Raw genomic sequence first — 72,089 nt, 5'->3', positions numbered from 1 at the left:
CTCTCTCACACTACTTTGAGATTTCCCTGGGGAAGACCACCTCTCTCACTCCCAGCTTTACTCAGTTGCCTGGAGGTCTTTGAGGCCTTGTAGGCTTTCCCCCATCCAGTTTGTCATGTTCATTGGTGTAATACTGTTCGGAATGGCCAAATCAGTTAAACAAATCACAGCAGACATTGGTGAAGTTGTGGGGAAAGGGGAACATGTATTCACTGGAAGATGCTGGTGAGTGTGGGAGGAAAGGGGAACACCTATTCATTGCTTGTGGGAGTGCAAGCTGGAAGGCCCACTATGGAGGTTCCTCATGAATTTGAGAATTGATCTACCTCGAGATCCAGCTATACTACTCCTTGGCATATACCACAAGGGCTCTCATTTTATTACAGAGATACTTGCTCCTCTGTGTTCACTGGTGCTCTATTCATAATACCCAGAAATTGGAAACAGCCTAGATACCCATTGACTGATGAAAATGAAAATGTGGTACGTTTGCACAGTGGAATATTATTTAGCTGTTAGAGAAATGAAATTATAGAATCTGAAGTTTGGAACTAGAAGCATCATCTTAAGTGAAGTAACTTAGCCTTCCAAAGACTAATATCTCACGTTTTCTCTTATATGTGGATGTCAGCTTCTAAGCTTTTGCTATTAGTGTTATAGTTCATATAATCACAGAGGTTAGATAGGAAGGGGCCAGGGAAGGAAGTTATCTTCCAAGAAAGTAGAATATAGTGTTATGGAGAGGTAAATGGGACACTAGGAGGATTAAACTGAGAAGCGATTGGGAGAGGAGGGTAAAGGAGGGACTATGGGGAGCGGTAACCAACACTTAAGGCCTTATGAAAATCCATGTGGAAACCTACTACGTAGAGGTTTCCTAAAGTATGTGCATTTGTGAAGGGAATTTAAATGGAGTCACCATATAATGGGGGAGATAATGCCACAACTATGTGTTATGCTGCCAAATAAAATTTCCAGTGCCAGGAATGGGTTACATCTTGTTGAATCATTAGCCAAAGGAGTCACTTATCTTATCTCTGAGAGAAACTGAACATTTTATTCATCATTTAATGTGATCATCCCCACCCAGGTCTGGCTGAAATGGAGCTTCAAGGAGACCATGGCAAAGGCAAGGTATGTATCTTTGGGAGCCACATGATGCAGATAAGGATATAGGTCATGGTTACTCAGGATAGAATGAAATGGTCTATGGATAAATTGAGGGATGCAGAACACAGGGAGATACATAAGGAAGATGATACCCATGAATCTGAGTCTAAGTGCTGAATTGATGTTAAGTACCAGCTTGAAGTGGTAGGAAGGACAATTTTCACCCCATCAATAAAGTCATATGTCATTGTCCCACATTTAAAAAAAATCACTGATCAATCTGAAACCCATAAGATCTTAAGGAATCTTTCTTGTCTGGATAAAAACATATCCAAAAATGTTAGTGGAATTGAATAGCATCAATTGGAGGAAAATTTACCTTCCAGAAAATGAATTTTTTTTCTGGTTCATTATCTGTTAGTTGGTTATCAAATTGCTGAAGAAGCATCTCATGGAGAGAGTGGGCCAGGGAATATACAGACTTGAGTATGGTGTAATGTGCATTATTTATGGAAAGGTTGAAATTGTGCTATGTAGCCATTCCAATGAGGCAGTGGATAAACAATTAGTGTACAAGAAGGAGAATTTTAGATTTAACAAGTAAAACACAACTATCCTAATTTTCTAGAGTAATTATATTTTAAAAGGTAAATGCTGATATCTCATAAAGTCCCAAAATATTTTCCATTTCAGAAATCCAGTATTCTCCTTTCCTTATCTCTAAACACTCAAGAATGATACTAATGAAGGCATGTTTTCAATTCTTCCATCCCATACAACTTCACCTGTGAATATTGGAAGACCTGGAGGAATGTTGAAATCTGGCAATTGTTGACCACATTGCACCAGTAAGTGCTATTTCAAATCTTCTGTTTCCATATATGTAATTAGGAACAATTTTATTACATTTTGCGTCCTAAATTATTCCATAGTAATTTGGGGTTTTTCCTGAGTTGGGGCTTGAACCCTGAGCCTTGTGCATGCTAGACAAGTGCTCTGCTATTGAGCTACATCCCAAGCCCTTATTCCATAGTAAAATACAACCTTATCACAGGAGTTTATATCAAAGTCAATTTCCAGAAATACATTGGGCAAAAGTTTGGGATTCCTGCTGATCTCAATGGCAAAAACAAATGCCAGAACCAATTGGTATTTTTGTCTAGAAATCTAAAAAGAGGGAAGAGGGGATATTAAAGATGTGCTGTAGTGGGTAGCCATTCCAGCTTTGATCAGGAAGTCCCAACCCCCACTGAGTCTTAGGTAACTGTCACACCTACAAGGCGGGGCTGAGAGAGGACGCTGAAGCCCCGAGATCAGGATGCGCCGGCTCTCTTGGTTCCTGGACCCTGGATGCTGGAGGTAGACTGAGCAGAGTTCTCCAGAGAACACCGCCGGACTGTGCCACACCTTTCCCAGACCCTGCAACCTTCACTTGTGAGTTACTCCACAAAATAAACCTCCCTTTTAACTATGTGGAGTGGCCTTAATAATTTCACCAATAATGTGCCCCTAGAGGCTGAAGAGAAGAAGACTTGCTATTCTTGCAGAGGACCTGAATTTAGTTTCTAGCAGCTTAAGGACAATCCCAAGGGATCTATCCCCTCTTCTGACCTCTGACACCAAGCAACCACACAGTGCACATGCAGGGAAAACACCATATACATAAAACAAACAATAAATCTCAAACAAAAAATGTAGCTTTGTGCCTGATAACTTTCAAATCAGATACACTGAATAATATATACTAAATTATATTTCCTCAAAAATACCTACGGTAAAGTAATTCCCCCTAATTTGCTGATAGGAGAGCATGAGACTTTTTTTTTTTTTGAACATTACAGTAGTTTAACAGTTAATGAATGTGGATCCTTTTGTGAATGAGAGTTTTAACATTTTTAGGAGTGAATTATAAGTGAGGTTTTTGAAAACCTCAACACATTTCTCCAAATTTAGGACACAAAATGAGTACAAGCCAATAAAAGTGGAGAGAGGATCTGAACAGATGCTTCATTGCAGAAGATTGACAGGTGACAAATATGCACATCTGCAGAATATTTAACATTGTCACCCATTAGGGAAATGTCATTGAAAACCACAGTGAGACCCTGCTGAAACTACCACAAGCACTGAGGATATGGAGAACTAATGGCAGCTTATTATGAATTAAATAAAATTTACTAATTAATAAAAATTAACCTCACAGCTTAGTAATAACCTTCCTAGTGAAGCTAGAGAAATAAAACCTATGTTTACACAAAAACTCATACATCTCATAACAGCATCATTCATTAATTGTTAAATGCTAGAAACAACTCAGTGTTTTTTCAAGGGGTGAATAAATAAACTATCATACATCCAACTAATAGAAAACTTACCAGCAGTAAGATTGAACACACTGATATATACAAAACCATAGATGAATCTTAAATGTATCATGCCCAGTGAAATAAACCAATACCAAATGCTATGAACTGCATGGTTCTGTTTATGTAGTATATTGGTAAAGGTAAGCTAATGGAGCAGGGAAGAGATGATCACTTGGCAGGGTTAAACATTAGGGAATTCGATGACAAAGAGCAACACTAGAGAACTTTGGAGGGGCCCAGAACTGTTGTGCATCCTAATTCTGTTGTTGCTTATATCACACCATACTGTATTTCAAGTTCTAGAAACAGGCTGACTTGGTGGCACACATCTATATATAATCTAAGCACTCGAGAAATGAGGCAGGAGGATTGCCATAGGTTTGAGGCTGTGCTGACTTACAAAGTGATCAACAGGCCAGCCAGAGCTACTCAGCAAGACCCAATCACAAAAGAAAGTTCTATAAACGTGTAACACTGTAAGTGTGTTGGTCTATGTATCTTGTGATGGTAATTACACAGCTACACATGTGAAAACACTTATAGTGGGTGACTTTTAGTCTTTGTAAATTACATTACAAAAATATTTATGTAAACAGAGGCTTTTCTCTGTTCCACCCCATCCTGCAGCTGCTTTCAAATAATCACTCAGAGGCTTATATTAATTATAAAAGCTCAGCCATTAGCTGAGGCATATTACTAACTAGCTCTTACACTTAAATTAACCCATAATTTTTATCTCTGTTTAGCCATGTGGCTTGGTTCATTTTTTCAGTATAGCATTCTCATCTTGCTTCTTCTGCATTTGGCTGTCAACTCCTGACTCCACCTTCCTCTTCCCAGCATTCTTAGTTTGGTTGTCCCACCTATACTTCCTGTCTGGCTACTGGCCAGTCAGCATTTTATTAAACCAATTCAAGTGACAAATCTTTACAGTGTACAAGAGGATTATTCCACAGCATTTCCCCTTATGCCTAATCAAAAAGGAAGGCTTTAACTTTAACATAGTAAAATTACATATAACAAAACAGTTATTAAGCAAGAATTACAGCTACAATATCCAGTTTACTTGTATTTGACAAAATTAGAGAAAACACCTAATTATCCATCTTATCTTGGTGAGTCTAAAATTTTGTATCTAATATCTTTTATTGTAACTAAAGGAAACTATAACTGTCTAGTCTTCCACTCCATCAAAGACCCCAGAAGGGTGAAATGTTACAGGGACATCAGGCTGCCTGGACAGTCACCCAAAGTTTCTCTGTAATGTTGGAGCATCCATCTTTGGCCTACAGGCCTCATATATCTGACACATCTATCTGTGGAGCAGGAATTTTGAAGGACTGTCCCACCTTGTCTTGGCAAAGTTCTGCAGTCACTTTCTTTTGTGTCCTGCTGGTCCAGTTTGGACAGTAAATGTCAGTAGTTGAAGCAAGGACAGTTTCTTGCCCAGTGGCTAACTTTTGCCACAAAGAAAGTAAACTTCATATGGAATTTCTTTGATGCCCATTATCTTCTCTGAAATAGATTGGTGCTGCCAGGAGCAGATATGTCTCACTGTCATGAAAAGTCTAAGTTATTAAAACATTTTAAATACCATATTCTGTAGGTCTTTGAAGTGTTTGAAGATTACCTATCTGAAATATATCTTTGCATACCTAGATAATCTAGCTAACATGACTATAACTTTGACTATTAAAGATGACTATTCATCTGTATTTCTAAATTATACATTATAATTTTAAATGAGTTGCATAAACATAGCATCTTAAACAAGAGTAGAAATATACATATAGCAAAATTAACTTTAAATTTGTATCAACAAACTAAAATTCATACCCATGTAAAATATTTTGAGATTAACAGTTGTTTTTTGGATTAAAATAGATTCAATAATCTACCCTTCTTTAGTATAATAATCTACCCTTTGTCCCATTACTTCTCTATCATATTCCCCATTCTTCTTTAGAAAGAGACTGACTATGACCATTAACAGTTTATAACCAACTCCTCCTAAATGAAAACAAACATTTGTAAACAATATTTTGGGAATTTGGGTATAGTTCTCTAGACTACTTCCTGTTGCTTGTGGGCACTGGTAATTCTATGGAGACCATGAGAAAATTTAGAATTATGGTGAAGTCATGACTTGGGTATTTTGTGAGGCTGGATCATCTCAGTTTGCATCCTGTTCTGGATGCAGAACTCAGAGGAACTGCAACAGAGGCGCTTTGAAATTTTGGATCATCTGGGCCATCCGTTCTCATTGGAGATTTTTCAGCGGGGGGGGGGTGTGTGTCTTCCTTGATCAAGCCTGTTTTTTTCTTAACCCAGAATGAATCTAGAGCCTCTCATTTCCTGTGCAAATAAAAGCAGAACTTCTTTCTCAAAGAACAAAATATTAGTCTTGGCATTTAATAGTCATATTTTCCTAGTTGCTTATAATGTATTTTGCCTTTATCTTTAGTAGTTAGTGGAAGAATCAAACAAAAGACCTCAGTCTCGTAATAGTGTCTGGATTTTAAAATACACTGAATATGTAGACAAGAATATAAAGATCAGAAATTGACCCTGTGTTTTCCTTTGGCTTATTTCTTCTTTAATCACATGATGAACAATTATTTGTAGAGCATGTGACACTGAAATGACTGAGTAAACCTCCGATACAGTGTGAATGCTGTTGAGACTGCATGGCTGGGGAGATGATTCAGTGGATAAAGTACTTGCTGTGCGTATGTGAGAGTGGGAGGTTGGATGCCCAGAATCCACATGAAGCCTGATGGTTTTATGTGCATCTATTATCCTGGAGAGCTTGTGCTGAGATGGGAGATGGAGACAGAGAATCCCTTGAAGTTTACTGGATAGCTAGCCTGGGGGTGGCATTCATGATCAAGAGACCCAGTCACAAAACTAAGGTTGAAGGTGAGAGTCGATGCCCAAGTCTGTACTCTAATCACAACTGCACACTGGCATGGATGTACCTCAAATCATACATACATACAAATACAGTGCATATAACGTTCCACACACACATATTTTAAAAAATTAGTTTTCAGGTCATTCATTCAGGTCACTAATATGTTTAGGGCAAGTTGCTGGCTTGGAAGAGTGTGAGTTAAATGGCAAGGTTCAAGACTCTCCTAGCTTTTGCTGATGATCACCTCAGAATGACATTATAGACATGCTTCTGTACAGCAGGTTAGTAGCCCCTTCAATGAGTTCTACAACTGTGGTGAAATCCGAGAATGGTGGAAGTTGGGAAACAAAGTGCTTGGTCCAGAACTGACCAACCAGAAGCCCTAAAATTTGGGGCTCTTCATTGTCGTTTGGATGGAGTAGAGCTGAGGGACAGTGTTGCTCTCCAGTGCCCTAGAAAGACTCCGCACTACACAGAAATGCCTGTTCAGTATAAAAATAGTCATGTGACAGTTTCATCATATACTTGTGGACAAACTATCAAAAAGCAGCTTCAAGGCACCAAAAAATGTGGTGGCTTCTGAGATTGTTGGCAACTTGATGCTTAGAGATAGAGTATATTTCATGTTCTACCAAACCAACTTCTTGGGAGAGCGCATGAGGCTCAATGAAATGTCTAAAAGGTTTGACAGAAAATGGACCATGGTGCTTTAGGGGTACGGGAAAAATGAAATAGGAGCATTAAGTTATTTGTGCACATAACCGCAAAGCCATCGGTTACTGCAGCCATCAGAGCAAAGCGTGTGGAGGAAACACCATGCCCCCTCCTGTGTGTGTGTGTGTGTATGTCAGGGTCTCTCACTGAACAAGCCCAAATGATACCCTCTCAATTCCACCCACAGCCCTGGGGTTACAAGTGCATGCATCCATGCCCATTTTTTCATGTGGATACTGAGGATTCAAACTCAGGCTGTTGTGTGTGGACAGCAAGTACTCTTATTGAATGAGCTATCTCCCAAGCCACTGTTTTAATTTCTATTTTTAAATAGAACTATGAGTGAGTCTTAACTGAATGTTGTCTAGATTGAGATAAGTTGAAGCTCACAAAGGCATCAAAAACCTTTAAAATAGGTCAACTTCGAATTACATAACTGCAAAAATATCACATAATATACAGGCAACAAATATTTCAACAGAGTTGCTCAAAGGACCAAACCCACCCATTATTTCATATTTTTATTCTAAAGGCTCTCTGAAAAACCTGATGTTCCTGGGCCTACAGCAGAGGACAATGAAAGTACCTTAATTAAGGTAAAATGCTCCATTGTGAAATTCATTTTCTTATGAATTTTGTTAAAATGCAGCAGTAGTCCACTTATTACAGTTTTATATGTAAAGTTGGTCAGAGGAAGCCATTTTGTAGATATAAAACTTTCTATATAAATTCTGAGTGAGCAGTAAGTCCTTGCAGGTAGTGGTGGCCCAATAAGAGAATGGACTGGAAACACAGTGAGTAGAGGATTTAGTGCAGTTCTCACAAAATAGAAGATGTTTGATGTTTGACCAAGGATGGTTTGAAGAAATAAATACACAGAGTGCTTTTAAAATATGACTATGATAATACACGTGAACACATTTTAATGGGTTATTTCAGTTATCCAGGAATCACCCACGTGCATAAATGCAGGTAGTTTTTCTCTTCCCTTAGACATTCTTATTTTAGGATCACATATGAGAGCATCTCCTCTGTTTCTGTCTTTGCTTCACATTTACACTAGCAGGAAACTGTGGAAATTTAGCCACTTGTGATCTGTTCACCAAAGTTTTCATTATGAAGACATTACAGTGTGTTTCTATTTGATTCCCTACGTGTACATTGAAAACTCTTCCTCTAGTTAAACAGTAAGTATCTTTTCCCCAAATTAACCAGTAGTTCTAGAAGTGAAGATTCAATTACCATACAGTAACATTAACTTCTGGATTTTTTTTGTTCTGTATTTTAAAATAATATACACTTACATTATTTGTGCTACTTTCAAACATTTAAAATATTGGGGGAGTTTTAAATAGATACTTATAGATTTATATTAAAGCAACTTCATTACTGTAAGCTGCTGGAGGTTAGGAAACCTGTTTGTAACCTGGAGCCCTAGAGTGAGGGTTTGTGTGAATCATAAGTTGCATTTTAATAATTTTTGAATGTAAATAAGTGGGCAAATGGGTTTCTATAAAGCAGTTTCATAGGTACTATGATATGGAGGACACTAGTAATTAAATCAGTGTTTACTTAAAAATGGAAAATATGCATTTTTGCCTCCCAACCACGGAAGAGAAACACTGATGAAAGGGATCTATTAATATTAATAATCATGTCACATAAGATCTAGAAATTTTAAAACACAGGGAATTCAGTTTAGTCTCAAACACAAGGGCAAGGCCAAGTTTCTCAGTTCATGGTTTTCTCTTTTAATCTAGGCTAGCACAAATATTTTTCAGTTCTTGATGATAATGTAGTAATTTGTAAATAGATAAGCATATTTGAAGGTATTTTAAAGTAATAGTTTCTACTTTTCATGTGTCAATCCCCTGTGACTACTAAGGAATAAAAGTTTTGAAAGTGTGTACCCCAAAAGTTCCTTTCAGAACCAAACCAAGAAGGTTAATCCTCTACCTTTCCACAGCAGAAAACACCTACACAATATTTACATTGTAACAAGAGCTACAGTATAAAGAAGAACCAAACAGTTCTTAGAAAATCTGGAATGAACCTGTGTTCTCAGGGAGAGCCAATACCTAATAGCTCTGAAGAACAAACATGTTTAATGGTAATGTCCAGTAATTTGAAAAGCAACATATTTACTTGTTGTGAGGGGAATGATGCCTCTGTGTGCCTATGCCTGAAGTATTGCAAATAGTGTCAGAGAACAGGAACCCAGCCTCGAACACGTCCTTCACCTCATTCACACCCTCACTCCTGGGCACACCCATGCCAGTCACCTTCTAAGTAAGTGGCCCTCAACCTTCCTAATGCTGTGACCCTTTAATACAGTTCCTCATTTGTGGTGACCACTCCCAACCATAAAATTATTTTAGTTGCTACTTCAAAATTGTAATTTTGTTAATGTTATGAATCATGATGTCAATGTCTGTATTTTCAAAAGGTCTTAGGTGACCCCTGTGAAAGATTCTATGATTCCCCAAGTGTGTCATGACCCACAGGCTGAGAAGCACTGTTCTAAGGAGTGACAGTAAATTAGTCTATGGAAGCAAAAGTAAGAAAGTGAGCACATTTTTAACACAAGTGTGGAGAACTCATAAAAATACAGAGAATAAATAATAATGACTTCTGGATTAGTTATAGTCAACATGAAAGTAACCAACATACTTGTATGTTTTAAATTATGTATATAAATGTTTTTTATTCATTCTCCTTGTGCACCTTGTGTGTGTGCTGCCCACAGACATCCAAGAGGGCATCTGATCCCCTGGAATTGCTGTTCCAGATGGTTGTCAGCCAAGATGTGGGTGTTGTGAGTCAAACCCAGGTCCTTTGCAAGAGCAACAATTGTTATAAACTGCTCACCATCTTTCCAGACCCCAGAATGAATATGTTTGATATGCAGATGATTAGAGTATAAGCCAAGATGTCATAAGTGGAAGCAAGCAGCCAGTCTTAGGATGTTTGCTAATATCCTGGACCCTAGGCCTCATCAGCCTACCAGTTTGACACATTGAAATCCAGAGAATCTATATGAAGAACAGCGATAGGAGACTGGCCATGTTGGTGCACACCTTTAATCCCTGCACTCATGGAGCAGAGGCACTCTGGTCTCTGTCAGTTCAAGGACAGACACCCTGGTCTCCATTTATTTGGCAGATGGGGCAAGACTCATATGTGGCATAGCAGAAGTGTGGAGGTCAAAGGATAATTTATAGGAGTCAGTTCTCTCCTCCCACCATTTCAGTCTCAGGGATTAAATTCAAGTTGTCAGTCATTCTGGCAAGTACCTTTATCCACTTAGCCATCTCACTGGCCCTCTGACTTATACTTTGAAAATATTCTGGCATTAACACATAATCGCAGAGCAAGAGAAAGAAAGAGACACAGAGAGAAAGGGGCTCATGTTGGAACACTTGGTTACAGTTTGGGAGACTGCTTAACCTTTGGGATGTGTTATAGCTAGCAGAAGGTTGCTGGTGGTGGGTGGGTGTTAATGGTCATCATCATTTCTGGTACCGGTTCTGAGTACCTGTCTGCTTCCTGTCCTAACAGCATGTGAGAAGCAACAGATCACTGCCCCCGACCAAGCCCCCGTTGGCCTTTCCCACTGTAACTGACGGAAGTTCCCTGCACCCACAAGCTTCCTCCCCTGAATGATTTCTGTAGATACTCTGTCACAGCAAGTGCAAAAGTAATAGCTCTCTTTTGTGTTTTAAACCCCACTCAGAAGATATAAAGCAAGCAGAAGAGCTAGCTCTGTCTGCAGACCCTACTTACACCAGCTGCTGATCTCCACTACAGATTGTTAACTAGCTAATTACCTTGAAGCATCTAAGTTCAACATAAGGAGAGAGACAGATTTTACATATTACACCTAATGAAACAATTAGTAACTGTAATTTTAATATTGTCAGAAAGAAAACTTTTTTCTTTTAAGTGTAGTTGAATTTGGCTTCCAAATTAATAGTAGCTACTATATATAATCAAACTGAGAAATATTTAGTCAAGGGAGGACTTAGCAGAGAGATAAATCTCAAGTACTTTTAATAAGCAAAAACTCACTTGCCAGTCATAAGATTTCAGAGAAAATTCATTAGAATATAAATTAACATGCTTAGTACCAATAGAATTTTATACTAATATGGAATTTTTATGATATGGAAAGTAAATAATGTATGATGACCATGGAGTACAGCTGGCATGAAAGGAACCAATATCTTTGATATGCAAATGATTAAACTACAAACCACAACTTCATTAATAGCAATGAGATATATGCCCAAGTCATATGCCCAAGTCAACTAAACTAAAAGAGTAGTGTTTTCTACTTTTTAAAGAAATAAGTCATGAGTGAATTAAAAATAGGCATCACTTTTCTGATGTTAAACTTACATAAAACCAAACTATCACAAGACTTTCCCAGAAGCCACTGCCTGGTAATTGCAGTATAATTAGTATAAAATTACAGATCTGAGCTAGATGTCAGTTCCACGTGCTCACAGAAGACTAAAGAGAAGTCTTCATAAAGAGGTAGAGTTAGCAACGACACAGGCATGTTCCAAGGATGGTGCCTAGCTTTGCAGAAAGAAAAAGCTCACACAGCAATAAGAAGTTCATGGTTTCCTCCATATCATTTCCACTCTGAACTGCTAACAGTCTCTCTCATCTTTTCATTAAAAAGGTAGACCACACACACAACAGCACAGCACAAATAGGTACAGAACTGCATGCACACGTGTACACAACCCAGTAATAATTTCTAGAATCCTATGAACTTGTGTATTCTGATAAATGATGTCTATATATTCATTAGTACTCCTGTTGCATAACTAACAGTTCAGGAAAATATCTTCAGGGTCTTCTCATTTATTTTCAGTGTTTGTTTTCCAAGTGGCACGCGTCTTTGTATCATGTGGCCTTCTTTCCTTTTTTATAACTGGCTTACACATGCTTAGTTAGTGAGGAAGAAGCAATGAGTGGATACATGGAATATGAAAATTTATCTAAGTGTGACAATTATCACATGCTTTGATATGTTCAAGTTCATCATTCTCAGTGTAACCAATGAACTGAAAATTTCACATGATTCATTTGAACAGTTTGGACACACATGTAAGATGTATACTTCCTCATCTTCTTTGATCAACAATGCTTCTTAAGCTATTTTAATCATCTCTGTTACATTGTTTGATGATGCTGGGTGAGTTTTGGAATGTGAATGTTTTCACATAAGTAGCACATGACCACCTCAAATGTCGTACTAAAAGGTAAATGTAGACTGCTAAATTAGGAGTTTCACTGAGATGTCATGAATGACAAAGACCTGGAGTCATTATTTGTTATGGAATAAATGTTGATGCTTCCCATCTGCCAGGCAGCATCAAATGCATTTCCAAAATTCACACTTCCTAAGTGTATCTGATTAAATTAGTTGTTGTTCTATGTATCCTATCTAACCAGCATTATGGAACTGTCTCACCTGTTTTTTTGTTTTTTGTTTTTTTTTTGGCATGATTCACTGAATAATACCCCGCCAGAGCTTTGAATGAATCCTTCAGGCTTTGTTCATATCACTCTTACTGTAAGTAGATGATTAGTTACTTTCTATTGCTATAATAAAACATCATGACCAGAACAACTTTTAGAAGGGTTTATATGGAGTGGGGCTTATGGTTCCAATGTGATACATACAGATCTGTCACCCATGGTTCAGGCAGGCATAGTGCTGGAGCAGCAACTGAGAGCTGACAGCTGACCCACACAGGGAAGAGAGCTCACTGGAAATGGCACCAACCAGTTTTCTGAAACCTCAAAGCCCACCCCCAGTGGCACACCTCCTCCAACAAGGCCACACCTCCTAATCCTCCCCAAAATAGTTCCACTAACTGGAGACCAAGCATCCAAATATTTGAGCCCGTGGGGGCTGTTCTCATTCAAGCCACCACAGTGGTGCTGGAACAGACCATTGCATCCATCCTCCAGGGATAACAGTCACGGTTAAGGAGTGAGAATTTAGAAGGCATCTCCCAGAATCCTTACTTGCAGCTCCACGGTTCTCCTCTGCTGTGGATAGTGCAAACTTTGTTCATGCATTTCAGAAGTCACCCTCACTGTTCTGCTATCCCAGGACCCCAATGGGCAACTGTGAAAGGCCATGGGGAATGCAGTGCAGAAGAGAGCGGTTCCTTTTGTTCCAAAGCCCCTCGTTGTCACATTCTCTTAATGTGGCTGGAATGCAAAATCCCAGTCATAACGACAGGAGAGGACACATTTACTTTTTTTTTAAATCTTCCCATAATACAGAGAATGATGAGGTCAGGTAGCAAAGAGCAGATGCAAGGAAGGCATAAAGATGAGCAGGTCCTTTTCAAGATTTCTAAAAATTCTGGGCCTTTTACTCAAGTAGAAAGGAAGCAGAAGTTACAGGCTATCAGTGGCTTAGACTGAGCACACAACCATTTAGGGACTATAAATCAAGACTCTGACACTGATAGGTGCGAATGAGTGAAATCTATGAAATGAAAACTAACATCTCAAAATTTCCTTAAAGTTTGAAGAAGGCAGAAGTTTTTCTTTATGTACCATATGAGCATAGTATTGCTGTGCTTTTTTTTTTTCACTGCTGACATTGAGCCAAATCCTTCTGCATGTGCTGGTGAGAGGTGACACTGGAGAGGTGGATGAGAAAGGTGACTTGGATGCAGCTCAGGATGCTGCTGCCAACATTGAGCCAGCTCCTGCATGTGCTGGTGACACTGGTGAGGCATCTGATAAAAATGATGTAGGTATAGCTCAGAACACTGCCCTAAATCCCACACTTCCTTTAGGTATTTACACTGGGCATGCAAGGAGCAGACCACATGCTGACCCTGAGCCCACTCTTGGCCACCACATTGGGTGACATCATGGACCCTTTCAAAATGCCACTCGGCTCTTGAAGCTTGTCCTAGAGCTGAACACAAATGTGGTAGATTCACTACTGATCAGGAATCTGTTTCTGTTCATGTCCCAGGTGAAGCTCTGAATCCTACTCAGGATGCTGACGTAATTTTTATTCCATAGAAACAACTGATATACATTGGCCGTAATGTGAACAATGACACTCCACCTGTTCCTATTCTGGCACCAGACCTGCTACTGCTCCTCGTAACATCCTTGATGTGGTTTCTGGCCTTTCTGTTATCGGTGACGACATGGGTGATACACCGACTTCAACAAGTGCTACACAGAGAAAATTATTCAAGAGATACCAGAAACAAAAAAAGATAACCACAGCAATGTTTAAAATAGCTGAAGATTTTTGTACTAGAAAACTAATTTTCTTTGGCACTAGTACTTACAATAAATAAATTTCATGCTTTATATAGGGCTATTTCAGCATTATCTAGAACCAAAAAAAAATTGATTCATTTTTCCGATCATATTGAAAATACATCACAAAAAAATAACAAGGTCAGTTTTGACCAAGTAAAGTTGGTAGGTTCATGGTTGTCTCCTATTCTGGAATGAGGGAATTATTTTCATTCCTAATGAGAACCTTGTGGTTTCTGAAAGGCAAGCAGAGAAATATAACTGTTAAATATTAGTTTGTATTTTTCTGTGTCCATATACTGTGACTTATGAGGATAGCTTCATCTTGGAAACAAACACTCCAATAGAAACAACATCTGTGTAAAAACAACAAAATAAGACTCCACATTCTCATACCTTCTTAAACACAGTGATACTGATGATACTACATAAGATTTTTTTTTTTTTTTTTTTAGTTGCTGCTGAAGCTGATCATTAGGTTCTTTGAAAGAAGCACCTATCAGGACCTACTGACATATCAAGTCACAATCTGTCAGAAAGATTTATAAAATATAGAAATTTAGTAAGTATTTTTCCGAAAGATGACACAGTATATATTTAATTCTGTATATGTTTGTAATATTTTCCCATTAAAATGTACTATGCAACAATTTTAAGCTGTTTCTTGGCATTGTATAAACTGACAACATGACTGCTCGCTGGTATGGCTGGTTAATGGGAAGGATTTTAGTATAGATTCCAGAGACAGGACAGATAGAGGCACCTGGGATGTCCAGAGCAGAGGGAGAAGTTAGCTGAACATAGTGAGCCGTTTGCACCTGACCATAATAGAAGAAACAGATCAGAGAGATAGAGGTAGAAGTAGAGGGGGAGATGGGAGCGGGGGACAGAGACAGGAGACAGAGGCAGAAAGACAGGTTTATAAAGAGACTGAGAGGCTGGGGAGGGATGCTTGTGAACTAGAGGGGGTTTAGAGTAGAGGAGGGAGAAGACCTAGGACACTAGCATGCACTTTGAAATGTGTGACAGGTACTTGTGATACAAAGGAGCCTAGAGGTGGCATGTGCCTTATTGTGGTAATACACACCACAGGGAGCCATTTGTCTCTACTGTCAGTCATAAGAGAAATGACACCTTTGGGTAGAGGGGAATCACACAAGTTTCTGAGGAATGTTGGCTTTTGTCTACCCTCCAGAAATCCTCCAAAAGTCCAGGTTGAGCCCATTTCTGAATATCCGGGGCTGCCCTTGGAGTTTTGGGAATTGGAGTTTCCTTTGGACATAATAGGCATCAGTAAATTTTTGTGGATTGTATAGTCACACACCAGCTCTGATGAAGTTTACATACTCTGTTAAAACACGAGTAAAAACACCCCCCAAACTGCCATATTGTTCTTAGCATCCACAGAGTTCAAGTATGGTTGCTTACTTGTATTTCCTTTTCTGTTAATTATATGACACCCCATCACCCAGCACACATTAACTGCATAAAGTCTGAGGGGTGTGGCCTTATGAGCCCCTTTCTGTGTGTAATGATCACTGTGTCCTGGACACCATTTCACAGAATCATCTACAACTTCTGCCTATCTCTTGCAAAGTAGTCCCTGAGCCTTGGAAGGTGGGATTCAGACATCCTGTTGAGGTCTGCACACTTCACAGTTATGCATTCTCTAAACTTTGGCCAGTTGTGAGTCTGTCTATTCACCACAGCCCACTGCTGCTGGGAAATAATTCTTCTGTACACTATATAAATTACACTGTGATTGGTTTAATAAAGAAGCTGACTGGCCAATAGCTTGACACTATAAAGTTAGGTGGGAAAACCAGACTAAGGACAGTGGGAAGAAGAAGAGAGGATTTAGAGGAGTCACCAGTGAGATGGGGAGAAAACAGAAGGTGCAAGATAAAAGAGAGGTAGTACCATGTGTCAGAATGTAGATTAACAGAAATGGGTTAATTTAAGTTGTGAGAGCTAGTTAGTAATAAGACTGAGCAACTGGCTGAGAATTCATAATTAATATTAAGTCTTTGTCTAGATGTGTTGATTATTCTTGGTCTCTTTTGCTTCTATATAATTATTTGTAGATTCTTAAGTCTGTGAAAACTGCATTGGAAGTCTGAATAGAATTGCATTTAATATATAGATTTAATTTCATAAAATGTCCATTTCCCCAAGATTTATTCTTGTAATTCTTAGGCACAAGCTCTAGTCCTACACAGAGAACTACAGGCAACAAAGGGATGCTGAGCCTAGGAGAGACTTCCCAGGGAATCACACAGTTGCTTATTCAATAGTCAGCCCTGGAGACACACAATCAAGTCATAGTATACAAAATGAGCAGGTCATATTTAAAGAGTATATATGTATTACATAGACATACATGCATGTAACACCAATTATTAAAAAAAAGAGGACATGATTTAGAAAGAGATGAAGGAGGTGTATATATCAGGGTTTAGATGATGGAAAGGAAAGGGAGAAATGAAATAATTGTATGATAATCTCAATTTTAAAAAGGCATAGGTCTTTTCAACATCTATTATCCTCCTGAAATTCTTCTTCAGTGTCTATAAAGTGTTCACTACAGATATTTTTCATGTCCTTGGTTATATTTACTCCTATGACTGTGTGTGCATGCATTTGTGTGTGCATGCATTTGTGTGTGCGTGCGTGCATGTGCGTGCGTGCGTGCGTGCGCGCGCGCGCGTGTGTGTGTGTGTGTGTGTGTGTGTCTTGGATTTCTTTTTCAGTGTGTTTGTCATTGGTATGTAGGATGGCTACTGATTTGTTAATTTGTATTTTTTCACTTTATTGAAAATGGTATTACCACAAATGTGATTAATATCATGAGTGTAATTAATGAATATCATGAGTGTAATTTAAAAAATAAAAATAAAAAAAAAAGGAAAATGGTATTAGCTCAATTGCAGTTTTACTACTCTTTAGAGTGTCCTGTGTATAGAATTATATCATCTCTAAGTTAGGATTCTTTGACTTTCTTTTTCTTTTGTATTTCTTTTCCTATCTTATTTCCAATCACTATAGTGAACAGAAATATTTTAATGTGACTGTTGTATGTATGTGTGGTTAAGCAAGACAAAACTTCATTAAAAAAAAACAAAAACAAAACCAAAAAAACTATAAAGAATCCACTCAGCTGAAATCCCAGGGCCAACATTTCTTGAAATACAAGTATGTGCACAACAGCTCCTCAGCGTGGTGGTTTGTGTTCCCACCTGTCACAAATATGTGTGCAAAGCTGCAATAGGAACTCAAAAGCGCATTCTACTTATCAAGTGGGCCACTTTCAGATGACCAGCTGTGTAGTAACATGAGGTCAAGCTCTGAGCACTTAGAGTAAGGCATGTCAACTATTTGCATTAGAATAAATTCTCAGCAGGACTTACACTTAGCTCAAATACTGTGGATGGTGTGGTGGTTTTTCTTGCATCCCCAGACCCATTTCTCACACTAATCAAATAAAGTGTAAACAAAAAAGAGAGAAATGATCCTTATGTTAGGTGATGAATAATATTAAGATTGCCCCATAATTTCAGATTTATGTGTCTTTTTAAGGATTGCATTTTTCACTACATGTAAAACTTTTTTAAATGCTGGAAAGGAAAAAAGGAACATATATATTGTTTACTGGACTGCAAAACATTCCCAGCACTATGAATTCTACAATGATGGTTCTAAGTGAAAATTTAATTAGACATACCAGTTGTATCACTCCAGGGCATGAATACTTATGAACGTGAACTCACTATATTGAACCATATGTGTGTGAATGTGTTTATCACTGCACTACCTGAAATTAACAAGTTATGGAATGAGCCTAGATATCCACCAATCTATGAATGGATAAAGAAAATATAAATAAATAAAGAGTTCATTCATAAAGACAAATTATGTAGAGATTACATAATTCCCAAGAAAATTGTTACAACTATATATCTTCAGGGTAGAGAAATAGATAATTCCCCCAAACACAAATAACACATACCTTATCTCATAAATGGAATTTATAAAAAATATGAAAGGAGGAGGAGCAATGCTAAGGAAATGTAAGGGGACATAGTTTAGATGAAGGGAGTGTAACAGGGAAATAAAGGGATGTAAATGAACAAATTGCTTTGCATGACAATAATGACATGTTATTTCATTAATTAACTATATGTACAGAATAATAAGATTAATTTTGCCTAAGGGGTTATTTCTTTATATATAACTAAAGATAATGACCATAATTTTATTATCTTCTAAACTTCTTTAAAATTTTTTGAATGATGGGATAGAGGTGAGCTACCAGAAAAAAACACAATGTGCTCTTGCAGAGAACCTGAGTTCAGTTCCTATTACCCATCACAGTGACTCATAATCAAACACCAGTAACTCTAGTTCCAGAGAATCTTCTTGTCTCTGTGGCAACTGTACTCATGTGTATATACCTCACCTATATACATATATGTGGGATTTTAAAGGCATTATCTCATAATTTCTCTATTTAGTTTTATGGATGCAGAGAGGCTTGCACCTATATTGTGTATGTTATATATGATATCAGTTCATTCTCACATGCTCAGTTGTGGGAATAAAGGATTGTGATCAAACAAATGATGAGTAAGAATCATAAGGTCATTATGGATCCCAGAATCATAAAAAGATAACAACAGGAAAACATACAACAATTGGAAAATATAAGAAATCTGAGTTTTCCAGACTTGATGTAAATTAATCTGTAAAATTTAAACATTATGAGGGATTTCTTAGCATTTTGTTGGTTTTAGTCATTGAAAGGAACTGTGTGCCTGAATTCCATCACCATCTTGTCATTCATCATGTGTAGTAAAGATTGTCACTCATCATATGTGTTTAATTAAAAGAGTTTACAAAAGTTGAAGTTCACTATAACCAAAGACAGAAATTTTGGCACAAATAATCTGTAAAATATAAACTCTATTTGGCTCGGCTGATACAACACACAATGAACGAGCCCCACAGGTCTGGCAGCTGTCTGACATAAGCTGACTGGAAGGAGGTCTGTGTTTAGTAGCCTGTGAGCCTCCAGTGCCCCAAACACAACTATTAGTTAAAAAGATGTCTAAATAACAAGCTAGTTGAGGGGATAAATCAAATGATAAACCTAATCCCAAACCAGACACAGAAGCAAATAGTAAGATTCTAGGTAATTTTTCAGAGAATTAGCTCAAGTTCTCAAGGGTTAATTTGAAGAGGCATATGCAAAGCCATTGTGCTGGTTTGCAAGCTAGTGTCACCTGGAAAGAGGGAATGTGAACATGTCTGTGGGGCATTTCCCTGACTGATGACCAATGTGGCGGGGTCCAACCCAATGTGGGCAGTGCTATTCATAGGCATTTAGACCTGGGCAGTGTAGGAAAGCAGGCTGAGCAGGCAAGTAAGCAGTATTCCCCCATGGTCTCCTTCAGTTCCTGCCTATGTCTCCCGATGACAGACGATAGCCCGGAAGCCAAGTAAACCCTTCCCTCCCCCGAGATGCTTTGGTCAGTGTTTTACCATAGTAACAGGAAGCCAAGTAGAACGTGTTACCAAATTCCATGCCTATCAGGATTGTGTCATAAGCACAAAACAAGAATGAAGTTGTTCAACAAAAGTGAACAATTTCTTTCTTTCTTTTTAATGAAAAATAATGATCAAGCCACAAGCGTTAGCATATGACAGTAACCAGCTCAATTAGGGGCTGAGGCAGGAGGAGGAGTGTGAGGCTCGCATGGTTTATAAGACCCTGTCACAAAAACAAAGACAAATCCTGGCTGTGCAGACATAGGTCTTGTCTGGTATTTGTAGCATGTGTTCCTTTCAAGTGAATACAAGTATTTTCAATGAACACATGCTTCTCACAGACATATATTTAAAATAAATTAAGAAAAAATCATTAAAAAACATTCTCAGTTTTAGTTTTTTCTCTCTTAAGAGAAGGCCTCCTAGCCCATGCTGGCCTCAAATTCACTAATGCAGACTAGTCTTTAATATCCAATTTTCCCGCCTCAGCCTTCCTAGTGTTGGGATTACAGCATGCCACAGCATATATCTCAGATTTACTTTCTAATGTGAACAAGTGATCCTACCTATAAGCCATAGAACATGAGAAAGAGCCACATCCACAAACCACAGAAAGCTTCTTTGGTCAGCTGGGGGGACTGGTGGCAAATGCCTGTAATCCCTGCAAGGAGGAGGCAGAGGGTGGGCCTACCAGGTGTTCCAGGGCATCTCCTCCTACATATTGAACTGGAGACCAACATGGGCTACGAGAGACTGTCTTAAAAGAAAGGCTCTCTGGGCTTAGCAACTTTCACTTTCCTATGGTGAGCACTAGACTAGAAAGCTTGGGAGCTTCCAGAAACTTCTGGAACCAACACTACTGTTTGTTCACTCAGTCAAGGGCACTGGTTATTGGCAAGCAGAAAACTAAAGCTCCCTCTCCAAAAGCCTATCTGCCACCCTCTTTTTGTGTAATTTTTTTTTTTTTTGGAGACTGGGGTCCCAAGAGGGTGGGCTGGCCTCGAACTCTTGCACCTATTTGTCAGCCTCTGCAGGGCTGGGACTCCAGGCAGGAACTGCAGTCTGCCATCCTGAATCATCATAGAGGACAAGTTGGCCTTATGAGAACTTGGGCCGGGAGGAGTCACCAGGCTCTGGGAAGACATGTTGCCCTGGCCCTTACTGGTCCTGGGCTAAGAGGAGACTGTGGCCTTCTGGGCCGCTTTACCTTCACCGCTCGTATGGGACCTTGAGATGTGAGGAGACTCTGAGATGGCGGTGTCCCACCCTCAGAGACCCAGAGGCAGGCCCCACCTTGGCCTGGGGCTGCTCTCACCATGTTAAACTCCACAGATCTCCTCCTCCACGCCTCAGCTGCTCCTTCCTCGGCGGTTTCTTAACGGTTCCTAACGTGCACGTACGCACGCACGCACGCACGCACGCACGCTCTAAGTTCTAGGCAAGAGGCAAGCTGAGGGGGAAGAGGGGGAGGAGGGGGAGGAGAGGGAGGAGGGGGAGGAGAGGGAGGAGGGGGAGGGAGGGAGGGTTTAACTCTTCCCAGAATGCTCATTGGGCTAAAGAGCCTCAGGGGCGGGCTTAGGCCCCACATCCCATTACTTGAGTGGATATGTTGGATGGGGCTCTATATGGAGGCTGGCACTTTCTGGTGGGGTGTGGCTTTGGTGGGAAGGGTCTGGCGTGGCTGAAGCGGAACAAACAAACCTCTAGAGAAAGGAGGCCTGCGCATCTCAGACCTCTGACTTTGGGCAGGACAAATGGGGCGCTCAGGCCTAGCTGGCATATGCATGAGTGCCAGAGCAAGGGCCTATGGCCAGGACTGTACACCTGCCATTCCATAGTCGTTGGCAGGTCTAGCCTTACACAGAACAAAAACAACCTGCCTGGCCATAACCCAGAGGCCACCAGAGAGCGTTGCTTTATTGCAAAAAGGAGGAAATTAAAATGACAAGCAGGAAAGTCACTTTCTCAACATCACACAGCTGCTTGTATGTGACAGGGACCCTACCCGAGTCAGGTGCACACATACCTGAGTAGAGTCGATTTCTACTCCGCAGAGCGGGCCAAGAACTATTGTGTTTAGCCCCAGTGGTGAAGCGGTACCTGGTAGTGTTGATTTTGTCTTAGGCTGGCGTTCCTGTGACTCAGCATGGACAGGGTTCTTGCATCAGCGGGCCTGCACCCTCACCCTTCCCCTGCCCCAGTGATTTGGTAAACCCTAGGAATGTAGAATGACGCAGTGGCTCCTGACTGACAACGAAAGCATAAGTGACTGCGATTTCATGACAGTGAAGACAGGCACTGTCATGCAGAAGGGAAAGGCGGAAAACAGTTTTGTGTCAGAGAAACAGATTTTTTTTTTAAGTCTTACTATGAAGTTTCTCAAGTTGTGCCTCTTCTGTCTTCCCTCAGGGTCTCTTTTGGGACAGAAGGTGTTGTTGGCTCAAATACCCTTTATGTATAGATTATATGTGAACATGTGCATCTGTTGAAGACCTTGAGTGTAAAACAGCTATGTATATTGAGTATAAAGATCTCATTTATTCAACAGAAAAAAGTACATATTTACATGTTCTAGGCAGGTAAACACTAAACTATAAACCATGGTTCTTTTCAAGAGGTAGAGAAGGAGTTAAGGAAGTTTTTTAGTTTGTATTTTTGAGAGACTCATGAGAGAACTGGGTATTTTTATTATTCACCATCTAAAGTCATCAGCAAACAAACAAACAAAAAAACCTTTTTTTTTTTTCATCTCCAACTAAAGGGTCTTGTAAGTTCTTTAGGGCACCAAGATATCTGTATGTGATTTTTCTCCAGAACAAATTCTCTAGCCCCACATTCTATAAGCCAGCATCAAGTTGACAGTCACATGTAGGACGGTTGCACTAGTGAGGCTGTGTAGGCATTTGAAGCAGTTTCTAAATAAACATTTTTGATGTGTAATTTACAAAGACTAAAATTCTACACTTAAACATTTGTATAACTATCATCACACGATCCACAGATCATCACAGACAGATTGCTACACATTTCTAGAAATTTCTTGTAAGTTTGGGTCTTGCTGTGTATGTAGCTCTGGCTGGCCTGGTATTCTCTTTGCAGACCAGCACAGCCTCAAACCCACAGAAGTCCTCTTGCCTCATCTCTTGAGTTCTTGGGTTATGGGTGTGTGCCACCAAGTCTGCCTGTTTCTTGAACTTAAAATACAGTATGATGTGATGTACGCACCAACAAAATTAGGATGTACAGCAGTTCTGGCCCCCAGCAAAGCTCTCTAGTGTTGCTGATGTCATCAAACTCTAACATTTAACCCTGCCAATTGGTTCTCTCTTCCCTGCTTCTGGAGCTTACCTTTACCAATACGCCATATAAATAGAACCACACAGTTGGCACCATTTGAGATTGGTTTAGTTCACTGACCATGGTACATGTGAGATTCATTTATGGTTCTGTATTTATCAGTGCATTCAGCCTTACTCGGGGGACCGGATCTCGAGGAGCAGAAGGAGAGGTGTGCATCTACTCTCAGCCTTCTTGTTGCCCTGGCAGGAGCAGCCCTTTGGGTTAGAGGGTACCTGCTGGGGTTGGGAGCTGGGACACAGAGGAGTTAGGGGAAATGGAAATACAAACGTAAAATGGAAATAGTTATAAAAACCTTTACGTGTAGAAATTTAGGAAATGGAAAGATCTTCATACCAAAGGTTACACATTAATAAAGATATTACAACATAAAACTTAAATCCCACAGCCTTACAAATTCAAACATGTTACAAGATGTCTCATAAATATCCAATCTCTTTTAAAATCCAAATTCTCTGCAAAACTCCAAAATCTTTTTTAAAAGTTTAAAGTCTCTCAACTGTGGTCTCCTTTAAATTAAGAATAAACTAAGTACTTTCTTATTCCAAGAGGGAAGAACCATGGCACAGTCACAATCTGAACAAAGCAAAACCAAACTGCAAGTGTGTAGATGACACAATGTCCAATGTCTGGCATCCACGCATGGTCTTCTGGGCTTCTCCCGGGGCGTGGGTCACTTCTCCAGCTGCACCCTCTGCAGCACACACAGCTTTCTTCTGGGCTCCGGCTGGCTCCACTGTTCTGTTCTTGGTGGTCAGCCCATGGTGCTGTCATCTCGGAAGCTGCTGGGGACTTCTGCTGTAACTGGGCTATGTTTTCACCAGTAGTCTCTTCTGGGCTGTCTTCTGAGACTCCAGTCCTGCCACACAGTGTAAAGCCTAATCGGCTCTCCATGCCCACCAAATGCTTTCAAAACCAGTACCACTTGGGTAACTTTTTTTAAAAAAAAAATATATATATATATATATTACATACCAGCCGCAGACCCCCCCTCTCCTCCCTCCTCCTGCCCCCAGCCTTCCCTCCAACCCACTCCCCTTTCCCACCTCCTCCAAGACAAGGCCTCCATGGGAAGTCAGCAGAGCCTGGTACATTCACTCAGTTGAGGCAGGTCTACCTGGGTGACTCTTATACTACCAAGTTTGGCTGGTTTTTTTTTTTTTTATTTTTATTTATTTATTTATTTATTTATTTATTTATTTATTTATTTATTTATTTATTTTTCCAAGACAGGGTTTCTCTGTGTAGTTTTGGTGCCTGTCCTGGATCTCACTCTGTAGACCAGGCTGGCCTCGAACTCACAGAGATCTGCTTGTGCTGGGATCAAAGGCGTGCCACCACCGCCTGGCTCAAATTTGGCTGTTAAGAGGAGGTACAACATTGGCCACTTCTGGAACACAACTTCTGTGTCCTGACCCTGGGGAAACACTTCCCAGAAGATTTCACCGCAATGATGCCACTCTCTTCTTAATCATAGCTGGTTCTTTGGGCCCAGCTGAGCAGCGTCTATGGACCTAACAAAGCAATGCTTTTTCTTATTGGTTGTGGTCTCTTGCTAATCAGTTGGTTCTTCAGCTCCAGTTGGCCAGACACAGCAGCTTGTGCACATGAAAGGCCTGGTAGAGTCTTCGCTTCCCTCTGAAACTTCGTAAGCCCGACATCCATCATCTGCATCGCTCTCAACATTCTTACATTCCAGGCTCCTGCGGAACAGCTCAGTGAGCGAGCTCTCAACACCCAATGGCTTCTCTGGCCCAGAGTCCCAAAGTTCTTCCACCATATAACTCCGAAACAACATGGCCAGTCTTTCACAGGAATACCCTACCTATGTTGCCAATTCGTCTTTGTTAGGGTTACTATTGCTGTGATGAAACACATGACCAAAGCAACTTGGGGAGGAAAGGATTGATTTGGATTATGCTTCCACAGTGTAGTCCACCACTGAAGGGTACCAGGACAGGATCCGATACAGAGGCCGTGGAGGTGTGCTTCTTACTGGCTTCTTCCCCATGGCTTGTAACCAGGGCTCCTTGCCCATAGGTGGCTCCACCCACATCAATCACCAGTTAAAATGCCTTACAAATGCCTTTCCTATAGCCTGATGTTATGGAGGCATTTTCTCATCTGAGGCTCTCTCCTATCTGATGACTTTAGCTTGTGTCAAGTTGACATAAAACAGCTAGGACAGTACGTCTGTCCACTGCCTTCATGGATGGTGGCCAAGAAGGCCAGAAGAGCAAGTCATATACCTCCTAATTAGAGTTACAGATGGTCATAGGCTAACAAAGAATGACTCCAATGACCCAAACAGCTGGGGTGAAGGAGTCCTGAATACATGTTGTCATTTGTTTTTGTTGTTGTTGTTGAGAAAATATCTTGCTTATGACCCGGGCTTGCCTAACATCACAGTGATGCTCCTTTGTCTGTGTGCTCAGTATAGAGATTACAGGTGTCTTCTACCCCTAGCTGCCTTTTTAAAAAGTAAATATGCAGGGTTATTAGCTTCCTGCTGACTCTGCCCCCATGTCCCCCTGAAAATAATCTATTAGATACTGTACTTCTAAAACTTGCTTGGCACGAGACATCAGTGTTGCTGGGGGGCTTCTCTCCAGGTTCCCCAAGCCCCGCAGTCCCACAATCCACTTATAAAATAATCACTCAGACGCTTATATCACTTATAAACTGTATGGCCGTGGCAGGCTTCATGCTAACTGTTCTTTTATCTTAAATTAACCCATTTTTATAAATCTATACCTTGCCACATGGCTGGTGGCTTACCGGCGTCTTCACATGCTGCTTGTCCTGGCGGTGGCTGCAGTATCTCTCCCCTCAGCCTTCCGCTTCCCAGAATTCTCCTCTCTCCTTGTCCCACCTACTTCCTGCCTGGCAACCTACTTCCTGCCTGGTCACTGGCCATCAGTGTTTTATTTATATAGAACAATATCCACAGCACATCAGCTTACACCAGACCTACTAATTCTCAGGGTTCAAGTTTACTTCAATCACCACAGGAGATTTTGACTCAAAACCACTTTTTTAAAAGACTGGAGATTCAGCTATTCTAGAATTAATATGCCTTCCCAGGGAGAAATCACACCACCCACTTAGAGATTAATAAAGAAAAATCTCTTTAATAGTAATGTACATTCAGGTCTGACTAGTGTTCAAAGAGGAGTTGCTCTGGAATAGATTTTACTAACTCATGTACACTGTAGGCTTATGCATTGCACATACCCTGTCATCCTTAAATCTCTTTCAGGTCTGGGTACCAGGTTACACTTTGAACAATTTTTTTTAGATTTTATTTTTTTATTACATATACAGCATATAATGACTGCAGGCCAGAAGAGGGTACCAGATCTCCTTACAGATGGTAGTGAGCTACCATGTGGGTGCTGGGAATTGAACTCAGGACCTCTGGAAGAGCAGTCAGTGCTCTTAACCGCTGAGCCATCTATCCAGCCCCCACTTTGAACAATTTAAATAGGGAGAGGAGACTGCAAATCCTGGCCTTAGAGGGGAGATTTACACCCCAAATATATTGCCAGAATAAGTTTTTAAGCAAAATGTCAGCTGCTGTGGTCCCATGTGGTCATGCACTGCCCTTGCTTAGCAGCATGGTCAACAGTATCTTGTTAATAGCACTCCCTCAACTGGGAAGTGTCTACTTATTTTTCAAAGTCAGTAGAGCTTAGACTTCTTCCATCATTTTTACCTTTTTAAAAAGTCAAATATTGATATCACTTTTAAATTTCATTTTCTGTGTAAGGTCACTGCTCTAATCACTCACTATTTGATTCTGTTATCCAACGTTTCCCAGTCATTAAGAACTTCATTCTAGGCCGGGTGTTGGTGGCGCACGCCTTTAATCCCAGCACTCGGGAGGCAGAGGCAGGCGGATCTCTGTGAGTTCGAGGCCAGCCTGGGCTACCAAGTGAGTTCCAGGAAAGGTGCAAAGCTACACAGAGAAACCCTGTCTCGAAAACAAAAAAAACAAAACAAAAAAAAAAAAAAAGAACTTTATTCTATTTTCTCTCATGGTCATTATCCATTTATCTCTGTTTGGGGCAATGTCTCCTGTAACCCATGCTATGAATCTCATGCTATAAAATTGAGAATGGTTTGAACACCAATCTGTCTCTGCCATCCAGTGCTGTGAAGACACGTGTGTCAGTCATTCCAGGCTGGGCCCTGACTGGTCAGTGAGGAGGAAAAGGAGACAGAGGAAGGAGTGTCCTAATGCAGCCCAGCTTTTATAGGGGTGGTGATGCAGAGGTGCTTGTGTAAGAATGGGAATTCATTGTCCACATGATTACAAGCTGTTATAGTCACAGTACAGGAAGGGAGTGGCAGGAAGGAGCTTGAAAGATTTCTGGTTTTGACCTCAGTTGGGATTACCAATGTGCATTCAGTTAATCAATTATTGGTAACCCATTAATATCCTGAGTGGCCATTTCTTGGACTCCACAGACCAGGTCCCTTGGCCAGGAGGTTGATCTGTCCCCATTGAAATGTTAGGTCTGCATCCAGGACAGAGATTCTATTCTCTTGACCAAGGACCTTTTTCTCTTAGCAGGCCTTTATTACTACTTTTAACTTTTCTCTTTCCTAAGGCCCCCAGAATCACTTAGCATCAGATATCATAGTTCCCAAAACACTTTTGGCATCTTTGGCCTCTGGCAAGGATGAAACTGCTAAGAGTTCCAGTGATACTTCTGGCTTTTAGTCAAGAAAGCAACTGGTTACTTTTCTTTTCTTTTTTATTTCTTTTCTTTCCTTCTTTTTAATCCTAAACTGCCTAGTTGATTTCTACCTCCAGTTCATATCTCACCTCCCTATGACGAGGCAACCCTAACTGCTATTATGGGATTGAAACAATGACTGATCTGTCTCCTTCCAGTTGAATTTGGGGTATCACATGGCAGTATTGGAATACTCTTCCAGAGGACCCCTTGCAAAGTCCAAATTCAGATACAGAACAGGAAAGGAATTACTTTATTGGTGCCTGGAAATGACCAAAATGTCCAAAGTCCAAAAGATAGTCTTGATGGATTCACAATAGGCCCCATCTACTAGATGTTTCTTTTTGACCTCTATGGTTGGTCTCCAGAGTGTTGAACCCACAATCAGCTTTCACACTTAACATTAGCCAAAAGTCAGCATGAAACCTTTCCCATGTGGCTCTGGATAGGGAGAGAAGAGGCATTTAGCATCATTTAATTTGGGGCTTAAAAAAATCATGGGCCTGTCTTCCTTGGCTGTGGGCAGGTGCTCAGGGAGCCAAGGTCTGACATCTCACCTCTGGGCAACATCCTTTTACCATGAAGAAAATATCAGCGAGATTGGTTGTCTAAACAACCCCTCGTGCAGACTCACACGTAAAGTCTGTAGAGTGTGAGCCCTTGGGGTGTTAGCAATTCTCTTGGTCTTTGGTTAAACTTTCCTGATGGGTGCTGAAGACCATAGGTGGCCAAAATTAATACTTCTTACTGTGCTGTCAAGACCAGTGGAGCACCTAGTCCTCAGGGGTCACTTGGGCTTTAAAGGAACCTCAGACTCTTCTAGCCTTTCTTTTACCAGTTGTCCATCAATGTGAGGATGAGTCAAAGGCTTTGCTTTAGGTACTGTGGCTTCCTTTGAAGCCTTGAGAAAATCTTGCCCACATTGAACCTCCTTTTGTAGACTGGACAGCATTTCAAATTTATTGAGTGGGGCCTCCATGATCTCCATGAACAAGACAACATAAGATCAATGGTTGTAGTCCCTGGGACCCCATTGACTTTGTAGGGGAATGGAAGAAATATTCTCCCTTTTAGTCCCTCTAACCATATTAAAATTGCCTCAAAGAATGATTATGAAACACATAGAAGATCAATTTTACACCAGTTTGGTATTTTAAGTACTGTGTGTTTCAATAGCCAGACATAACTCAATAAACTTAATGTTTATTATGACATACATTTTAGCCAGTCCTTGAAAGAGTTGATATCTGACCTTGCCAACTTTAATACAATATATGATCTCTAAATCTCATCCTTTATGTACCTTAAACAACTTACTCAGATCTTCATAACTTGCCAAAGCTTTCCAGTCTTTTTTTATTCTGGAGCCATGCAGTCATTATCATCTTCATATATCTAAGTCTTTCTTTCCTAATTTCCATATTTCCATTCTTCTATTATGTCCTTTTATGTACTGGTTTCTTTTCCTAATACCGTGAGACATAGGAACATTAACAAATATATTTACGATCTGTTGTGTGAATTTACTCCCCATTTGAGGGTTACAAAGCAATGTGTATCTCATCCTTATAAGTCCCAATGCCAATGCAAAGTGCAATTTTACCAAAGTCCACCATGGAAAACCAATGAGTTTATTGATCTTACTTACTGAACATGATTGAGGGGATACAGGAGTTTGGATACTGTGGTGGTTTGAATCAAAATGGCCCCCATAGTCCCACAGGGAGTGGCACTATTAGGAGGTGTGGCTTTATTGGAATAGTTGTGTCCTTGTTAGAGAAAGTGTGTCACAGACACTTTCTGCTGCCTGATCTCTTTCTCCAGTACCACATCTGCCTGTACACCGGCATGTTTCCAGCTATGACAATAATGGACTAAACCCTCTGAAACTGTAAGACAGGCCCAATGAAATGTTTTCCTTTATAAGAGCTGCTGTAGTCATGGTGTCTCTTCATAGCAATAGAAACTCTAACAAGACAGATACCTGAAAGCAGCCCCACAGGCATGTCTCTACTCAGGGTGTACAATGGCTCTACCATAGCTGCAGATGTGGAGCTCACCTCTCTATTCTCTCACTGCTGTATACTCTAGCATTATATTACATTTCTCAGTGTGCATAGGAGGTAAGCCTGATAGCCCTCAAGGAAAATTCTCACCTTTAAGATGGCTTTCTTATAGGTGCAAATGCAGAATCCACCTCCTCCTGAGTCTTTCCCAGGCTATGTGCTCTAGCTCCTCCCACAAACCACAAGGTCACATGTCATTAGGGCTGAATTGCATACAGTTGCCTGGGAAAGAAGCTGTATACTCAGAAGGAGGGGATTGCTCCTTCAATGATGAACTATCAACAGTCAGCCAACCTGGTGGTGGTCATCCTTTGTAAGCAGGCACAGCTGATCATAGGAAGGTGCCAATTATTTGTCTTAAGAAAATGCTGAGTGCCAGGCAGTGGTGGTACACGCCTTTAATTCCAGCACTCGGGAGGCAGAGCCAAGTGGATCTCTGTGAGTTCGAGGCCAACCTGGTTTACAGAGTGAGATCCAGGACAAGCACCAAAACTACATAGAGAAACCCTGTCTTGAAAAAACAAAAACAAAAACAAAAACAAAAACAAAAACAAAAAAAAGAGAAGAAAAGAAAAAAAAAAGGAAAATGCTGAGCAACAACAACTAACTAAAAACAGATGAATAGAAACTATGTATAAGATAATGTAATAAATTAATGTTTCCTAGGTATAATCTGTTAAACTAAACCTTAGAGAAAATACAAGACAGTCTTTATATAATACATGGCATCACTACTATAACCATACTTTTGGTTTTTAATGAGTATATGTAGTCAATACAAAGAAACAGCAAATAAATAACAAAACATTATCAAATTGATGTGTACAGTATCCAGTACAACACAATTAAGAAATCTCTCTTAAAACTATGATTCTCTAGCTTACTACAGAGAGATCTTTGCACAGAGGGTCTCCCTATCCTCTCCGTGGATGAGCATCCCATTAGCTGTTTTAACTACGGACATGTGGCCAATAACAGTATACATAAAAGGTGAACAAATATTTATATCCTAATATCCTAATCTCTAACAGGCCTGGTTAACATAATACTTATCTTTGAGGTATTTTAGAGGCAATCCTCCCTTAGCTAAATTCTCCTTTGTGTGATATACTATCTCATAAGCATTGGTAAATCCTTAATATCACCAATTCTACCTTTCTACATCACAGCTTGGTAGTGGAGCTACCCAACACATGAGATGCCTTTTAAAACCTCCAAAAAATTAACTATGAATGGATCTGACATGTAAGGTTAAGTGCAAAGTGCTGAACTTCTAGAAGATACTTGAGAAACTAGGCCTCTCTGAGTTTGGCAGCCTGCTTGGGCCATGAGAGGTTTCTTTAAGGTCCCGATGTATAAAGCAAAAACAGCTCCTTCTCTAAAACCGGGAATATGCTTGGGAGAGAGCTGGTCATGTTCTGGGGGCAGGGCCTTTGGGGAGGGGTTGCTTCAGACCCTGAGAACCCAACTCTTTACACACATCAGGATATGGTTATCAGTCCCAGGGCCACTGTGAACTTTGTTCATAATGTTCTTGAGTTACCCTCTGTTCTTCTTGGGCAATATTGTCTGATTAGCCTCCTCCTGAATTTGTACACTTCCTTTTAAAATTGACCCCACTGGTTTATAGTAACAAGAGACTTGCTGTTGAATTTGGCACTAATCTACATCCAGTCTGGGATAGGTGTGTGCTTCAAGTGGAAGCCAGGGCTGGAAAACACTGTGCTGTGTCTCTTCAGGTCACCCGGTCCTGTTACTCAGTCCACACTAACTAATCAGGCCCTCCAGTGGACCGGCCAGTCAGATGGGAGGGTTCTTCCGGGTGCCAGGCTTCTGGCTCAGCTGCTTTGCTGAGGAAGTCGGAAGTTGGACTGTGTATGGCGCCTTGGGCTCCACTGCAGGGAGCTTTGGGGAGAGCACGGGCGAGCTCTGCAGCCGAACCGAACCGTGGTGAGCGAAGGGCTGCTGTCCCCAGGCGGGGAGGAGTGGCCGGCCATGGTGAGCAAGGGGTCGCTGTCCCAGGACTAAAAGGAGCGGCTGGCTGAGCCGCGGGAGCCGATGTGATGGGTCCTATCCCGCTCCGTGGGAGCCAGCGGCCAGATGCAGAGCTCAGCATGTTTCTGCCTGGACCCGCGTGGTCTTGCACGGTCCTGCTTGTCCAGTGTGGTCCCTGCAACTCCCTGGGCTGGGGCAGCAGCCTCTGAATAACTTCACTCCACTGGCTGTGTCTGTGCAGAGCATTGGGAGCTGGACTGTGCTTTGAAGTGTCCTTGTTGACGTCACTGTGAAATGCTGATTCCTGTAGTGCTTGTATTGTCCCGATGGAAGGCAGATTTGCCAAACTCAGAAAGCCCTAGTCTCTCGAGTATCTTTCAGAAGTTCTGCACTTTTAACATTGAACATTTAGGTGTAGGATCCGTCTAGAGTTAATTTTGTGGAGCTTGTAAACAGCATTTCCTGTGTAGAGTAGCACTCCACTGCTAAACTGTGATGTAGAAGAAACTTAGTGGTATAAGGATTTGCCAATGCTTAGGAGACATTAAGTCACACAAAGTTGAATTTAGCTAAGGAAGGGCTGCCTTCCAAATACCCCAAAGACAAGTGGTATGTTAACCATGCCTGTTAGAGATTAGTATGATAAGATGTAAATGTTTGTTTACCAGGACTAACCAGCCATTAAGCTACATTCCCATAACAAAGGAGACAACCCTGATTTATAACCAGCCTAAATGCCCACCTCCCCATCACAGAACAGGCCTCTAACTGCTCAAGGAACCATTACAGGGTCACAACCAACTTTAAGTCCTGGTATGCCATGAAGGTATATTAATTCTAGAACAGCTGCATCTCCAGCCTTTTTGAAAAGTGGTTTTCAGTCAAGGTCTCCTATGTTGACTGAAGCATGTCTGTAGCCCCACAGGGCATTGCCCTTGCTGTCCTCCTGACTAACCACCCTAAATCCTTGGATTACAGGCCTGTAGCACCACAGAGTTCTAAAATGACCAGTTTGAGTCACATAGTGGACTGTCCATTGCAGTAACAGGAAAAGGATTTGTGTGTGGAGCTTGGCTTCTCCCTTCAGACCAGAAGAGGAGGAACAGTGTACTGTGCACACTGCAGGGGGAAACAGACTAGACAACAGCTAGATCACAGACAGAAATTAAAGGCAGTGAGCTGCAGGGGTCTCCATCATCAAGAAGGGGCATGGTGAGTGACTTTCTGTGCAGTTTCTCTCAATGAATTGATTCTTTCCATGTGAAAGAACACAGACAGCAATGGTGGGTGTACAATTTAGGGAGGGTAGCTACTGAGTATTCAGTTTCCAGTTAGGGAACTCTCCTATGCAGATATGTGCAGTTCTAGTTAACACAGTTGAGTCAGCTCAGAAGTTTGAGACACAGGCCATTGGCTGTCAATCTGTGTCAGCTTACAGCACTCAGCAGCTATCATTTTACATGGACAAAGTCATACAATGTCTTATTAATTGCATTTTCTCTATCAGGGAAGTGCCCACTCTGTTTCAAAGTCAGTATAACCTAGTATTCTTCCAATTATTATTTTTTTTTATCATTTTTAAAAGTCAGTTATTGGTATCACTCTAAAATTTCATTTTCTTTAAATGAATTACTCCTTTAATCTTTATTTGTTTCTGTTTCCAGTGTTTCTAGGTCATTGATAGTTTCATTCCCTTTTCTCAAGTGTTGTTGATCATTTATTTCTATTAAGAGCAATGTCGCCTATAGCTCAGGCTTGCTTCATGCTATATAATTGAGATTGCTTTGAACACCCAATCCTGCCTCTGCTGCCCAGTGCTGGGAAGTCCGTCAGTCAGTCCTGCAGCTCCTTCTAGCCTGGGCCTTGACTGGTCAGTGAGAAGGAAAAGAGACCAGTGAATGAGTGTCCTCCAATATCTGGCTTTTATTGGGAACTTAAAATGCTACAGGACCTGTGTGAGAACTGAGTTCATTAACAACTGTAAAGCAGGTGTCCTCACAGCAGAGAAGGATGGGCAGGAAGGAGGGTGAAACCTTGCCTGCTTTGACAGTAGTTGACATCAGCAATGAGTAGTGAGGTGATCAATTTTAGATGATCGACAAATGTCCTGACTGGCCATTTCTTGGGCCCACAGACCAGGCAATCAAGAATCTGAATACAGAACTGAAGTTCTTGTGAAACAAAATTACAGTAGTTACTCTAGTTCAAGCAAAATAGAAGATCTGGGTAAAATAGTGTGGCCCTGCCTAACAGGACTGTGTTTTACAGTTTGAGATGTTAAGTCTGAGAGAAAAGGTATGAGCAGTACTTGGTGTGTTCCAAATCTCGAGTCTCTGGAGCACATGCCATAAAGCCTGTTTCAACTTCTTAACATAACTTTACGAATATAATCACATCATTTCCACCATATCTTTCCTGCCTCCAAGCCCTCCCATAGACTCTTTATTATTTTCTAATTTATGGCCTCTTTTTGCTTAAGCAACAGCAACTATTTGGATTTGAGCTGTGTTTGGCTGCAGGACTTCCCAACTATGAAGCAATGGGTTGGCTGCCCTGGACATTGAGTGTGTAATGGAATGTGCACACAAAGGACCCTGTGCCTTGGAAGAGGAACAGGAAATGCTCCGGGAGATTGGAAGATTCTACTAAAATACTAATTTCCCAGACTAGAGCGCTGTATCATAGGGTGGAAGGGCAGAGCTGGGAAGGCCTATGCTGTTTGGGTGTTTTGATTTCTGCTCACCCAGTAGGGTAACTGCTACTGTCCTGAGGCTCAGCTGGATGGCTCTAGCTAATGAGGGACCCTCGGAAGGCTTAACAATCAAGAGTACCTGTGGGAGGTAGCTTGTAGATTCTTTCTAAGGTTCTAATGCAGCTGTAAGGAGCTGTGAGGGAGACCACAAGCCATGCCATAGTGAGAGTGGGGTCACTGTCTTCACTGTCAGGGCAGGAAGAGCAGTTCTGCTGAGCTGTCAGAGCTGCTGGGACTGAATTGGACCACAATCCAGACTAGTTCTGTTAGTCCTTGTGGTGACCTGGGTAGTGGCCCTTGGACCCCTGACCCTCCCTGAGTGTGGATTCTCTGGGGTTAGGGAGGCTCTTTACACCTGGCTTTGGGAGCTGTGGTGCTTATAATATCAGTGCCCAGTGTGTACACACAGGCCTTGCTTCTGGTGTGTGGTGGGAAGACAGATTGGAAAACTGAAGGTCTGGTTTCTAGAAGTTCTAAATGTTGCATTCCCCATTCAGTTTTGTGTGATAAATTTTACAGATAGTTTAGAAAATGGTAGAAAGGAGGTGATGGTGATCATCCTTCACCAATACTTGATCAGGGAAATTCAATTCCAGGGGACAAAAGGAGTTTCTGAGCTGCAAAAGTTTTTCAGGCGTGCATGGGGTTGCATTGATGGAGAGGGCAGATTCCACATTTTGTGCCCTAATGCATGTGGCAGGAATAAATTATTCTTGTTTATTGTTTTGTGTGTGGGGGCATCAGTGGGGTTGGGCTTGCCTGAAACCACAGGGGGCACCAGAGCCATAGTCCACCTTTCTGATGACTTCCATTTCCAGAGAGAGCTCTAGAGCATGGGGCTGTTTGGAAAGGAGATCAGTAGCTGGGAGGTCAGAAATATAACAGTTTAGGGGTCCCTTTGAGTCATCTTTGTGTGAATTTTGAAGTCTGTGTTATTTAATTTCTATATATCTACAATCATAAATAACATTGGCCAAGTTCACATTTTCCCTGGCTGAGTTTTCTTAGGTCTTTTGATAAAAGCTTGACTATATTTTTTCGCTTTTGCTCCTGGCTTTTTCTTTCCATCCTCTTATTTTTTTTTAAATTTTTTTTTTTTTTTTTTTTGGTTTTTCGAGATAGAATTTCTCTGTGTAGTTTTGGTGCCTGTCCTGCTGGATCTCATTCTATAGACCAGGCTGGCCTTGAACTCACATAGATACACCTGCCTCCCGAGTGCTGGGATTAAAGGCGTGTGCCACCACTGTCCAGCTCCATCCCCTCATTCTTTCACAAATATTGTACACATTCCCAATTGTTGTAACTTTGTGGTAAGCACAGAAGTCACATTGTATCAATGTGTGTACTATTTCTTCATAATCCTATTGAGAATTCTTAGTTTTTCCACATGGAATGTAGCTTTAGAATTAGGTTTCCTGTTAATTTTTTTTTTTTTTGCAATTTTCCTTGGATTGTATTGAATTTATGCTACTAATTGAACATATACAAAATCCTTTTTTTTAAAAACAAGTATGTCATGTTAATGATGTTGTTTACAGAAATATAAAAGGGTAAAGGATATTATTCTACATAATCATTTGTTTAGCAAACTACAGTAAGTGTGTGAATCTGAATCTGATGTGAAATAATGTACACTGCCATAGGAAGAAGAGTTCTGTATAGAGTTCAGTGATACAGAATATATTATTATGTTCACGTAAAAGATATCCCACTAAGTATGATTTAATTGAGAAACCAAAACGAGTGAAAATAAAACATGCTCCAGAATTGAACAATGAATCTGAATATGACATGGGATTATGTAATAAACTTTTGTGGTTGTTGGTTGGGATTTTCCATAATATCAACTAAAAGCAGTTAAAGCCATGTTGCGCTGTTATAGTTGATATAAAATTGCACACATTTAGTGCATGTATTATGATGCATTTGGTCATATTACCTACACCCTAGCAACCTCATTACCACAAACAACAGAGTAAACCATGTTCTCCAGACAGTCTTTTTCTATCCATGTGTGTCTACAGTATACAGAGTTCTCATAAAATGACAAAATTGCTATGGACCCAGCAATCTTCTCAGTGTAATCTTCCATGCACTTGAAATTAGTATTAAAAAGTATCAGAACTCTCATACCCATGGCAGTTATATTCAGGGTTGCCTAAGTAGGAAAATAACATAAGTGTTCCCTTGTTGAGGACAAATTGGGTGCCTCATATAGTGCTAAATGAATGAAGACATTCACAATGGTTAAAGGACCCTCACACTCAGTGCTGTATCTGTCATGATGCAGTATGTGATTTCAGCTTAGGCTCTGTCAACCCACTTCTTATTCCCTTCTGATTTTAATGTCTAAAGCACTGTCATTTGTTAGATGGATATGAAAGCTTCATCCATCTTGTCTACCCTACAGGTAGCAATAGAAAAGGAAAGGCGGAAGCTGAAGCAATCATCTTCAAAGGTTTTTTTTTTTTTCTGACAGGTCTTTCATGCAAGTCTTTCTTTTGCTTTTTTAAGAGTTACTCCAACATGTGGGTCCATTCTAATATAGAAGCCAAACTTGGCAGGATCACTCATGTTGTGCTGGTTCTAGAAACAAGAAAGGTGCAAAATTTCAGGTCATGGATTCTTAGTCTGTGGTTCTAGTTCAGCACTGTTACAGGCATCTGTGTTTGGCAAAGTCAGAGCCCCAGTGAGGAGACTGTGAGAGTCAATTACATGAAGCTGTGAAGATGAAGCGTGGGTTGTGTTTTGAGACCACAAGATGTTGAGATTCCTAAGCTGTGAGACATCTGCCACAAAGAGTTGCATATATGGAGTGGAAGTAACCAAAGAGAGAGAGAGAGAGAGAGAGAGAGAGAGAGAGAGAGAGAGAGAGATATGTGTGAGAAGTTGCTGAGATAGGGTCATCTAACCCCTTCAAACTGATACCCCCTATGTTTACCACAGAGGTACAGGATTTTGTGTTTACCTTGCTGGGTTTCAGTTTTGCCTTGGTCCAGTCTTCCCCCACTATGTCCCCATTCCTATATTTTGGATTGGGAACATGTATTCTGTACCATTGTATGTTGGGAACTTGTTTTCTGATTTTACAAGATGTCACAGTTGCTTTGAGTATCAGAAGAGACTTTGGACATTTGAACAGTGTTGGGACTGGTGTAGATTAGGAGGATCTTTGAAGTTAGATTAAATGCATTTTCATCATGGGATGATAATGATTTTATAGTGACTTGGGTCAGAATGTAGGTGATTGAATAAAAGCTCCCAGATAGGATGTTATATTTGAACACTTGTCTCTCCTTGCTGGCTTTCTTTTGGGCACTTATGGAACCTTCAGTAGGAAGAGCCTTCCTGGATGAAATTCTTCACTGGGGATGGGATTTGCTTGTCTATAGCCTCACCCTATTTTCTGTTCTTTATGTCTGGTGTGTTGTGATTGAAACTGATTAGCCATCTTCCTTCTCTTGCTTCATGACTTTACTACCATTATAGACTATCCCTAAATCACACAAGATACAGTAGAAGCAATTGCTATTCAATGCCAAACCATTTTGCTGGCCTGATATTTTTGTTTAATTTTTTTTTTAAATTTTTTGGTTTTGAAGACAATGTTTCCCTGTGTAGTCATGGCTTCCCTGAAAGTAGGTCTGTAAACCAGGCTGGCCTCAAACTCAGAGATCCTCCTTTCCTGGTCTCCTGAGTGCTGGGATTAAGGTGGGCCAACATGCTGTCTTTTTTGTTTATACATCATTGGCAGATGGGCCTTGAATGTAGGTTTTTGTACATGCCAAGCGTATGCTGCTGTGCTGAGCTTCACCTACATCTTGAATTCTGAAATTTTCAGAGGGTCTCATTCTGTTTCTCTGGGTGGCATGAATTTATGACATTAATACTACCTGAGCCTTTTGAGTCATTGGATTGCAGCTGTGTGATATTCTTCCTACCTATTGTGTTTGTTTTGTATTTTTTATAAGTTAATTTATTTTACATCTTGTCTACAGTTTCCCCTCCCTTTTCTCCTCCCAGTCCCTTTCCCCCACCCTTCTCTGTTCCCACCCCAAATCCACTCCTCTGTTCTTGTTTAGGAAAGGGAAGGTCTCCCAAGAATATCAACAAAACACGACATATAAAGTTACAGTAAGACTAAGCACTTCTCCATGTATAAAACTGGACAGGTGACCCCATATGAGGAGTAGGGTCCCAAAAGTCAGTAAAAGAGTTGGAGACAGCCCCTGTTCCTACTGTTAAGAGTCCCAGAAGAGGACCAAGCTATACAACTGTAACATATATGCATAGTGCTGGGTCAGTCCCATGCAGGCTCCCTGGTTGTTGGTTTAGTCTTTGTGAGCCCCAGTGAGCCCAGGTTAGTTGATTCTGTGAGTTTTCTTGTGGTGTTCTTGACTCCTCTGGCTTCTACAATTCTCCCCCTCCCCTGCAGGATTCCCCAAGCTCCACCTAATGTTTGGCTGTGAGTCTGCATTTGTTTCCATCAGTTGCTGGATGAAGCCTTTCTGATAACAATTGGGCTAGGCACCAATCTATAGCAGAATATTTTTAGGCCTCATTACATTGACATTTTCCCTCCTCCATTTGTGTGTGGTTCTATCCTAGGTCTCTGGGTCATCCAGCCTGTTGGTCCTTGCTATGGGCTGCAGGAAAATATTATAAGAACTCAGCTGGTTATAGCAAAGCCACTACCTGAAGGGATCAAGGAATTCCTTCAGAGGAAGCCAAATTCCAAGGAGCTTTTTATGCTTTGGCTTGTTATATATCAGCTGTCTTCCGTTATGAAAGTCACGTGTGCCTTCATAGTTTTCCCAATTGATTTTTCCCTAAGAATTGCTAACAGTGTGGACTGATCACTCTTTGGACATATACATTCAAGGTATTTGGAGAACAGCCTCAGGAAAGGCATCCTTCCCCCCTCCCCTTTCAGCACTGGAATCAGATATTTCCCTTAGCCACTTTCAAGGGCTAACAGAAATAACATTCCAGACCACCACATGCTAGTCTTTTGATTTAAGGAGACACTGCCTAGGTCAGGTGGACCTTAAGTTATAACTTCACACAATGTAGCTCAGACCCTCCTTTCTTACAGCCTTACTAACTCTATAGACCACTAACTTCTTACCTAACCACTTCTTGAAATAGCGACCGAGCACATAGACCCCCTTTTTCATATACTAACTGGTCATTAGCACTCAGTTGATCTCTTTTTACTACCATTTTGGATTGTAAAGAAAGCCTGATGGTCACTGCCTGAGGGAAATTCTTACCTACCTTTATGACCCCATAGAATTCAAGCCTGGTGACCTTGCTCCACCAGAGGCTTACTGTTGTATGGGTTTATAACTGGATTCCTGGGAAACTTAAGAGGAACATAGAGAACTGAGAGAATAAGGAGACAGAGAAGAGAAAAGAGAATGGAAGAACTAGATGAGTAAGAACTGGAGATGAACAAACTGAGACGGGGAAGAACTAGATTGAAGGGCTAGAAGAGAGGACTAGAGGAACGAGATGGAAGATGAGCAAGAACCAGATGAGAAAGAACAAGATGAGAGAGAAGGAGAAGGGGCTGGAGCTGATATGGGAAAGAACTAGATGGATGAGAACCTAGAAGGGGCAGAACTAAGATGAAGGAATTTAGATAGAACCTAGAGGGGACAGCAGATAAATGTAGAGAGAAATCAGGCAAGAAAGGAGCTAAAAATAAGAGCAGAATAGAAGCTTATATAGAGAGAACTGACACAGAATAATAAAGTGTATGGACTAAGGAGTTTCGTGTACATAGATTCATTTCTTTTCATCAAAGATTAATTATCAGCTGGTTGTAGATTCTTCCCAGACCCTAGGAGGGGACTATTGAGGGGCTGGACCCCCATTCCCCAAAAGGGCCTGGTGTTCCAGGCAGTGTTAGGGGTGGGTTTACTTTCCTGGCATGGGTTTTAGTCTAGACTGGTCATTGGTCAGCCACTCCCTCAATCTCTAGGCCACCTTTACCCCAGCACATCCCATAGGCAGGACAGACTATAGGTCTAAGGTTATATGTCTGGGTTGGTTTCCCACTCCTTCCATTTGAAGTCTTGCCTGGTCAAAGGAGATGGCCAGATCAGGCTATGTATCTGCTATTGCTAGGAGTCTTAGCTGGGGTCATTTTTGGAGATTCCTGGGAGATTCCTTGGCACCAGGTTTTGATCTGACCTTGAAATGCCCCCTTCCATTCGTCTCTTTCAGTACTTTCCCCTTGGTTACCTCCCCGCAACCTGGTGCACTCATGTTCCCTTTTCCACCAGCAATCTCCTCACAAAAATCTCTTCTATATCTGCCCTTCCCAGGGAGAGCCAGGCATCCCCCACCCTTTGCATCTTCCTTGTTACCTAGTCTCTCTGGGTCTGAGATTGCAGCATAGTTTTCCTTTATTTTACAGCTAATACCCACTTATGAGTGAGTGCATACCATGTTTGTCTTTCTCGGTCTGGGTTACTTTACTCAGGATAATTTTTTTTTTCTAGTTCCATCCATTTGCCTTCAAACTTCCTGATATCATTGTTTTAAATAGCTGAGAGATACTCCATTGTGTAAATGTACCACATTTTCTTTATCCATTCCTCAGTTGAGAGACATCTAGGGTGTTTCCAGGTTCTGGCTATTACAAATAAAGCTGCCATGAACATAGTTGAGCATGTGTCCTTGTGGTTTGATTGAGTAACCTTTGGGTATATACCCTAGAGAGTGGTATAGTTGGGTCTTGTGGTAGATTGATTTCCTGTTTTCAGAGGCACCGCCACACTGATTTCCAAATTGGCTATACAAGTTTGCACTTTGACGAGTAATGGAGGAATGTTCCCCTTGCTCCAATCCTCTCCAGAATGATCTATTACTTGTATATTTGATCTTAGCCATTCTGACAGGTGTAAGATGGAATCTCAGAGTCATTTTGATTTGCATTTTTCTTATGGCTAAGGATGTTGAACATCTCCTTAAGTGTGTCTTGGCCATTTGAGAGTCTTATGTTAAGAACTGTTTAGATCTGTTCCCCCAGTTTTTTTTTTGTTGTTTGTTGATTTTTTTCATTTATTTTACATACTGACCACAGTTTCCCCTCCCTCCTCTTCTCTTGTTCCCTCTACCCTCTACCCCATTTTTAAATTGAATTATTTTATTTGTTGATGTCTGGTTTCTTGAGTTCTTTATATATTTTGGATATCAGCCCTCTGTTGGTTGTGGGGTTGGTGAAGATCTTTTCCCATTCTGTAGGCTGCTGTTTTGTCCTATTGATGGTGTTGTTTGCCTTACAGAAGCTTTTTAGTTTCATGAGGTCCCATTTATTAAGTGTTGATCTTAGTGCCTGCATTATTGGTGTCTTGTTCACAAAGTTGTCTTTTGTGCCAACACATTCAAGGCTCTTTCCCACTTTTTCTTCTATCAGATTCAGTGTATCTGAATTTATGTTGAGGTCTTTGATCCACTTGGACTTGAGTTTTCTGCAGGGTAATAGATATGGATCTATTTGCATTTTTCTACATGCCAACATCCAGTTAGACCACCACCATTTGCTGAAGATGCTTTCTTTTTTCCATTGTATAATTTTGGCTTCTTTGTAAATGTCAGGTGTCCATTGGTATGTTATGTCTGGGTCTTTTATTCAATTCTATTGATCCACCTGTCTTTTTATGTCAATACTATGTGGTTTTTATTACTATAGCTTTGTAATAGAACTTAAAATCAGGGATGTTGATACCCCCAGAAGTTCTTTTATTGTTCAAGATTGTTTTAGCAATCCTAGGTTTTTTGTTTTTTCATATGAAGTTGAGTATTGTTCTTTCAAGGTCTGCAAAGAATTGTGTAGGGATTTTATTGGGATTGCATTGAATCTGTAGATTACTTTTGATAAGATGGCCATTTTTACTATGTTTATCCTACTGATCCATGAACATGGGAGATCTTTTCAACTTCTGATATCTTCTCCAATTTCTTTCTTCAAAGACATGAAGTTCTTGTCATACAGGTCTTCACTTGCTTGGTTAAAATTACACAAAGATATTTTCTATTATTGAGGCTATTGTAAAGGGTGTTAGTTCCCTGATTTCTTTGTCACCCTGTTTATCATTTGTATATAGGAGGTCTACTGATTTTTTTGCATTAATCTCATATCTAGTCACCTGACTAAAGGTGTTTATCAGCTGTAGGAGTTTCCTGGTAGAATTTTTGGGGTTGTTTATGTATACTATCATCTGCAAATAATGATATTTTGACTTTTTCCTTTTTGATTTTATTCTCCTTTATTTCCTTTAGTTGTCTTATTGCTTTACCTAGAACTTCAAGTACTATATTGAATAGATATGGAGAGAATGGACTGTCAGGGTATACCGTTTAGCTCAGGTTGGTTGAAGAAAGAAGGCACCCCCAGATGAAATTTTAAGGCCTATGTGGCAGCAGGGAGATCCAGCCTCTTCTGATGGACTGAATGGAGCAAATAGCCACACAAAGGTGTATTCATTGAAAGTTACACAAAGTATTTCCTCATACCAAGGTCCTTAATCTAATTTACATGTCTTACTAAAGGAAAGCATCTTATGTCCTCATGACTTTAGTCCTTTATTATGTATCATTTGCCATATGCAATAATACAAGACCCTCAGGTGTGTCTGAGGCATCTTGTGATTAAAGTCATGGGATGGCTACAGTGCCACTTCAGGAAAACAATCACTGTTTCCCACAAGGATTCTTGAAGGTCAAATTACTTCTAAAAAAAAGCTGTTCACTCTGGTGTCTATCCTGATACAGTAATTCTGCTAAATTCCTATAACAGTGGACAGTCTTGTTTTGTTCCTGATTTTTATTGGAATTGCTTTGAGTTTCTCTGCATTTAATTTGATGTTGTCTGTTGGCTTGCTGAATATTGCTTTTTTTTTTTTTAAAGATTTATTTATTTATTATGTATACATCATGTATGACTACAGGCCAGAAGAGGGCACCAGATCTCATTACAGATGGTTGTGAGCCACCATGTGGTTGCTGGGAATTGAACTCAAGACCTCTGGAAGAGCAGTCAGTGCTCTTAACCTCTGAGCCATCTCTCTACCCCGGCTTGCTGAATATTGCTTTTATTATGTTTAGGTGTGTCCCTTGTATCCCTAATCTCTCCAAGACTTTTAATATGAAGTGGTGTTGGATTTTGCCAGAGGGTTTTTCAGCATCTAATGAGATAATGATGTGGTTTTTTATTTAAGTTTGTTTATGTGGTGGATTACATTGAGAGAATTTTCATATGTTGAACCATCCCCACATCTCTGGGATGAAGCCTACTTGATCATATGGCTGATCTTTTTTATGTGTTCTTGGATTTGGTTTGCTTGTATTTTATTGAGTATGTTTGCATGAATGTTCATGAGTGAAAATGGTCTGTAGTTCTCTGTCTTTGTTGAGTCTTTGTGTGGTTTGGGTATCACAGTGATTTTGGCCTCAGAAAGAATTTGGCAATGTTCCATCTGTTTCTGTTTTGTAGAATAATTTGAAAAGTATTGACATTAGCTTTTATTTGAAAGTCTGGTAGAATTCTACACTAAAACCTTCTAGCCATAGGCCTTATTTGTTTGGGAGACTTTTAATGACTGCTTCTATTTCCTTAGGGGTTATAGGTCTATTTAAATTGTTTATCTGATATTGATTCAACTATGGTAAATAGTATTCTTCAAGAAATTTATCCATTTACATTTTCCAACTTTGTGGAGTACAGATTTATGAAGTATTATCTTATCTGATCTTGATTCAACTTTGGTAAGTGGTATCTATCAAGAAAATTCACCCACCTCTGCCCCCTGAGTCCTGGAATTAAAGACATGAGCTGATACACCCAGATTACACATTTTTTTGGAGTTAGTAATTGTTTATACAGTTTCTCTGATGTGTACTCAGTACTGTTGATCTGCTTGCTTCTCTCTCTTTATGTCTGTTAACTGGCATTTTTCTTATTCAAAGGGCATATAAATGACAGGGGTGAATCTCCCTTTCAGTTTCCTTCTAAAGTAATTTGATAATTACATTAGAACTTCTGTGTCATGGAATAAGTATGGGACGCACCAGAATTATATGAATATATTATCAAAGAAGGATACATTTACAGTATTGTCACGATCATGCTTTCCGTTGTACACATGTATGGAATATTTTAGAATGCAGTGACCTATGATGATGTGCATGTTGACTTCACTCGGGAAGAGTGGGCTTTGCTGGATCCTTCCCAGAAGAGGCTCTATAAAGATGTGATGCTGGAGACCTACAGGAACCTCACTGTGATAGGTAAGACTGTGAATGTTCCTTCCCTTTCCCAAATAAGGGGACAACTGTTTTTTATGTAATTTTCACTGACTAAGAATGAGGTGAATAAATCAGGCAGGGTTCTAAGATAAACTGATGATAATAACTTATTTTGCATAATTTCTAATAATATATCATACATTTTCTGGTACTATATTTTAGGCTACAATTGGGAAGACCATAATATTGAACATTGTCAAAGTTCTAGAAGACATGGAAGGTAATTTTCATCTGCAAGTGGATACAAATGTGCCTCTGAAGAAAATTTAATATTCCTGGAAGTTTTAAAGAAAGCAGCAGTATAAATAAGCACAGTTTTAAGTGTATTGATAATCATTAATTTCTCACAAAACCATGTACTTCAATGTCAGGGAGCTGGTTTGTGTTTGCAAGGCATTCTTCTAAGAAAGAAGACAAGGAAACAACACTTTAACAGATATCACTATTTTAATCACAGCTCCATGATCACTATGCTATAGAACTACTAATCTGTTTACTTTATATGATTCATATATTGCAAAGACATACATGTGGAGTAGGTGATAAGTATATGTCCAAAATCTTCTTATAAGCAAATTGTAAAGCTAGTGTTACTCATATACTTGTAATGACTTTGCTAAGTTTAGTAAGCAGGGCAGTTTATGAGACTCAAGAACATTGTTGTGGAGAAACCTAAATCCCTATACCACATGTCTTTGAGGAACAAGAAGTCAAACTGTGTGAATGCAATTTGGAAACCATTCAGTTGTTATTTTTCCTTTCATAGGTATATTAGATGTCACAATGGATACAAGCCATGTGAGCATAGAGATATTTAAAGAAGCAATGTACCTCTCTCTCTCTCCCAGAATAATTAAAAGATGTATAGTAGTCCCCACTTTAAGTAGACTTATAGAATGTGATACAAGTTTGTGATAAATTGGTTTTCCAACTGCATCAGGAATACATTAGTAAACTCATACTGCACAAAAGCCCTATGAGTATTAGGAATGTGGAAATTCATCTATTTGTCCTGGTTCACTTTACAAATGTATTATGACTCACACTATAGGAAAATTTATGAATGCAATTAGTGTGGTAAAGCTCTGAATTCTTCAATTCACTTCAAATATGTGAAAAAACTCATATGGAAAAAGGATGCTATAAATGTGAGCCATGTAATAAAGGCTCTTACCATCACAGGTATTTTCAAAAGTGCAAAACAACTTATAATGAATGGGAATACTCTAAATGTAAATAAAGTGATAAAACTTTAAGATCTGTTTCCTTTTTACAGTTAAACCAAATTGTAAAATTAATTCATTTAGGTTAAAAGATTCATTAGTGTAATGAATGTGGTAAAGTTTATACATGTGGCAATTTTCTTTATAGGCATGAAAGAAGTCATAATGGAGAGAAACTCTCTGAATATACTCAATGTGCTAAAGCCCTTACATATCACACTCATCTTCAAAGACATGAAAGAATTCATACTGGAAAGAAACTCTATGAATGTAATCAGTGCATTAAATCCTTTGCATGTCACAATGGTCTTCAAAATCATGAAAAAAATTATAATGAAGAGAAACCCTATGAATGTAAGCAATGTGGCAAAGCCTTCACATGTCAGAGTAGTCTCCTAAGACATAAAATAACACATACTGGAGAGAAACCCTATGAATGTAAGCAATGTGGTAAGACCTTTGCATATCATAGTTATCTCCAAATACATAAAAGAACACATACTGGAGAAAAACCCTACAAATGTAATGAATGTGGTAAAGCCTTTTCATGTCATGCTCATCTTCGAAAACATAAAAGAACACATACTGGAGAGAAACCTTATAAATGTAATGAATGTGGTAAAGCTTTTGCACAAAACTGTAATCTCCAAATACATAAAAGAACACATACTGGAGATAAACCTTACAGATGTAATGAATGTGGTAAAGCCTTTGCACGTCAAGGTCATCTTCAAATACATAAAATAACACACACTGGAGAGAAACCCTACAAATGTAATGAATGTGGCAAAGACTTTGCACGTCATGGTGATCTTCAAAGTCATGAAAGAATTCATACTGGAGCAAAACCCTACAAATGTGATGAATGTGGTAAAGCCTTTACACGCCACAGTGATCTCCAAAGTCATGAAAGAGCACACACTGGAGAGAAACCCTACAAATGTAATGAATGTGGTAAAGTCTTTACACATCACAATTATCTCCAAAGACATAAAAGAACACATACTGGAGAGAAACCCTACAAATGTAATGAATGTGGTAAAGCCTTTGTGTGTCATGGTTACCTTCAAATACATAAAAGAATACATGCTGGAGAGAAACCCTACAAATGTAATCAATGCGGTAAAGACTTGGTAGATCACACTCATCTTCGAATACATAAAAGAACACATAGTGGAGAGAAACCCTACACATGTAATGAATGTGGAAAAGCCTTTGTACGTCACAGTTATCTCCAAATACATAAAAGAACACATATTGGAGAGAAACCATACAAATGTAATCAGTGTGGTAAAGCCTATGTATGTTATAGTCATCTTCAAAAACATAAAAGAACACATACTGGAGAAAAACCCTACAAATGTATTCAATGTGGCAAAGCCTTTGCACATCATAGTCATCTTCAAAAACATAAAAGAACACATACTGGAGAGAAACCTTATAAATGTAATGAATGTGGTAAAGCTTTTGCACAAAATTGTAATCTCCAAATACACAAAAGAACACATACTGGAGAAAAACCCTACAAATGTATTCAATGTGGCAAAGCCTTTGCATATCATAGTCATCTTCGAAAACATAAAAGAACACATACTGGAGAGAAACCTTATAAATGTAATGAATGTGGTAAAGCTTTTGCACAAAATTGTAATCTCCAAATACACAAAAGAACACATACTGGAGAGAAACCCTACAGATGTAATGAATGTGGTAAAGCCTTTGCACGTCAAGGTCAACTTCAAATACATAAAAGGACACATACTGGAGAGAAGCCCTACAAATGTAATGAATGTGGCAAAGACTTTGCGCGTCACAATGATCTTCAAAATCATGAAAGAACACATACTGGAGAGAAACCCTATGAATGTAAGCAATGTGATAAAGCCTTTGCACTTCCCAGTTATCTACAAAGACATAAAAGAACACATAGTGGAGAGAAACCCTACACATGTAATGAATGTGGTAAAGCTTTTGTACATCACAGTTATCTCCAGATACATAAAAGAATACATACTGGAGAGAAACCCTACAAATGTAATGAATGTGGCAAAGACTTTGCACGTCACAATGATCTTCAAAGTCATGAAAGAACACATACTGGAGAGAAACCCTATGAATGTAAGCAATGTGATAAAGCCTTTGCACTTCCCAGTTATCTACAAAGACATAAAAGAACACATAGTGGAGAGAAACCCTACACATGTAATGAATGTGGTAAAGCTTTTGTACATCACAGTTATCTCCAGATACATAAAAGAATACATACTGGAGAGAAACCCTATGAATGTAATCAATGTGGCAAAGCCTTTGTATGTTACAGTCATCTACAAATACATAAAAGAACACATACTGGAGAGAAACCCTATAAATGTAATCAATGTGGCAAAGCCTTTGCAGATAGCAGTCACCTTCGAATACATAAAAGAACACATACTAGAGGGAAATCCTATGAATGTAAGTAATGTGGTTAAGCTTTTACATGTAGCAGTATTTGAAATCATGAGAAAAAAATCATATAGAAACACTATAAATGTAGTCAGTGTGGAAAAATTTTGCACTTCATGGTAGTCTTTAGACAAGAGTAAAACATTTAGTGTGTAATCAATTTGTTAAAGCCTTTGCACATCATATTAATTTCTGAGAACCTGAAAGAACTCATACCAAAGCAGATCTGACTATAAAGTATTTGATAAGATCTTTAGCCAAAACAGTCAGTTATACAAGATTAATTATTCCAGAGAAAAAGACCTGACAAGGGTCAAAATCTGTTCAAGCATTATGATGTACATCTTTATTTTATTTGCACCTGTGAACTCATGTGGACAAAATCCCTATGAATTTAAACTATGAGGTAGCCCTTTTAGATTTCACTTTTTTCTTCATTTACATGAAAGAATTTGTCTGGTGCAAAACTTCATCAGTAGTGCCTTTTCTGTTGCTGTGATAAAATGTAATGTCTAAGGCAACTTATAAAATAGTTTAATTTGGCTTATGGTTCCAGAGGGATATAGTATCACAATGAAAATGACATGGCAACAAACATCAGATATGTTAGGTAAAGCAGGAAGTTCAGAGCTCACCTCCTGAATCTGCAGCATGAAGCAAGGAGAAGGAGCTGGAAAGGGTATGTGGATTTAAACTCTCAAGCCAACATCCAGTGACATATTTCCTCCAATAGGATAGAATTTCTTAAATCATCCTTATGATACCACCAACTGAGAAGGATTGATTTCTCTGACTTTGAGCCTACATGCTTGTTTTCTGTTCCTTGAACAAATTCATGATGCAGAAAAATGCCATAGGTAAGCCTTTAGATGCCTAAACATCTGGATTACAGGAATAAATGCTTACATGAGGAAAACATCCATGAGTGAAAAGTTGTTTAGTTATTTATGTCTTTGTGTGAGTATGTGCCTGTGCATGTGCATACTGGTCCCCAAGATGGTTAGACCCTGTAATCTTCTCATAGTAGGAATTATAGGAAATTGTCAAAATTCTGACCTCGGTCCTGGGAATGAACCTGTCTTAACTGCTCTACTATGTCTCTAGCCCTGTAAATATTTTAAAGCCTTTTTCCTTGATGTTAGGAATAGGAATGAACTCATATACAAGAAAAACCATATTCATGTAAATGATTTGATAAAGACTTTAGAAATCACAGTTGCCTTCACTTTCAAGAAAAAAAGTTCATCTCTTTTTTCATCATAACCTTGAAGGCAGTGAATTATTTACCATGTTCACTCAAGTGTAATGGTAGAGATCACCAATTGCAGTTTGTATTTTGAAATAATAGGAATATGTATTGAACTGTGCTGTATGTGTGGCAAACCCATTTACTGAAGTCTATTTGGTGGTTCACAGTTTCCTTCTGTGGCTTCTGTTCATCTTCTCGTGTGCTTTCACCTGGTGATAGGTATTTTCTGCTGTAATGTATAGAACGGGATGCCCATCATCTAAATGGTCCATCATTTAATTGAATATCAGGCAGTGTGTGATCATACTTTTCAAGTAAGGGAATATGTGAAAGGGTGGTCAGTTGTTTTTCCTGGTTTTGCTTTTCATATATTCACAAATTCCCTTGAGATGTTGTTGTTTTTTACCCAGCCTGGTTTGTATCAGTAAATAGTCAAGGCTACATTTGACCTCTTGATTCTCTTATGTCATCCTCCTAAGTCCAAGTCTAAGACTAGAAGATATACCCCCAACATGTCAAGTTTTGTGAACACATTTTAATAATGTTAATGTTAAAATGCTTAATAGAAGTAACTATAAGGAACATTAAATACCTCCTGTGTGTATCCAAAGCAGTATTTTCATCTCTCTGGTAGAGATGTAATAAAGTAGGATAATTAGCAATCAACTGTATATCTCATAAATACTTTGATGGCTTGGTGGTTTGAAAGAAAATGGCCCCCAAAGGGAGTGTCACTATTAGGAGGTATGGACTTGTTGGAGTTGGTGTGGTTTTGTTAGAGAAAGTGTGTCACTGTGGAGGTGGGCTTTGATGTCTCATATATGCTCATAAAAACTGACCACTTCCTGTTGCCTTTGGATCAAGAGGTAAGGACTCTCAGGTCAGCCCCATGTTTGCCTGCATGCTGCTTTACTTACCACCATGACTATAAAAGAGTAAACCTCCGAACTGTAGTGAGTCACCCCATTAAATGGTCTTTTTAAAATAAGAGTTGCTGTGGTCATGGTGTCTTTTCACTCCAATGGAAACCTTAGCTAAGACAATGTACTATGGGCATGTATATGTTCTTTGACATTTCATGCTTCTTCATATCTCCATTAGTTATCCATTGGCACATCATTTTGAAGTACTGCCTAATAATGTAACAGCAACACAATTTATTTTTTAAAAAACATTTCTGGGGTGTGTGTGTGTGTGTGTGTGTGTGTGTGTGTGTGTGTGTGTGTGTGTGATGTGATTATAGGATTTTAGGCCATGACAGATATATGGAGACTGAAAGACAACTTTGTAGGATATACATTTGGCCATCTATATATAATTATCAAAGTCAGGTTGCCAGCCTTGCACACATTTCCCACTGAGCCATCTAACTGATGCTCAAATGCAATAAGTTGATAAATTGCATCAGTAAACTATTGTGTTTTCAGATGGTAAATATATTGTCAGCTTAGGATGGGGGAAAATAGGACAATTTGCATAATAAATTCTATCTGTAAATGAAAATGATGTACAGTTATCTTTTTTGGAATGTGTTAGTTTATTCTGAGAACTAAATACTTGTTCATAGCACTTTTTCAGAAACACAAATGAATGCCAGAGAATTATCTTACTGGGTAAAGTTGGTTGTTGCTAAGCCTGATTACCTGAGTTCAATCTCTGGGAGATCTGCATTTTCCCACAAGTTTTTCTCTTATTTCTACATTTGGGCAGTGGCATATGCATACTCACATACCAGCACATAAATAAATAATTTAAAAACCCAAATAAGTGCCATTGAGGTCACTTGCAGCCAAACGAACTCCCTACATTTCATCTCTAGAACTCACATAAGAGAAGTAGATAATAATCACCTGTAACTTGTCCTTTCGATACCACATGCACACTATGGCACAGGTGTATACACACAAACATAGTTCAAACATTTTCAAATGGGTAAAAATTAAAAAAAAAAGAAAATAATCCATTTTGAGAACATATGGAATGATTTGCCAGTTTAAATTACAATTATAGAATATCAAGAAGTATTACTGTTCATCAGAACAATGATAGTTCCTTTTTAAATATTATTTTATCCTTTCATTCTTTGATTCAAAGACTGGTCATTCTAAAAACATATCTTAGCTGGGTTTTATGCACACCTGTAATTCCAGCACTTAGGAGACAGTGGCAAGCCAATATTTCTGAGTTTTAGGCCAGCTTGGTCCACACAGTGAGTTTCAGGATAGCAATGGCTATGTAGAGATATCCTTTCTCAAAAAAATTTTGAAAATGAAGAAGTAATCTCAAATTATGGAACTTATCCTAATATAATCTGACTGGACTCTGACTGGTTTCAATTAAGCCTTTTATTATCTTTACTCACATCAAGAGCATTGTGTTAACAATGAAAATAAGAGACAATGTGGAGAGTCCATTCACAGAGGGATAGAAACCCATTGATTCCTCCTGCAAACATCTGATGGACTTTCATCACTGTCAAGTGATAAGAGGCAGAAGGAATAATGAGACAATGTCACCATCTGCATTTTAGTAATATATTTGGGAGCTGGAGAGTTTGCTTAGTAGCATTGCTTCTCTTGTGTACCCTTGTTGAGTTCCTAGCACCCACACAGATGATGGCTGAGGACTACCTGTATTTCCCGATACAGGAGATCTGATGCATTCTTCTGGCCTCCTAGGGTACCAGATAAGCAAATGGTGAAGATTCCATATTGTAAAAAAGGTTTCTATGTATGTATTACTTTAAAAAAACAAAATTAATTCAAGTTTTGCCAGTGTGTATACCAAGTGTATTCCAGGTATCAGCAGAGGCCACAAGAGGGTGTCCGATTCCCCAAGACTGGAGTTACAGACAGTTATATGCCCATAGAGGTCAGAGGACAACTTGCCAGAGTTGGCCCTCTCCCTCCACAGTGTAGGTCCCATGGACTGAACTTAATTTGTCTGGCTTAGTGGCAGACACCTTTATCAAATGGAGCATTTTAATGGCCCAAGAATACTTTCTTATAGCCAACTCAAGCAAAGTAGCTGAGCTCATATTTAAATTCAGCACAGAGGCAAGACTGTAAAAAGTGGAGTGCAGATAGTTCAGACAGGAATTAGCTAGGCTGGAAACATTAGCATACTTCTGTCAAGTGTCACAAGATCTTTGCATTGATAGGGATCCATTTGGACAGTGTGTGCAGATTCCAAAGGCAAGGATTAACCCCTTCCAGCATTTAGTTTATTTCCTTTGCAGTATATGCACTTAACAGAAACACAAGGCTTCCTCTTCGGGTTTCACTGCTGCTCTGTCTCCATCTTCATTGACAACTCCATAGGTGTCTTCCAAAGTAGAAACAATCTAAGAAAAATGCCAAGCAAGTGCAAAAACAGTCACATCCTGTATAGCTGTCTCTCTGTTGCCAGGGGCAGGGATGCAAACCTTCTGCCCTTTGACTGTGGCATATCAAAAGGACACCCTGCTCAATAGTGCTTGACACTGCTTCCTAGCTGTGGGAAGTGACTCCAGGACTCTGTCTGCTTTGTGTGGATTAGTAGCTAAGAGTGGAAAGACATGTCTGTGACTGGCTGAAGATAAAAAGAGTTTTCCTCAAAGTTTGATTTTCCCCTTAACCACTTAACCTGGCAGAATGGAAGTTTTTGCTTGCTTACATAAGTATTCGGCCGGGCGGTGGTGGCGCACGCCTTTAATCCCAGCACTCGGGAGGCAGAGCCAGGTGGATCTCTGTGAGTTCGAGGCCAGCCTGGGCTACCAAGTGAGCTCCAGGAAAAGGCGCAAAGCTACACAGAGAAACCTTGTCTCGAAAAAACAAAAAAAAAAAAAAAACAAAAAAAAAAAAACCATAAGTATTGGAGATTTTTGTGTGGGTTTCCTCTTTAAAAGTCCTTCCCCATACCCCTCCTGGACCACAGTCTCAAATTTGGCTCAGAGATTATTCATCCTGTTACCAGCTACTCAATATATAATTGGATTAAGTATAATTGGATTGAGTCTATGGTCTTTTCCCAGGGGTCACAAACTCCATAATACTAGCTGCAGCATTTTCTGGGCACTCATGCAGTATGGGGATTGTAGTTGCTGGGAGCCCTCTCCTGACACCTCTCAAACTAGGAAATAGGAAGTTTGCTCTGCTTTCTCTGCAACTCTCCCTCTTTCCCATTCAAAAGCAAGCTTCTTTCCCCTCTTCATTGGAAGTCCTGTCTCTGCAGTACAAAGTATTCCTTCCCCTGCTCCTATAGCACTACCAGGAACACAAGGCCGAGACTTTCATTCTTGACTTTACCCCTTTAGTAGATAACAGTTAATCCTATGCTCTTAACTAAATACTCAGGGATTTACCCATTTGGGTCATCAGCTGCTTGTGACTTCCTCTATGTGACTTCCCCATTCATATGAGGGCCAGTTTCCCTGGGCTCCACTCTTGAGCTCCCAGGGGATCAAATCAGTCTCACCACTGAATGGGAATGATCAGAGGGATCCAGTTCAGGACGTTTTCCCTTCTGGAAGTCAGTTCCAAGTCAGCAAAATAATTGGGGTAAGATATGATCCTGGCATCTCTGCTCACCTTGCACAGGAAAGACAAAGAATTACAAAGAGCTCACTGCAATCAGCTTATTTGCAGACAGGTGGAGAAGTCTTAGCATTGAGCCTCTGGATTTGGGCTCCAGTACAGTTCAGAGAAGGAAGAGGATTCTATGCAATTAGAAATCATTCTTACCAAAACAGGAACAAATACACCACAGGTTGATGGAAGGCAAAACCCAAAATTATACCTTGCGGGCAATGAGTTCTGTTTACAGCCAAAACAGATTTTTTTTTTAAAAAAAAAATTCCTGTTTATTTGATACTGTATCCTAGCTAAGAGATAAGTCAGTTTGTTGTGTTAAATTCTTGTTAATTAATTCCATTTGTCCTGTGCTAAGGTAATTAAGACTTCCATTTGTAATCAAGAATAAGTTCCTGGTCTGATGTAAACTGCTTGTAACTTGCCATTCACTTGATGTATACCCTTGCCTTTGTTCATCCCTTTTCCATTGTATCCTTTTAACAATGAATAACCGTAAACCTTCTCACCCCTGTGAACAGCCTATCTCTTCTATAAGAGAGACTTCCAGGACTTGGGGGAGACAGTTGGTTGGCCAGTTTTGGGTGCACCCAAGTACAGCTTACTTTAAGCTGGACAATCATGGCCTTGTTCCTTTCTAACTTGAGAATCTTAAGATTAACCTATGGAGGCCACAGTAGGATAGACTATCCACCCCAAATTCTGCTGAAGTTGGGGTTGAGCTCTTCACTCTGGAATCCTTGAGAGACTGGTGAGCAACCGAGGGGTGTGTGCACCTTGGGATAGCTAATCTAGGTGACCCATGGCTCTGGGGAAGTGCTTCCCACTCTGTGAACTCCTGATATGAATGGCTACACTTGAAAAGAAAAAAAGCAAGAATTTTTTCCCTCCTCTCCCCTCACCCCCATGAGGAAGCATCCCTCTGGTAAGTCATCGGTTCTGTGGGATCCTAGTTTGGTGACATAGAGGGTCTGATGAGCCCCCCCCCCAATCCTTTGTCCAGGGCAAAGGGGAATGTCCCATGGACTACTGGTTATTTCTGGTTAATTGGGATTTCAGCCAGAGCCACCAGTTGTTTTCTGACCTGCCTTGGAGCTCTGAGCATGCCCTGATGACACTGGGGACCAAGTCAAAAACTTTGGAGAGGCCCAGCACCTTGATGCCACTATCAGAAGTGTTCCAATGCCTAGGCTACACAACAAAGCCAGGGATGTCCCAAGACACTGGGAGCCAGACCTAGAGTTTGGAGAGGCCCAGTATGGGGATGTCAGGCAGTCCAGGGGTTCAGTCCAAGGAGTCAACTAAAACAGCCTCTGATTTGTTAAATTCTCTTGGTAAGACTGATGAAACATCTGTGTGACACCAATTGCTGCTGTCCTCTCTGTTATTTTTGTTTTGTGTCCTGTCTTGTGTCTGGTCTGTCTTTGTGTGTTATGGCTTGGGGGGACTAAATTAGATGAATGCATGACATAGGAAACAAGCCTGGTAAGGTGGGCAGCCCTCTAACCTGTGTCCTAAAAAATCTTTGGCAAACTTACCCCTATAGTTAGGAAAGATTCCAGCTATCCCATCATCAAGATTGGACTGCGAATGTCTTGTGAGCTTGAGTGGCCCAAATTTGGGGTCAGCTGGTCCCCAAGAGCACTTTTAACCCACAAGTGGCCTGGACAATAGTAAATATCCATGGCAATCCTGGCCATCCAGATCAAGTTGTATATTTTTTTGCCCTGGGCCAAGGCCAATTCTGTCCTGCCTTCCTGGATGAGAGTATTTATGATCCAGAGTGAATAGGGCAGCCAAGCTCTCCTAGTTAGTAGAAGAGCCTTCCAGGAGGTGACTGCCAGACTCAGGAGCCCCCTCCAAAACCTGCTCTAGGAGACTCTGCCCTGCAAGCCCAAGACTTTATTCTAAAGGCAGTCCTTCAGGAGTTACCAGAAGACTTGGAGTCCCCTCCCCACTTATAACCATTTCTACCTGAGCTTCCTTCAGTGTCTGAGTATCATCCCATCTAACACATCTAGCACGGCCCAGAAGGCTACAGACATATGTGTCTCCAGAACCAGCTCCTACCCCACCACCTCATCACCCTCCCCTGCTCCCTATTTCCTCCACTCCTGGCTCCCGTTTCCAGCTCCTGTATTTCTCCCTGACCCCCCCTCCAATGACCAACAGGGGACTCCCAAACTGTTCTCCAGCCCCTCTACCCATCCCCTCCCAGGGCTCCTTGAACCCTCTCCTGCTCCCTCTTTCCCTGCCCCACAACCTGTCTCCTCTCAACCTATTCCAGCCTTCTCCGTGCAACATACTTGTCAGGGAATCCTGAATGCCCACCACCACTCTGCTTATATCCTTTCCCCAAACTCCCATGGCAGCAAATTCCATCCACCTTTCCCGAACTCTCAATCACTGATTCCAAGGCAAGACCTGTTTCTGCTCTTGCCCCCTTGCAGGCCGTATCTGCGTGGAGACTATATTGTTTTTTCTACTACAGACCTCTACAGCTGGAAAAACCAGGACTCCCATTTCAGTGTCAGCCCTGATTCTCTGATCCCTCTAATTCTGTCCTTTTCAATCATCTCCCTATGTGGGATGACACTCAGCAGGTTGCTCAAACTCTCTTCACCATGGAAGAGAAAAAGCAGAATCTCACAAAGGCGGCTGAGGCAATCACTGGGACAGCCACACTGCCTGAAAAATGGAGGGCTGGGAAGAGTGAGTCTTGCCAAGGTGAAGGCCTCCTTAGAATTATAACACTGAAGCCAGGCAGCGGTGGCGCATGCCTTTAATCCCAGCACTTGGGAGGCAGAGGCAGGGGGATCTCTGTGAGTTCGAGGCCAGCCTGGGCTACCAAGTGAGTTCCAGGAAAGGCGCAAAGCTACATAGAGAAACCCTGTCTCGAAAAACCAAAAAAAAAAAAAAAAAAAAAAAAAAAAAGAATTATAACACTGAGAAAGGTAGGAAAATGCTTGGAATCTATCACCAGACTCTGATAGAGGGATGAACAGAGCAGCATGCAGGCCCACAAATCTGACTAAAGTAACTGACACAAGGAAGGAACTAGAAGAATCACCTTCAGCTACAGATCCACTGCCTGTGTTTCTCATGTACAAAAAGACAGGGCCCTGATCTTTGCCTTGTCCCGAATTCCAAAAAATAAATTCTCATACACCACAAGATTTTCTCTTCCCAGTTCCCTGTTCTAACTCACTGTTCAGCTAATGGTACAGGACCACCACAGAACCAGAGTCCAGAGATCATCAAATAAGGAACTCTAACAGCTAAAAGTTACCAAAAGCATCTGGGCGTTACAAAAGACTTTAATGTAAACATCTATTACTATGAGATGCTTTTAACAATTGATCACCTGTCTCCTAGATGCTGAACTAGTAAAGGAAACAGGTGCTTTAAAATAATCTGTCTCTGATAAAGCTTAACATGTTTCAAACTCCATAGGGACAGGCCAGATCTACCTCAGATAAATGCCAACTCCAAAAATAATAATGATTCTTTTATCTCTCTTAAGATTTTTTCTGTGTCACCAGCATCTTGTCAAACAGAAAGTTCCCAGCCACAGCCAAGAGGGGTACATGTCTCCAGAGCAAATGGATGACAAACAGCATTCCACAACACCGGTCTACCTCGGGAGACTCCCCTTCTCCATTCCCCCAAGAGACAACCGACATCCATAGTCCCATCTACCTGCTTTTTTTTTTTTTTTTATAATAAGGGAAAGTCTGGGATGTAAGGATTTGGTCCTTAATTACGTCATCAGCCTTCGATGGCATCCCAGCCTAAAAAGCGGGTGGGCCCTCTGTGCTCTCTCTTTTCCCTCTCCTTTCTGCTCCTTCCTCCCGTCGGCCTCTCCTCTCTCCCTTCCCCCACTCTGTATTTCTCTCTCTCTCTCTCTCTCTCTCTCTCTCTCTCTCTCTCTCTCTCCCCCCCTCTCCCCCCAATAAAGCTCTAAAAGGTAACCATGGCTATGATTCTTTCAATCAACATGCTCCTCTGCCAGCATGGCTGCCGAGGGCGCTGGCCAGCCATGAGGAGGAGCGCTGTGGCATAACCAACACCCACAGTGGCTATAATGCAAACCCCAGTTTCTCTATTTTTTCCTTTTATTTTATTTTACAATACCATTCAGTTCTACATATCAGCCACGGATTCCCTTGTTCTCCCCCCTCACACCCCCTCCCCTTTCCCCCAGAACACCCCCCCTTCCCACCTCCTCCAGAGCAAAGCCTCACCTGAGGACTGAGATCAACCTGGTAGACTCAGTCCAGGCAGGTCCAGTCCCTTCCTCCCAGACTGAGCCAAGTGTCCCTGCATAAGCTCCATGTTTCAAACAGCCAACTCATGCAGTGAGCACAGGACTTGGTCCCACTGCCTAGTTGCCTCCCAAACTGATCAAGCCAATCAGCTGTCTTACCTATTCAGAGGGCCTGATCCAGCTGGGGGCCCCTCAACCTTTGGTTCATAGTTCATGTGTTTCCATTCATTTGGCTATTTTTTTTCAATAATTGAGTAAAACTGAAATTTATTTTAAGCCATAGTTGTCCTAGGGACCTCCATGCTATATATATAGCCTCTATGGTTCTATGGGCTGTGGTCTGATTGTTCTTTATTTTATATCTAGAATCCACTTATGAGTGAGTACATACCACGACTGCCTTTCTGGGTTTGGGTTACCTCACTCAGGATGATTTTTTCTAGTTCCATCCATTTGCTTGCAAATTTCATGCTTTCATTGGTTTTCTCTGCTGAGTAGTATTCCATTGTGTATATGTACCACATTTTTTCCATCCATTCTTCCGTTGACGGGCATCTAGGTTGTTTCCAGGTTCTGGCTATTACAAATAGTGCTGCTATGAACATAGCTGAGCATGTATCTTTATGGTATGAATCAGCATTCCTTGGCTATATGCCCAAGAGTGGGATGGCTGGGTCTTGAGGTAGTTTGATTCCTAATTTTCTGAGAAACCACCATACTGATTTCCACAGTGGTTGTACAAGTTTACATCCCCACCAACAGTGGAGGAGTGTTCCCTTTGCTCCACATCCTCTCCAACATTGACTGTCATTGGTGTTTTTGACTGTAAGGTGTAAGGTGGTATCTCAGAGTCTTTTTGATTTGCATTTCTCTGATGATTAAGGATGTTGAGCATTTCTTTAAATGTCTTTCAGCCATTTGTGATTCTTGTTTTGTGAATTCTCTGTTTAGCTCTTTAGCCCATTTTTTAATTGGACTGTTCAGTATTTTGATGTCTAGTTTCTTGAGTTCTTTATATACTGTGGAGATCAATCCTCTGTCAGATGTGGGGTTGGTCAAGATCTTTTCCTATTCTGTTGGCTGTCTTTTTGTCTTATTGACTGTGTCTTTTGCCCTGCAAAAGCTTCTCAATTTCGAGAGGTCCCATTTATTAATTGTTGTGCTCAGGGTCTGTGCTGTTGGTGTTTTATTGGTGTTGAATCAAATACCTTTTATATATAGATTATATGTGAATATGTGCATCTGTTGAAGACCTTGAGTGTAAAAAAGCCAATGTGTATTGAGTGCAAGGATCTCATTTACTCAACAGAAAAAATGTACAAAGTTACACGTTCTAGGCAAGTAAATACTGAATTATAAACCATGGTTCTTTTCAAAGAAGGGGTGATGGGGTTAAGGAACATTTTAGTTTACACTTTTGGGAGGTTCTTGATAGAACTGTATATTTTTATTATTTACCATTTAAAGTTGTCATTAAAAGAAAAAAATCACTTTTTCATCTCCAACTGAACTTTCTTTTAAATGTTCTTTAGGGCAAAAAGATATCTGTGTGTTGTTTTTCTCCAGACTAAATTCTCTAGCCCCACATTCTACAAACCAGCCTGCAGCTGACAGTCACTTGTACGACGGTTGCCCTAGTGAGGCTGTGCAGGTATTCTTAGGATTCTTTAAATAAACATTTCAAGGTGTAATTTACAAAGACTGACATTCCCCCATTGTTTTCACACATACATAGCTGCGTAATTACCATCACAAGATACATAGACCATCATGCATCTATTGCTACACATTTATAGGGCTTTCTTACAGACTGGGTCCTGCTGTATAGCTCTGGATGGCCTGGTACTTGCTTTGTAGACAAGAATGGCCGCAAACACACGGCAGTCCTCCTTCCTTACCTCTCAAGTGCTTGGAGTATAGATGTGTGCCACCAAGTCTGCCTGTGTCCAGAACTTGAAATACTGTATGGTGTGATGTAATTACCATCTAAATTAGGATGCACAACAGTTCTGGCCCCCTCCAAAGTTCTCCAGTGTTGCTCCTTGTCATCAAACTCTCTAACGATTAACCCTGCCAATTGGTCACACTTCCATGCACGTGCAGCTTACCTTTACCAATATGCTACATAAACAGAACCATACAGTTCATAGCACTTGATATTGGTTTATTTCATTAAGCATGATTTGAGATTCATCTCTGGTTTTGTATATATCAGTGTGTTCAATCTTACTGCTGGTAAGTTTTCTATTAGTTGGATGTATGGTAGTTTATTTATTCACCCCTTGGAAAAACACTGAGTTGTTTCTAGCATTTAACAATTAATGAATGATGCTGTGATGAGATGTATGATTTTTTTTTGTGTAAACATAGGTTTCTTTTCTCCCTCTTCACTAGGAGGTTATTACTAAGTGGTGAGGTTAATTTTTATGTAACTTTATAATAAGATACTATTGGTTCTCCATATCTCTTTCCATGGGGGTTTGCAGCAGGGGCTCATTGTGGTTTTCAATAGCATTCCTCAAATGGGTGACAATGTTGAATTATCTGCAGATGTGCATATTTGTCACCTGTGGTGGTAATCTAATTGTACTGAAATATTATTTTGATTGTATGTTAATAAATAAAGTTGTCCGGGGGTCAGAGCTATTAGAGCCATAGCAAGAGTGTGGCGGTGGTGGCACACGCCTTTAATCCCATAGATATCTGTGTGTTCAGGGATATAGCCAGCATTGGAGACATATGCCTTTAAGACCTAGGGGGCTGTACATTCAGACAGTGACGAGGCAGTCATGTGTTTGGGTTTACAACCAATGAGAAGGCAGAACAACATACTATAAAAAAAAATGAACAGACAGGAAGTAGGTCTCTTTCGCGAAGCTGGGACAGCAGGAGGAAGGGTGAGATTTTAGCTCTGAGCTCTGACCTCTCGGCTTTCTCTTTTACATTGTTTCTGTGTATCTTATTTAATAAGACGGTTGGTTACATCAACATCTGGCACCCAACGTGACAAGAATCCATTAAAAACTGCTTGGCTTGACGGCAGGTCCACTTTCCCGAAAGGGTGGCAGGTGGCGTCAGGAAGCAGCAGGAAGCAGCCGGAGTCCTAGTCTGAGCTGCCGGATTCCTAGTCCGAGTGGCAGCTTCTAGCCCGGGCCTAGGTCTGTGAGCAGCTTGCTTAAAGCCGGTGCTACAAACAACTTAGACCTGCCCTGCCGAACAGGGCCCTGCCTGTAAAGCCAACGCACGTGGTCGGAGCTTAAGGAAGCCAGACCCAAGCCTTGACTCGGCACAAGAGGGAACACGTGGCTGCATTTAAACTTTAGCCAGCTACGCTTTCTTGCTCTCTCTCTCTCTCTCTCTCTCTCTCTCTCTCTCTCTCTCTTTCTCTCTTTCTCTTTGGATTTACACCTGGGACACTAGGTGGCTGCTTTGAAAATCCCCTCGGATTTCTACTGTTCTATGCAGATTTGGTAAGTCATAACATATCAGATATTTTAAAGGAAACTATCTAAAAGAGAATTTTTTCCACATTAAAAAACAAATGGGTTTTATGTGTACATTGGAAGAAAATTGGTTTTTGTTCGAAATTTTAGGCAGTCTGGCAATGGAACAACTATATAGTATTAGTATTGGTGGAATTATGCACCTTATCACTATGCTAATCCACATTTTAATATTTAAAAAGATAGTCAATTTAAGTGCCAGGATAACAGCTTTAGAAGAACTTGTTAAACCTGTAAAAATTCAGACAGAAGAAATTAACAGTGAAGTTGTTTCAAGTCGGGATCATAAGGTTGCAGAAAGAAAGCCTGTTTTCACACAGTCACCCTTAATTTATCCTGTAACCATACAGCAGATGCCTGATCAAATGGCTACACAAAATAATTGGGCTCCAATTGAAATGTTGGATTTAAAAAGGTTTAAGGAGGCAATAGTATCTTATGGCATGCATTCCCCATATGTAAAGCAAATGTTAAACTCTTGGTCAACATATAATAGGATAGTACCACAGGACTGGCGGGACCTTGCACAAGGTGTTCTGGAACCCAGCCAGAGACTTCAATTTCTGACTTGGTTTAAGGAGGAGGCTAAAAACATAGAAAAACAATGGAGGGATAAAGGAATACAAGTTTGCCAGGATCAGCTTATGGGCGAAGGCCAATATGCTTCAGCACAAACACAATGTTTATATGATGTCCAAACCCTAATTTTATGTCGAACGGCAGCCTTGAATGCATGGGACAGAGTTGAGGAACCAGGAAAAAATCTGAGTCATTTACAAAGGTGAAGCAAGGCCCAAAAGAGTCTTTTACAGATTTTTTACAAAGACTGGCTTCAGCAGTAAAGAGAATGGTCTCGGATTCAGAAGCTAGTAAGGCAATAATTGAATCTTTGGCCTTTGAGAATGCGAATGCAGCATGCAAAAGAACAATCAGGCCATTAAGGGCAAGATCTGCACCTATAGAAGATTGGATTAGAGAAACAATTAATGTTGAGCATGATGATACATGGGTAGGAGAAGTAATTTCAAAAGGTTTGAGGAGTGTTAGATGTTTTGGATGTGGAAAGCAAGGACATTTAAAAAGGGACTGTAGACAGGTCATTCCCAGAAACAATGTTTCTTCAAGGAACAATGGCAACAGAATGCCCCTTCCTTCTGGAGTATGCAGAAGGTGTGGTAAGGGAAAACACTGGACCAACAAATGTAGATCAACAAAGGACAGACAGGGTAATCCTTTGCCTCAGTCTTCAGGAAACTCCCAGAGGGGCCTCAGGCAGGCCCCCAGTGCAAATCCAGTTCAAACCTTTCCTGCAGCCATACAGGAAATGCCTGCTCTGGAGAGCGATTAAATAACCAAATGCCTATTGGAATAAATCATGCTGGTCAGGATGATGAAACAGAGAGAATAGAAAATTCAGGAGAAAACATAAAGAAAAATGTTTGGCAAACTTCTATTAATGAACAAAGACCAAAATTAATGATAAAAATAAATGGTGTTTTGTTGTCTGGTCTGGTAGACACAGTTGCGGACGTTACCATAATTGCACCAGAATTTTGGCATCCAACTTGGCCTCTTCAGGAGGTAAACGTTCAACTGTTAGGAATCGGGACATTATCTCAGGTGAAACAGAGTGCAAGATGGCTCGAATGTATAGGTCCAGAAGGACAGAGAGGAAAATTAAAACCATATGTGGCTAACATAACTATGAACCTGTGGGGTCGAGACTTGTTGCAACAATGGAATACTCAGATTAACATCCCTCCAATCTCAGAAACAAATCATAAACTAGCACATGTTACTGAGAGAAATATTAGAAGATATTGTTCTAATGAGTGGTCACCAGCCATCCATATTATACAAGAACAGGGCACAATAACTGATGATCTTCCAAAGACACCAACAGCTCTACCTTTAAAATGGTTAACAGACAAGCCTGTATGGGTCCAGCAATGGCCTTTAACAACAGAGAAACTCCAGGCTTTAGAAGAGCTGGTAGAAAAACAGTTAAATGCTCAGCATATTGAAGAATCAACCAGCCCTTGGAATTCTCCTGTATTTGTTATTAAAAAGAAATCTGGTAAATGGAGAATGGTAACAGACCTTAGAGCAATTAACAAAGTAATTCAGCCAATGGGCTCTCTACAATCTGGGATGCCTTTGCCTACTCTGTTACCAAAAGGATGGCCTCTCATAGTTATTGATTTAAAAGACTGTTTCTTTTCAATACCCTTACAAGAAAAAGACAGAGAAAGATTTGCTTTTACAGTGCCTACTTATAATAATTCTCAACCGTTTAAAAGATTTCAATGGAGGGTCCTCCCTCAGGGAATGTTGAATAGCCCAACTCTGTGCCAATATTTTGTACAACAGCCATTGGAAGTGATACGTAAAAAATTTCCTAAATCTATAATTTATCATTATATGGATGATATTTTACTAGCTGACTCAAATGCAGATACTTTAGAAATAATATTTGAAGAAGTAAAGAAAATTTTGCCTTGCTGGGGATTACTAATTGCTCCTGAAAAGATACAAAGAGGAGATTCTATTAATTATTTAGGATATAAAATAGAGCTACAAAAAATTAGACCCCAAAAGGTGCAAATTCGGAGAGATAGACTACAGACTCTTAATGACTTTCAAAGATTATTTGGAGATATTTCTCATCTACGAACTATTGTTGGGGTAAAAAATGATGAACTGACTAATTTGTTCAGAACCTTAGAAGGTGACAAGGACTTAAATAGTCCAAGAGAATTATCACCTGAAGCTGAGAAAGAATTGGCCTTGGTAGAAAAGAAAGTGCATGAAGGACACGTGGATCGTATTGATCCAAAGCTGGATTGCATTTTGGTCATTTTACCTTCTAGGCATTCTCCTACTGGAATATTAATGCAGAGGGAAGATATTATATTGGAATGGATATTTTTACCAAATAAACCAAATAAAAAATTAAAAACTTATGTGGAAAAAATCTCTGACTTGATTTACAAAGGAAAACTGAGACTTCGTCAATTAGCAGGCATAGACCCAGCAGAAATTGTCCTACCATTAACTAAGGAGGACATTGAAAAATTATGGACAGAAAGTGAACCTTGGCAAAGAGCTTGCAGTAATTTTTTGGGAGAAATTAACAGCAAATATCCCAAAAGTAATAGAATTGATCTTATAAAGAGAGCTGATTGGATCTTGCCTCGAATTGTACGGCAAAAACCCATATCTGGAGTTCGTACATTTTATACAGATGCCAACAAAGAAGGAAAGGCAGGTTACAAATCAGAAAATTTAAGTAAAGTGGTTCAAAGTCCGTATAATTCAGTTCAAAAATCAGAATTGTATGCTATTCTGTTGGTATTAATGGATTTTTCAGAACCTCTCAACATAGTAACTGACTCTCAGTATGCTGAAAGAGTGGTGTTATATATTGAGACTGCAGAATTTATCCCTGATGCTTCAGAATTAACTTCACTATTTATTCAATTACAAGATACAATCAGGAAAAGGAATCATCCTTTATATATAACTCACATTCGATCCCATACTGGTCTGCCAGGCCCTCTAGCACAAGGCAATGATGAGATTGATAAATTATTGATAGGAAATGTGCTGGAGGCCTCAGAATTTCATAAAAAACATCACGTTAATAGTAAAGGTTTAAAAAAGGATTTTTCCATAACCTGGCAACAAGCCAAAGAAATAGTAAAGAAATGTCCTACTTGTTCCTTCTACAATCAAACGCCATTACCAGCAGGATGTAACCCAAAGGGTACTCAGAGAAATGAAATCTGGCAGATGGACGTGTTTCACTTTGCAGAATTTGGAAAATTGAAATATGTACACCACACTATCAATACTTATTCAGGATTTCAATGGGCAACTGCTTTGAGTTCTGAAAAAGCTGATTCTGTAATCACTCATTTGCTAGAAGTTATGGCCATCATGGGTATACCTGCACAAATCAAAACTGACAATGCTCCATCATATGTCTCTGTTAAAATGAAACAGTTTTTTGCTTTTTACAATATAAAGCATATTACAGGCATACCACATAATCCTACAGGTCAAGCAGTTATAGAAAGATCAAACAGAACTCTAAAGGATATGCTAAATAAACAGAAATGGGTAACAAATCCCCCAGAAATAGACTGCATAATGCTCTTCTAACTTTGAATTTTCTGAATGCCAATGAGAAAGGAACAACAGCTGCAGAAAGACATTGGATAATAGAAAAAACTACAGAATTAAATCAGCCTATATACTTTAAGGATGTGCTGACCTCAGAATGGAAACCAGGGTTTGTATTACATTGGGGACGAGGTTTTGCTTTTGTTTCTACAGGAGAAGATAAGCTGTGGGTACCATCAAAATTGATAAAGGTTCGATTTGAACAAGAGAGACCTCTTAATTGAGGAGGTGATAGTTCATCAACCAGCATGAACATCCAATTTAAACTAGCTTGTATCAATAACACATGCCTTTTCATTTAATCAGATAATAACTTGTCAAAAGGAAACATCCCCAAAATTAGTCTTGGTGAAAGGTTTTTGTTTTTGTCTTTTAGGAGAATGAAGGTCAAGGAATCTGAAGAACACTGGACAAATGAGACAACAGAAGAAAAGTGACAAATCATCTATCCCAAGAAACAGAGTGAAACAGTGTATGGGTATATATTATCTAAAAAATTTTTATGTCTTCCTAAATGTTTGTTTCTGCTTTTCTCTAAAGATTTAACACTATTGGTTTTCTAATAGTCCCAGTTCAATTAAAATTTAAAGCTGACTTTGGAGTTGGAGAATGGCTCTCTCCTTCTTTAAAATCAAGCATGTTGTTAAAAGGAAAATGCAAACTCCCTGTATCATGCCAGAATAAAAGAGCCATCTTCTGCTATGGTACAGGACAAAAGCAAAATTAATTAAGGGACTATTCTATTACTAATCTCAACTCTTTGATTCTATTCTGATTTTTTAAACTTTTCTCAAAGTATAAATTTTATATCAAAATTTACAAGATTAATATATATATATATACATTTTAAACTTTGTTAAGATATGAATGGTCATATAGAGTACTAACTAATTCTAGAAAAAAGGCTAGCCGTATATATATGTTTTTGTGTTCGTGTCTCTTATCAGTTTTCTGCAGGAAATCATGGCCAGGCCTAACATCAACTGAAGTCTCCAGAAAGAAGATGGGGCCCCACAACAACAACAATTCCACGTGGACAATAATAATATCATTAAGCTGACAAACATCATCCATAGATCAGCTTTGAACTATAAGGTGCTCAGAGCAATTTTGAGATGACTAGCTGAGATGATCCAGTCTCAAAGACTACTTGAATAAGGACTTGAGATAAACCCTGAACTTTGGCATTATACACAGACTGGATAATGAAGGATATAGTTACCTCTCCTAGAATTTGACAATTAACCTAAAATTTTTCTTTCAGGATAAAGAAAACTTCGCCCATACCCAGCAGGAAGCAATTTTAAGAATACGACGCCCACATTCCCAAAGAGGTGGTGTGGGGCGGGTGGTTTTTTGGTCTTTTCAATGGGTTTTGGGTCTGGGATAATTTTCAGTATTTAGGGGGGTTGGTTACAAGTTATTGTCAAGGGTTAGGAAAAAGGCTAAGCAAAGGAGATTAGATTTAAGGTTCTTGTTTAAAAAAAAAGAAAGAAAGAAAGAAAGAGAGAAAGAAAGAAAGAAAGAGAAAAAAAGAAAGAAAGAAAAGAAAAAGACAATTACTAGTTTTAAATACTTTACATTGGATTGAATTGTTTTATATTGTATACAAATTTGAAACTGATATTGTTAGAAAATGCTATATGTATATTTCTAATTGTATTTATACCATTCATTTAACAATGTAATGCAAATTTCTGATCCTTGAATGTTATTATTATCAACTATTAGGATATAAAGAAATGAAAGCTAGTAGTTAGACATTATCATAGAACTTGTAGTCATATTAGATATGTTTTAAAAATTGAGCAGAGATGTTTTAGACAGGTCATCTTCAAACCCTTCAGAGATCTACAGAATATGGCATTTAAAATGTTTTAATAACTTAGAAAATTTTTCTTTTTTGAGACATGTCGGCTCCTAGCAGTGCCAATCTACTTTAGAGAAAATATGGGCATTGAAGAAACTGCATATGGAGTCAACTTTCATTCTGGCAAAAGTTAGCCACTGGACAACAAAGTATCCTCGAATCAACAGGACAAAATGGACAGACAGATCACGAAACAAGGGACTACTGATTCTTGCCAAAACAAATGTGGTTATGGCTTTATCAAAAGGCATCTTCTGAGGCCAGGACAATATGGCCCCATCACTGAAGTGGCCTTTGCATCCGGAAAAGGTACAGTGCCCTTTTCTTCGAAGGCAGCTTAACAGGCAGAGGGCCGATGGATTCTGTTGTACAATGGAACAGCAGCTGAAAGCTCATGCCTCTCAAAAGTAGACTGACATTTAATAGAGGGATGTGGAGAAGAAGGGGATGCTGAGATGAAGCCATATATACACAGCCAAGAAGAATGGACAGCTGAATTTAAAAACTGTCAACAATTTCCAGAATTTAAAATCCTGAATCATGACAGGACACTAGTGGAATTCAGGTGTTTCTGGTACGTGGACTGCTCTCACCCAATGTGAGGTTGAACTGTTGACCTTGTGTACATCCTACTTCACAAATGAGTCTGTCAGATACACTAAGCCTATAGGCTGAAGATGATGCCCCAACACTGCGGAGAAACCTCAGGTGACTGCCCAGGCAGCTGGCTGTTTCTGTCAACTCACAAAATTTTTTGGAAGTTGCTTGCATGCACTTCCTGTTTTTCTTTTTGTTAGCTAATATTATTCCCTTCTTGGGTCTCTGAGGGAGTTGAAGATTAGTTAGTTATGGTTGAAGATTAGTTAGTTATAGTTGAAAATTAATTAGGATAGAAAGTACATTAGATACATCTTGGATTTACCAAAATAGGATAGATAATGGAATTATTTTCTCTGATTTGTCAAATACCTGTTTAGGTATTTATTACTTGTATATATTGTATATAGTTATTGTACTTTTGTATATAGTTTTTCTTTTGTTAGTTATAACCTTTTGCTTTTTTTTTTCTTTTTGTTAAAATAGAAAAGGGGAAATGCGGTGGTAATCTAATTGTACTGAAATATTATTTTGATTGTATGTTAATAAATAAAGTTGTCCGGGGGTCAGAGCTATTAGAGCCATAGCAAGAGTGTGGCAGTGGTGGCACACGCCTTTAATCCCATAGATATCTGTGTGTTCAGGGATATAGCCAGCATTGGAGACATATGCCTTTAAGACCTAGGGGGCTGTACATTCAGACAGTGACGAGGCAGTCATGTGTTTGGGTTTACAACCAATGAGAAGGCAGAACAACATACTATAAAAAAAATGAGCAGATAGGAAGTAGGTCTCTTTCACGAAGCTGGGACAGCAGGAGGAAGGGTGAGATTTTAGCTCTGAGCTCTGACCTCTCGGCTTTCTCTTTTACATTGTTTCTGTGTATCTTATTTAATAAGACGGTTGGTTACATCAACAGTCACCTGTCAATCTTCTTCGATGAAGTATCTGTTCAAATCCTTTGTCCATTTTTATTAGCTTGTACATGTGTTTATAGCCTTTTAGATTTGTAGGAATATGTCTGAAGTTTTTCAGAAATATCAGACAACTCATCCTTAAACATTTCCTTCATATGTTTGTCTAGCCTCTTGTCAACCCAACTGGTTTCACTTTCCCATGCAGTGCCACTTTAAAAAACAAACATCCTACAGAGAGCTTCCCTCCACGAATGAGCTCAGGATGAGGTCGCATAAAGCAAATCTAGTGAATAGGGGTTAGTGAGGTGGCTCAGTGTGCAAGGTGTTTGCTGCCAAGCCTGACAACCTGAATTCAAGTCCTAGGACACAGATGGTGGAAGGAAAGAATTCACTCCAACAAGTTTTCCTCAGACCCCCACCTGCATGTTGTAGAATGTGTGCACACCCATATACACATTCCAAGTAAACAAATTAGTCTAAAACATAAAATCTTGTGTGAATAAATCTTTTATGGAAGCTGCTGGACTGATGAAGTAGGCTAACTATCTGGAGAGGGTGTGGGCTGGAATGCCAAACCTGTCCCCCTCCAATGGCTTCCAGGACATTGTTTTTTACATGGACTCTTTGTTTTCAAGGCTAGAGCATGGTCTGTGCTATTAACAACAAACATGTTTGGCAAGACAAATGGTAGGGAAAAATTGCTGTGAAGATATTCTCTTCTAGGGAAGAATACTCATGGTTCCAAGAGACAGACATTTATCAGACTGTGATTGCTCCAAACCACAGAGGAGGCACACACACACACACACACACACACACACACACACACACACACACAAATCTAAAGGGAACCATGATCACGTCTAACAGCAACTTTGAAATTTTCAAAAGGATGACAGGACCCCACAAAGATGATTCCACATGGACTATGATAAAGCCATTAAGCCGATGAACACCATGGAAAAATCGACTTTGGACTACAAACTGCTCAGGACAATTTTGAGATGGCTAGCTGAGATGTTCCAGCCTGACAGACTACTCCAGCAAGGACTTATGACAAGCCCTGAACTTTCCTTTTATGCAGAGGCTGGACAAATGAAATAGGACTTGACAATTAACCCAAAAATTTTCTTTTCAAGATTCCCTAAAGATATCTTCACTCCTAGAAAGCAAAAAGAAAAAGAGAATTAGATATGAGATAGATCGGGGGCTGGAGAGATGGTCCAGAGGTTAAGAGCACTGGCTTCTCTTACAGAGGTCCTGAGTTCAATTCCCAGCAACCACATGGTGGCTCAGAACCACCTGTAATGAGATCTAGTTCCCTCTTCTGGCTGCAGGTATACATGCAGGCAGAACACTGTCTACATAATAAATAAATAAATAAATCTTTAAAAAAAAAAGATATGAGATAGATCATTGAATCTACTCTGAGAAAAAAGATAAAGAAATAATAGGATAAATAGGTAGATTACTAAATCTACACGGAAGAAAAAGGGGAAGATATAAAAATGACAAAAGGTAGACTACTGAATGTATTATGAAAAGAGAAAAGACAGAATATGGATATGATAAGATAAAAAGGGAGATTATGGAATCTACTTTTAAAAAGGAACTGCTTGTTTTAAATAAGATAAGTAATGAAAATTTTTTGGTCTGAGTTTATCAGATGTTACTGGACTGGACATTGTCAATATATATATTGGAGTTTTTTATCTGAATCTGTCAAATGTTAATGGACTAGACATCATTAATGTAATCTTGACTGTGTATATTTTATATACTTACTGGATATATTTTTTCTTGTGTTAGTTATAAGCTTTTTTAAATTTTAGACAAAAAGAGAGGAAATGTGGTATTGTATTCCCCCAAATATTGTACATGCTAATAAACTTAACAACAAACAAGAAGACCTTTAAACAAACTAAAATGACCTGATAATCAAATGCAATGAGTGACCCTGGATTATGTGTAAAGGACACGCTGGACATGGTTAGGTGATTATGACAAAGAGGGACTCTAAGTAATTATCAGCATTAAACTTCTCAGCAGTGTTGGACAATAGATATGTGCT

The 72,089-nt window shown here is 39.9% G+C and overlaps 1 protein-coding gene, 1 long non-coding RNA gene and 1 pseudogene across 2 annotated transcripts; 2 read left to right on the top strand and 1 right to left on the bottom strand.

The window, feature by feature from the left end:
- Nucleotides 1–12,749: 12,749 nt before the first annotated feature.
- LOC119089233 lies at nucleotides 12,750–21,362 on the bottom strand. Its single transcript, XR_005093109.1, has 2 exons — nucleotides 21,281–21,362; nucleotides 12,750–14,657 (listed from the first exon to the last, which is right to left on the bottom strand). It is a non-coding gene; the product is annotated as an uncharacterized LOC119089233 (long non-coding RNA).
- Nucleotides 21,363–31,965: 10,603 nt separating this feature from the next.
- Nucleotides 31,966–46,450, top strand: LOC114709604 (zinc finger protein 431-like). Its single transcript, XM_037211793.1, has 3 exons — nucleotides 31,966–32,128; nucleotides 45,050–45,176; nucleotides 45,357–46,450. Exons 1-3 carry the CDS (start codon nucleotides 32,126–32,128, stop codon nucleotides 45,416–45,418), a joined length of 192 nt encoding a protein of 63 aa, XP_037067688.1. The 5' UTR covers nucleotides 31,966–32,125; the 3' UTR covers nucleotides 45,419–46,450.
- A 117-nt stretch (nucleotides 46,451–46,567) lies between these two features.
- On the top strand, nucleotides 46,568–50,374 carry LOC119089181 (annotated as a pseudogene).
- Nucleotides 50,375–72,089: the final 21,715 nt, after the last annotated feature.

Source organism: Peromyscus leucopus, chromosome 17 (genome assembly GCF_004664715.2).
Source record: "Peromyscus leucopus breed LL Stock chromosome 17, UCI_PerLeu_2.1, whole genome shotgun sequence".
In the NCBI taxonomy this organism is placed as follows: domain Eukaryota; kingdom Metazoa; phylum Chordata; class Mammalia; order Rodentia; family Cricetidae; genus Peromyscus; species Peromyscus leucopus.
The sequence above is the reverse complement of the archived record's forward strand: the minus strand, read 5'-3'. Positions and strand labels throughout refer to the sequence as shown.

Bases quoted from the DNA above. Each gene is read 5' to 3' on its own strand.
- LOC114709604 (XM_037211793.1), top strand. The intron at 45,177-45,356 runs GTAAGACTGTGA...ACTATATTTTAG, and splicing joins CAGGAACCTCACTGTGATAG to GCTACAATTGGGAAGACCAT.